The sequence below is a fragment of the Pseudophryne corroboree genome, chromosome 4, assembly GCF_028390025.1.
Source record: "Pseudophryne corroboree isolate aPseCor3 chromosome 4, aPseCor3.hap2, whole genome shotgun sequence".
Classification (NCBI taxonomy): Eukaryota; Metazoa; Chordata; class Amphibia; order Anura; family Myobatrachidae; genus Pseudophryne; species Pseudophryne corroboree.
The window spans coordinates 907,997,203-908,069,291 of NC_086447.1; the positions used below are offsets into that span (position 1 = coordinate 907,997,203).

Here is a 72,089-nt window from a genome sequence, read left to right on the forward strand (position 1 = left end):
ATATAAGAATGGCTAATTGCAGCAAATGCTCAGAACTTTGAACATATTATGCTTAAGCACATCAACACATGTGCAAACGAATAATAAGCACCTATTTCTAGCCTGCTTTTCCACAATACATGCAGGTATTCATTAGAGGCTCTATGCATCAGGCACCTCTAATCTATTGCTTGGTCAAGTGCGAATAGGGTATACCACAAATTAACCCATCTCTGTGCAGCATAATTATATCCTGCACCTATAAAATTATTTGTGGTCCGACCGTTTATGGCGTTCTTAGGGCTTTTTCTGGAGTGATGGGCCAGTCCTAATTGTGGACATTGTGTGGTGTTTAGAAATTATACCCACACAATAGACCTTCACTCATGTGTATACTGTTACCTGTGGCTGATTGTTACAGGGTGAATAAGCCAGGTGGCTACATATTATCCCAATTTTTTATTGCACCTTATGTATATATGGAGTGATGGGCCAGTCCTAATTGTGGACATTATGTGGTGTTTAGAAATTATACCCACACAATAGACCTTCACTCATGTGTATATTGTTACCTGTGGCTGATTGTTACAGGGTGAATAAGCCAGGTGGCTACATATTATCCCAATTTTTTATTGCACCTTATGTATATATAACTTGCTACTTTTTGACAATTATAATATAATTTTTAATAATTTTTTATGATTGAGGAGGGTGAGTATAATATTTGCGGTCATACCTCACTGGAAATGCCCAATCTCTTCCGATCTTGGAAGCTAAGCAGTGAAAGGCCGGGTCAGTAAAAGGATGGGTGACCACCTTTGAACACCCAGGTACTGCAACAATTTTACTCCCCTATATTGCCATCCACACCCAAAACATTGGGCACTTTGGAACTCCTATAACAAAGGGGCTGCACATTTTTTGGTGATCTTAGAGGGAGAGTACAATATTTGCGGTCATACATCACTGGAGATGCCCAATCTCTTCTGACCTTGGAAGCTAAGCAGTGAAAGGCCGGGTTAGTACTAGGATGGGAGACCACCTCTGAACACCCTGGTACTGCAATAAATTGACTCCCCTAGAAAGTGTCACCCATATATATTTACATATATACATACTACGGGGCACCTGACTTTCATATGACCTATGATTTAATTCTCAGCATCTACTGTAATCCACAATGGATACTTGCTGAATAAATGATGGTCATACATTACATAAATCTTAATGTGCAATGATGTATGAACTCTGTAACCACAGTCATTAATTTCCGGCAACCGATACACTGTGATACGGATATCACGTACCAATTATAATGTGTTTTATATTTTCGCATAGCTTCTAATTTTTCACGCAAATACTCCTAAAAATATTTTTTAATGTATAATCTAATAAAAATGGTTTTACCAGTATCAATTAATTAATTATATTTCTACCCTCTGAATTAGAGTGCTCCCAAAAAAGAGTCTACTTTCTAAACACCTTTTTTTTGTACTGCCTTACATTGACTCTGTGGAGCACCACTGAAAGCAACAACCAGGTGGGGCCAAGATTGACTATCCATACCCCTTGTTGCTATATCTAGAAGCAATTCGAGATAATTCAGTTTTTCAGAGGCTACTAATTATACTACTAATCTATTTGAGGACTTGTGCGGTTCCCAAAAACTCCCTTTTTTTCATGGGCTTAAGTAGACAGGGTCAAAAGGTCAAAAGATCTACACGCAAGTGGTCAACGCGTGTTTTCTATGATTTTTAGGGTTAGGGTTATGCACTTGGTTGAAGGTTAGGGTTAGGCTGTGGAAGGGGACGGTTAGGGTTAGGCACTAGGGGGAGTGTTAAGGTAAGGCACCTAGGGAAAGGTTAGGGTTAAAAAAAAATGTGTCGACCATTTGAACGTTGACCTTTTGAAGATGTCAACATTTTGATCAAGTCGACCAAAGTCCATGTCGACCATTTAACTATCGTCCTTTTGAGTGTCAACCTATTGCCTGAGGACTGTCTACTGATAACCTGACTGTCTATGTACTGTCTATCCTTCAATCCACACCCGCGAGAAAGACGCAGAAAATCCTATTAAAATTGATCACAACTAAATTTGCGCAGCTAATTGAACAGCAAAAAACTAGAGATGTGCACTTTAAATTTTTCGGGTTTTGTGTTTTGGTTTTGGGTTCGGTTCCGCGGCCGTGTTTTGGGTTCGACCGCGTTTTGGCAAAACCTCACCGAATTTTTTTTGTCGGATTCGGGTGTGTTTTGGATTCGGGTGTTTTTTTCAAAAAACACTAAAAAACAGCTTAAATCATAGAATTTGGGGGTCATTTTGATCCCAAAGTATTATTAACCTCAAAAACCATAATTTCCACTCATTTTCAGTCTATTCTGAATACCTCACACCTCACAATATTATTTTTAGTCCTAAAATTTGCACCGAGGTCGCTGGATGACTAAGCTAAGCGACCCTAGTGGCCGACACAAACACCGGGCCCATCTAGGAGTGGCACTGCAGTGTCACGCAGGATGGCCCTTCCAAAAAACACTCCCCAAACAGCACATGACGCAAAGAAAAAAAGAGGCGCAATGAGGTAGCTGTGAGAGTAAGATAAGCGACCCTAGTGGCCGACACAAACACCGGGCCCATCTAGGAGTGGCACTGCAGTGTCACGCAGGATGGCCCTTCCAAAAAACACTCCCCAAACAGCACATGACGCAAAGAAAAAAAGAGGCGCAATGAGGTAGCTGTGTGAGTAAGCTAAGCGACCCTAGTGGCCGACACAAACACCTGGCCCATCTAGGAGTGGCACTGCAGTGTCACGCAGGATGGCCCTTCCAAAAAACACTCCCCAAACAGCACATGACGCAAAGAAAAAAAGAGGCGCAATGAGGTAGCTGTGTGAGTAAGATAAGCGACCCTAGTGGCCGACACAAACACCGGGCCCATCTAGGAGTGGCACTGCAGTGTCACGCAGGATGGCCCTTCCAAAAAACACTCCCCAAACAGCACATGACGCAAAGAAAAAAAGAGGCGCAATGAGGTAGCTGTGTGAGTAAGATAAGCGACCCTAGTGGCCGACACAAACACCGGGCCCATCTAGGAGTGGCACTGCAGTGTCACGCAGGATGGCCCTTCCAAAAAACACTCCCCAAACAGCACATGACGCAAAGAAAAAAAGAGGCGCAATGAGGTAGCTGTGTGAGTAAGATAAGCGACCCTAGTGGCCGACACAAACACCTGGCCCATCTAGGAGTGGCACTGCAGTGTCACGCAGGATGGCCCTTCCAAAAAACACTCCCCAAACAGCACATGACGCAAAGAAAAAAAGAGGCGCAATGAGGTAGCTGTGTGAGTAAGATAAGCGACCCTAGTGGCCGACACAAACACCTGGCCCATCTAGGAGTGGCACTGCAGTGTCACGCAGGATGGCCCTTCCAAAAAACACTCCCCAAACAGCACATGACGCAAAGAAAAATTAAAGAAAAAAGAGGTGCAAGATGGAATTGTCCTTGGGCCCTCCCACCCACCCTTATGTTGTATAAACAGGACATGCACACTTTAACCAACCCATCATTTCAGTGACAGGGTCTGCCACACGACTGTGACTGAAATGACGGGTTGGTTTGGACCCCCACCAAAAAAGAAGCAATTAATCTCTCCTTGCACAAACTGGCTCTACAGAGGCAAGATGTCCACCTCATCATCATCCTCCGATATATCACCGTGTACATCCCACTCCTCACAGATTATCAATTCGTCCCCACTGGAATCCACCATCTCAGCTCCCTGTGTACTTTGTGGAGGCAATTGCTGCTGGTCAATGTCTCCACGGAGGAATTGATTATAATTCATTTTAATGAACATCATCTTCTCCACATTTTCTGGAAGTAACCTCGTACGCCGATTGCTGACAAGGTGAGCGGCGGCACTAAACACTCTTTCGGAGTACACACTTGTGGGAGGGCAACTTAGGTAGAATAAAGCCAGTTTGTGCAAGGGCCTCCAAATTGCCTCTTTTTCCTGCCAGTATAAGTACGGACTGTGTGACGTGCCTACTTGGATGCGGTCACTCATATAATCCTCCACCATTCTTTCAATGGGGAGAGAATCATATGCAGTGACAGTAGACGACATATCCGTAATCGTTGACAGGTCCTTCAGTCCGGACCAGATGTCAGCATCAGCAGTCGCTCCAGACTGCCCTGCATCACCGCCAGCGGGTGGGCTCGGAATTCTGAGCCTTTTCCTCGCACCCCCAGTTGCGGGAGAATGTGAAGGAGGAGATGTTGACAGGTCGCGTTCCGCTTGACTTGACAATTTTCTCACCAGCAGGTCTTTGAACCCCAGCAGACTTGTGTCTGCCGGAAAGAGAGATCCAAGGTAGGTTTTAAATCTAGGATCGAGCACGGTGGCCAAAATGTAGTGCTCTGATTTCAACAGATTGACCACCCGTGAATCCTTGTTAAGCGAATTAAGGTCTCCATCCACAAGTCCCACATGCCTAGCGGAATCGCTCCGTGTTAGCTCCTCCTTCAATGTCTCCAGCTTCTTCTGCAAAAGCCTGAGGGGAATGACCTGACTCAGGCTGGCAGTGTCTGAACTGACTTCACGTGTGGCAAGTTCAAAGGGCAGCAGAACCTTGCACAACGTTGAAATCATTCTCCACTGCGCTTGAGACAGGTGCATTCCACCTCCTATATCGTGCTGAATTGTATAGGCTTGAATGGCCTTTTGCTGCTCCTCCAACCTCTGAAGCATATATAGGGTTGAATTCCACCTCGTTACCACTTCTTGCTTCAGATGATGGCAGGGCAGGTTCAGGCGTTTTTGGTGTTGCTCCAGTCTTCTGTACGTGGTGCCTGTACGCCGAAAGTGTCCCGCAATTCTTCTGGCCACCGACAGCATCTCTTGCACGCCCCTGTCGTTTTTTAAAAAATTCTGCACCACCAAATTCAAGGTATGTGCAAAACATGGGACGTGCTGGAATTTGCCCAGATTTAATGCACACACAATATTGCTGGCGTTGTCCGATGCCACAAATCCACAGGAGAGTCCAATTGGGGTAAGCCATTCCGCGATGATCTTCCTCAGTTGCCGTAAGAGGTTTTCAGCTGTGTGCGTATTCTGGAAACCGGTGATACAAAGCGTAGCCTGCCTAGGAAAGAGTTGGCGTTTGCGAGATGCTGCTACTGGTGCCGCCGCTGCTGTTCTTGCGGCGGGAGTCCATACATCTACCCAGTGGGCTGTCACAGTCATATAGTCCTGACCCTGCCCTGCTCCACTTGTCCACATGTCCGTGGTTAAGTGGACATTGGGTACAGCTGCATTTTTTAGGACACTGGTGACTCTTTTTCTGAGGTCTGTGTACATTTTCGGTATCGCCTGCCTAGAGAAATGGAACCTAGATGGTATTTGGTACCGGGGACACAGTACCTCCAACAAGTCTCTAGTTGGCTCTGCAGTAATGATGGATACCGGAACCACGTTTCTCACCACCCAGGATGCCAAGGCCTCAGTTATCCGCTTTGCAGCAGGATGACTGCTGTGATATTTCATCTTCCTCGCAAAGGACTGTTGGACAGTCAATTGCTTGGTGGAAGTAGTAAAAGTGGTCTTACGATTTCCCCTCTGGGATGACCATCGACTCCCAGCAGCAACAACAGCAGCGCCAGCAGCAGTAGGCGTTACACGCAAGGATGCATCGGAGGAATCCCAGGCAGGAGAGGAATCGTCAGAATTGCCAGTGACATGGCCTGCAGGACTATTGGCATTCCTGGGGAAGGAGGAAATTGACACTGAGGGAGTTGGTGGGGTGGTTTGCGTGAGCTTGGTTACAAGAGGAAGGGATTTACTGGTCAGTGGACTGCTTCCGCTGTCGCCCAAAGTTTTTGAACTTGTCACTGACTTATGATGAATGCGCTGCAGGTGACGTATAAGGGAGGATGTTCCGAGGTGGTTAACGTCCTTACCCCTACTTATTACAGCTTGACAAAGGCAACACACGGCTTGACAAATGTTGTCCGCATTTCTGTTGAAATACTTCCACACCGAAGAGCTGATTTTTTTGGTATTTTCACGAGGCATGTCAACGGCCATATTCCTCCCACGGACAACAGGTGTCTCCCCGGGTGCCTGACTTAAACAAACCACCTCACCATCAGAATCCTCCTTGTCAATTTCCTCCCCAGCGCCAGCAACACCCATATCCTCCTCATCCTGGTGTACTTCAACACTGACATCTTCAATCTGACTATCAGGAACTGGACTGCGGGTGCTCCTTCCAGCACTTGCAGGGGGCGTGCAAATGGTGGAAGGCGCATGCTCTTCACGTCCAGTGTTGGGAAGGTCAGGCATCGCAACCGACACAATTGGACTCTCCTTGTGGATTTGGGATTTCGAAGAACGCACAGTTCTTTGCGGTGCTTTTGCCAGCTTGAGTCTTTTCAGTTTTCTAGCGAGAGGCTGAGTGCTTCCATCCTCATGTGAAGCTGAACCACTAGCCATGAACATAGGCCAGGGCCTCAGCCGTTCCTTGCCACTCCGTGTGGTAAATGGCATATTGGCAAGTTTACGCTTCTCCTCCGACAATTTTATTTTAGATTTTGGAGTCCTTTTTTTACTGATATTTGGTGTTTTGGATTTTACATGCTCTGTACTATGAAATTGGGCATCGGCCTTGGCAGACGACGTTGCTGGCATTTCATCGTCTCGGCCATGACTAGTGGCAGCAGCTTCAGCACGAGGTGGAAGTGGATCTTGATCTTTCCCTAATTTTGGAACCTCAACATTTTTGTTCTCCATATTTTAATAGGCACAACTAAAAGGCACCTCAGGTAAACAATGGAGATGGATGGATACTAGTATACTTATGGATGGACGAGCGACTGCCGACACAGAGGTAGCTACAGCCGTGGACTACCGTACTGTGTCTGCTGCTAATATAGACTGGATGATAATGAGATGAAATCAATATATATATATATATATATATATATATATATATAATATCACTAGTACTGCAGCCGGACAGGTATATATATTTATTATGTAATGACTGATGACGGACCTGCTGGACACTGTCAGCTCAGCAGCACCGCAGACTGCTACAGTAAGCTACTATAGTAGTATGTATAAAGAAGAAAGAAAAAAAAAAAAACACGGGTAGGTGGTATACAATTATGGATGGACGAGCGACTGCCGACACAGAGGTAGCTACAGCCGTGGACTACCGTACTGTGTCTGCTGCTAATATAGACTGGATGATAATGAGATGAAATCAATATATATATATATATAATATCACACTAGTACTGCAGCCGGACAGGTAGATATATTTATTATGTAATGACTGATGACGGACCTGCTGGACACTGTCAGCTCAGCAGCACCGCAGACTGCTACAGTAAGCTACTATAGTAGTATGTATAAAGAAGAAAGAAAAAAAAAAAAAAACACGGGTAGGTGGTATACAATTATGGATGGACGAGCGACTGCCGACACAGAGGTAGCTACAGCCGTGGACTACCATACTGTGTCTGCTGCTAATATAGACTGGATGATAATGAGATGAAATCAATATATATATATATAATATCACACTAGTACTGCAGCCGGACAGGTAGATATATTTATTATGTAATGACTGATGACGGACCTGCTGGACACTGTCAGCTCAGCAGCACCGCAGACTGCTACAGTAAGCTACTATAGTAGTATGTATAAAGAAGAAAGAAAAAAAAAAAACCACGGGTAGGTGGTATACAATTATGGATGGACGAGCGACTGCCGACACAGAGGTAGCTACAGCCGTGGACTACCGTACTGTGTCTGCTGCTAATATAGACTGGATGATAATGAGATGAAATCAATATATATATATATATAATATCACACTAGTACTGCAGCCGGACAGGTAGATATATTTATTATGTAATGACTGATGACGGACCTGCTGGACACTGTCAGCTCAGCATCACCGCAGACTGCTACAGTAAGCTACTATAGTAGTATGTATAAAGAAGAAAGAAAAAAAAAAAAACCACGGGTAGGTGGTATACAATTATGGATGGACGAGCGACTGCCGACACAGAGGTAGCTACAGCCGTGGACTACCGTACTGTGTCTGCTGCTAATATAGACTGGATGATAATGAGATGAAATCAATATATATATATATAATATCACACTAGTACTGCAGCCGGACAGGTAGATATATTTATTATGTAATGACTGATGGCGGACCTGCTGGACACTGTCAGCTCAGCAGCACCGCAGACTGCTACAGTAAGCTACTATAGTAGTATGTATAAAGAAGAAAGAAAAAAAAAAAAACACGGGTAGGTGGTATACAATTATGGATGGACGAGCGACTGCCGACACAGAGGTAGCTACAGCCGTGGACTACCGTACTGTGTCTGCTGCTAATATAGACTGGATGATAATGAGATGAAATCAATATATATATATATAATATCACTAGTACTGCAGCCGGACAGGTATATATATTTATTATGTAATGACTGATGACGGACCTGCTGGACACTGTCAGCTCAGCAGCACCGCAGACTGCTACAGTAAGCTACTATAGTAGTATGTATAAAGAAGAAGAAAGAAAAAAAAAAAAACGGGTAGGTGGTATACAATATTATATATATATTATATACAATTATATATATATATATATATATTAAACTGGTGGTGATTATTAAACTAGTGGTCAGGTCACTGGTCACACTATCAGCAACTTGCAAGTAGTACTCCTAAGCGGGTTCACTACGGCTGGCCGGCGGTCGGGCTCCCGGCGCCCAGCATACCGGCGCCGGGAGCCCGACCGCCGGCTGACCGACAGTGTGGCGAGCGCAAATGAGCCCCTTGCGGGCTCGCTGCGCTCGCCACGCTACGGGCACGGTGGCGCGCTACGCGCGCCACACTATTTTATTCTCCCTCTATGGGGGTCGTGGACCCCCACGAGGGAAAATAAGTGTCGGTATGCCGGCGGTCGGGCTCCCGGCGCCGGTATACTGAGCGCCGGGAGCCCGACCGCCGGTATACAGAAGACCACCCCTCCTAAGCAGACAATCACAATATATATTATACTGGTGGTCAGTGTGGTCACAATGGCAGTGTGGCACTCTGGCAGCAAAAGTGTGCACTGTACGTTATATGTACTCCTGAGTCCTGCTCTCAGACTCTAACTGCTCCCCACTGTCAGTGTCTCCCCCACAAGTCAGATATACATTATACAGTCACACTATCTATCTATCACTTCAGCAAGTAGTAGTACTCCTCCTAATGCTCCCCAAAATTACTACTGTGTCTCTCTCTACTCTAGTCTCACTCTCTTCTCTATAAACGGAGAGGACACCAGCCACGTCCTCTCCCTATGAATCTCAATGAACGTGTGAAAATGGCGGCGACGCGCGGCTCCTTATATAGAATCCGAGTCTCGCGATAGAATCCGAGCCTCGCGAGAATCCGACAGCGGGATGATGACGTTCGGGCGCGCTCGGGTTAACCGAGCAAGGCGGGAAGATCCGAGTCGCTCGGCCCCGTGTAAAAAAAAATGAAGTTCGGGCGGGTTCGGATTCCGAGGAACCGAACCCGCTCATCTCTACAAAAAACCCGCAACCGATTGCGTTCACTTGCAAATCGGGGTAACGCAGCTATTTGAATATGCCCCATAGATAATTTTAAAAAGTTCTCTCTGTAAATCTTAATTTATAAACTCCAGGGAAAAAGAATAGGTGGTAAGAATTGTATGTAGAAATTGTTTTTCCATTGCTTTAGTCCAGAGGTTCTCAAACTCGGTCCTCAGTCAGGACCCCACACAGTGCATGTATTGCAGGTCTCCTCACAGAATCACAAGTGAAATAATTAGCTCCACCTGTAGGCCTTTTAAAATGTGTCAGTGAGTAATTAATACACCTGTGCACCTGCTGGGTTACCTGCAAAACATGCACTGTGTGGGCTCCCGAGGACCGAGTTTGAGAACCTCTATCTTATAGGCCCTACACACTGGCCGATTTTTTTGAAAGATATGAACGATCTCGTTCATAAATGAACGAGAACTCGTTCATATCTTTCAGTGTGGAGGCTCCAGCGATGAACGATACGCGGCCCCGCGCTCGTTCATCGCTGGTCCCCCGTCGGCTGTGCATGCAGGCCAATATGGACGATCTCGTCCATATTTGCCTGCACTTCAATGGAGCCGCGTGACGGGGGGAGTGAAGAAACTTCACTCCCCCCGTCACCGGGTCGCCCGTCTGCCGTATCCACGGTCGGGCAGCTCGGCGGCGGATCGGCTAGTGTGTAGGGCCCCTGAGTCAATCTGTTTTTTTTCCATGATGTGTACATTGGCCCTCATTCCGAGTTGTTCGCTCGCAAGCGGATTTTAGCAGATTTGCTCATGCTAAGCCGCCGCCTACTGGGAGTGAATCTTAGCATCTTAAAATTGCGAACGATGTATTCGCAATATTGCGATTACACACCTCGTAGCAGTTTCTGAGTAGCTCCAGACTTACTCGGCATCTGCGATCAGTTCAGTGCTTGTCGTTCCTGGTTTGACGTCACAAACACACCCAGCGTTCGCCCAGACACTCCTCCGTTTCTCCGGCCACTCCTGCGTTTTTTCCGGAAACGGTAGCGTTTTTTCCCACACGCCCATAAAACGGCCTGTTTCCGCCCAGTAACACCCATTTCCTGTCAATCACATTACGATCTCCAGAACGATGAAAAAGCCGTGAGTAAAATTCCTAACTGCATAGCAAATTTACTTGGCGCAGTCGCAGTGCGAACATTGCGCATGCGCATTAAGCGGAAAATCGCTGCGATGCGAAGATTTTTACCGAGCGAACAACTCGGAATGAGGGCCATTATTTATTGTATTGTTACTTTGAAGTTGTCTGGCGTTTGAGGCAATATGTGTTGGTAGTATTAGTATAAATGAATGGAACATGCCGTGGTTGTAGTCTTGTAAAATGATTCTAGAATTATGGCATTTATTAGGTTTGTGATCAATGGGGGTGATTCCGAGTTGTTCGCTCGTTATTTTTTCCCGCTACGGAGCGATTAGTCGCAAACTGCGCATGCGCAATGTACGCAGCGCGCCAGCGCCAAGTAAATCTGCTCAAAAGTTTGGTATTTTACTCACGGCGTAACAAAGTTTTTTCATCGTTCTGCTGATCGGAGTGTGATTGACAGGAAGTGGGTGTTTCTGGGCGGAAACTGGCCGTTTTCTGGGTGTGTGCGGAAAAACGCGGGAGTGTCTGGAGAAACGGGGGAGTGTCTGGCCGAACGCTGGGTGTGTTTGTGACGTCAAACCAGGAACGAAACTGACTGAACTGATCGCTATTCGTGAGTAGGTCTGGAGCTATTCAGAAACTGCTAATATATTTCTATTCGCAATTCTGCTAATCTTTCGTTCGCAATTCTGCTAAGCTAAGATACACTCCCAGTAGGCGGCGGCTTAGCGTGTGCAATGCTGCTAAAAGCAGCTAGCGAGCGAACAACTCGGAATCACCCCCAATGTTCGCATAAACTGTTGCGAGATTGCATGTGGTACTCCTGTGCCATCTACTGGACAGATGTTTTAGTGCACACAGCCTAGCAATGGAAATCCTACAACGGAACGGCATAGCCATAGGCTATTCTATAGGGGAAAATGTAACAGCTTGCAAGTTGCAGACAACAAGGGGTTACAGACTATTTAACCGCTAGATTTTGGGCTGCAACAATTCAGAAGGAAAACCAGGTTGGATTTGCTGAAAGCTCACAGGCTGTTATATTTACTAATACGAGTATCACCAAAGATATGTGTTTGCCCATTCCAGCCACACCTATTGCAATCAGGGGCATAAAATCCAGCATGCAACCCTGCAAATACTAGATCAGACTTTCCCAAACTCTGCCATTGCAATCCAGGTTTTAAGAATATCCATACTTGAATCCAGATGGATAAATCAAATTAACTAAGGTACTTATCGCATACCTCCCAACTGTCCCACATTTTTGCTGGACAGTCCTGTTTTTTTGGTACTGTCCCGCTGTCCCACCCGCGGGCCGCAGTGTCCTGTGGTGGGGGGTGGGGGTGTGGAGAATTTGGGAGGCTCCTGTCACTCTGAGCAGCTATTAACGGGAGACAGAGGTGCTGGGGTCATGGCCAGCAGCTCACAGACCACTGGCCATGCCCCCTAAGTGATGAAGGCGCGGCTTTTGCCGGATTCCCACTTAGACCTTCCTCAATGTTGGGAGGTATGTTATTGTGTGCATGGATATCCTTAAAACATGGACTGCAAAGGCAGAGTATGGGACTCTCTGCGCTGGCTGTAAGATGGGTCATACTCATACCTCCTAACTTCTGTGTATCCGAAGGAGGGACATCTGTGTGCGCCCGTCCGAAAAGGGGACGTGGCCTACTGAAAAGGGTGTGTGACTTCACAGGAGGTCCCGCGATCGTTTTGTCACTGAGTGGGCATGCCCGGCGTTCTGTGAGCTGTCGGCATGCCCCTCTCCTCCTGTCTCCACTGAAGCTCTGCTAAGCAGGACAGCGAGTGCAGGAGCCTCCCAACTGCACCCCCCCCCCCCCCCCACTGCAGGACACTGCGGCCCGCGGGTGGGACAGTTCCAAAAAAATGGGACTGTCCCGCGAAAATCGGGACAGTTGGGAGGTATGCACACTTGTGAGCTCACAGTGACTTTCGATGTGGTGATGTCATCTGATCACACTTGCCTACTCTCTCCTGGAATTTTGCGGGAGACTCCCGATTTTCTTTGGGCAGTCCCCGGCGCCCCCGGAAGAGTAGGCAGATCCCCTGTATCCCGCTCCCTTCCTAGTGGAACAGACATGAGATAGTCACGGAAATTGCAGCACCATATGGAGAGAGAGAGGCTAAATTATGCGTATTGTGTCATCTTAGACCCACCCCTTCCCCATGTACCTGCTAATCGCTGCATTTTGCCATGATGGGGCGGGGACAAGTGACGTGCAGCCCGGCTCCGCCCCTAGCAGCGCCTCCTGTCCAGTCCTCTCCCGCAGAGGAGACACACAAAGTTGGGAAGTCTGCCTATGATCCAATCTTTGTAACTAGTGACGGATTCAGAGGTGGAGGCAGCTGCAGAAGCGACTGCACATATATGCTAATGCCGCTGCCAACAGAATTCATACAGATATGCATACCGGGTGCCGCGCTAATCCCTCGCTTTGCGTATTAAGACGCACAATCGGACCATCGGACACATATCGTTTGCACCATTGAACACCGGACCATACCTACGGAGGTGCAAAATGTCAGTCACAACATGGCTGGTGAAATTGTCGCAACTGTGAAAAAAGGCGCAGTCACTGGCTGTAACACACCCGCAGCGGGCCATCCAGCTCCCAGTACCTCCCAGGGACGCATACCAAAAAAGCGACTCAAACGCTGGCGTGTTACAACCGTACCAGGGGCGTGTCACGACTGTGACCCCGCAGTGGCGGCCATGCTGCACAGCCATATGGATACGCAGAAGGTCGATTAGCAAGCGATCTGTGTCCAATGTCTTCGTACATAAGCGGCGAATCTCCAGTGGGTGTCTCAGTACAAATCCCAGCGACTGCGACATTTGGATATTTTCGCACAGTCGCTGCCTACTGAATCGCAGCTGCGACGGCGTTAGGACAATACATCACTGAATCGGGCCCAGAACACAGAGCAATCATCTGTTCTCAATTGCAACACTTACTACTGAGATCCAAACTGACTCTAAAGGCAACGTCGGCACAAGAACTGAATCAGGAGCTTCATAGAGTGGGTTTCAATGGCCTCATATCCCAATGTGCAGTGACAAACCTCATTTGCAGTGGTGTAAAGTGCGTCTCCATTGGATTCTCTGGAATGACGAATTATGCTTCACCACCTGCGGATCTCAGGGTCATTGTAATGTATAGGCACAGGGGGTAGCTGCCCAAGGCCCCACAATTCTAGGGGCCTTCAAGCAGGGGCAGGCTGGGCCAGGGAGCCTGGGCTTATAAGCTGGGCCAGGGAGCCCGGACTTATGTCTCCTGAGCTTCTTGGGAGGCAGGTAGAGAACGCTGTCCAGCTGCTCTGATTGTGTATTATTCTCTACCTGCCTCCCAGCCGGCAGCCAGACAGTGAAGTGCTGTCAGCATGCTGATTGGTGGATGACTGGAGCTATCCACCAATCAGAGTGCAGCATTCTCTACCTGCCTCCCAGCCTGCAGCCAGACAGTGAAGTGCTCTTAGCACGCTGATTGGTGGATAACTGGGGCTATCAGTGCTGACAGCCAATCACTGTATAGAAGCATGTGGAGAGACGGCACTGGACCCCTCAAGGTGTAAATTATGATTTTATTTTTATTATTATTTATTCCCATGAATGGGTGGGTAGGGGCCCCAGTTAATTGCTTTGCCCAGGGCCCACAATGCTGTTAAGATGACCCTGGCCTATCTGACAGACGAATCTTGGTTTGGCGGAAGCCAAGAAAGCGTTTCCTGTCCACCTTTAAGTTTGGTGGAGGAGGAATATTGTCCTGTGATTGTTTTACCTAGTTTGTCCTGAGCCCCGGTGTATCTACAATGGGTGCAGGGTGTGCAGGGCACACGGGTCCAGGGGACTCCAAACTGCCCACCCTGCACCCACATATTATACTCCAGCATTGACTACACGGGCGTGGTATGGAAGGTCAACAGCAACTAGGTCGACAGTGTCTAGGTCGACCACTATTGGTCAACAGTAACTAGGTCGACAGGATCTCTAGGTCGACGTGGTATAGGTCGACAGGTCAAAAGGTCGACATTAGTTTTTTATTGTTTTTTGGTGTCGTTTTCTCCGTACAGTGACCGGGAACCCCAATTAGTGCACCGTGTTCCCTCACATGGCTCACTTCGCTCGCCATGCTTCGGGCACTCGGCACAGGTTACCGTTCCCAGGTCCTGATTCATGTTTGTAAGTAAAGCAAAAAAAGCAAGCAACTGGGCAAAACCGTTCTGCACTGCAGGTGGGGCCAGTGGCAAACGCAGGATTTCTAGAGGGGGTTTCCAAATGCAATCTTCATATATTCCGCTCTGCGGAACATTATAGATGATCTATAGCAGTGCTTCTCAACCTCGGTCCTCAAGTACCCCCTACAGTTCATGTTTTCCAGGTCTCCTCACAGGACTGCAAGTGAAATAATTAGCTCCACCTGTGGGTCTTTTAAAATGTGTCAGTGAGTAATAAATACAAATGTTCAACTGCTAGGTGTCCTGGAAAACATGAACTGTTGGGGGTACTTGAGGACCGAGGTTGAGAACCACTGATCTATAGTATAGGCTGTAAGAAACATATTTAAATTATATAAATAGTATAAGTGGTCTGGAAAAGGTTAAACATACTATAATAAAGGCACAAACATTATGGAACTAGTACCTCACTTTCTAAGCACACATTCTCCCACCTCATGGTAAGGCTCCTGTCTCTTCTTTCTGGTAGCTACTCTTTGGTCCAGTGCACTGAATGAGGGCTCAGAACCACACACACAGCAAACTTTGTAGAAAAAGCTGCAACTGGGTATGTGCAACAGCTCTGCATGATACAGCGGCAGCTCTAGTAATCATATTATATACCATTGCTATTGTTGTCATAGTTTGCCACTTGCCAAGGGGAGGGGGGTTTCTGGGCAACCAGAAACCCCCCTGCGTGTGCCTATAGGCGGGGGGGGGGGGGCAGATGTAACATGTTCAGAGAGATGCAAACTGAAATCTAAATTGCAGTTTAAAAATAAGGTTGTCTAAAGCTGCATACACACGGTGCAATTTTCCGTGCGATATGGACTATATGGTCCATATTGCATGGAAATATAGTGCATATCGCACCGTGTGTATAACCTTACGATGCCGATGCACGGTCCCGAGGGATCGGCATCGCAAGAAAATAAAGTGTGTGCAGGCAGGGACGATACGGACTACATGCCTCCGGGCACAATATAGTCAGTATCAGCCAAAAGAAAGCTTGCATTGCACCGTGTGTATACAGCTTTACATTTGTGGGCTACATGCAAAAGCAGCCAGTATTTACCCTGCACAGAAAACATATACATGCATATGCTCCTCTTGCATTGCAATATGGTGTGCTCCAGAGGATGTGGATCATCAAATCGACAGTGTCTAGGTCGACAATGTTTAGGTCGACCACTATAGGTCGACAGTCACTAGGTCGACAGGGTTGGAAGGTCGACAGAGTTTCTAGGTCGACATGTGCTAGTTCGACAGGTCAAAAGGTCGACATGAGGTTTGGGTTTTTTTGTGTCGTTTTCTGCGTACAGTGGTGGTCATTCCGAGTTGTTCACTCGCTAGCAGTTTTTAGCAGCCGTGCAAACGCTATGCCGCCGCCCACTGGGAGTGTATTTTATCTTAGCATAAGTGCGAACGAAGGGATCGCAGAGCGGCTACAAAATAATATTGTGCAGTTTCAGAGTAGCTCAATACCTACTCAGCGCTTGCGATCACTTCAGACTATTCAGTTCCTGATTTGATGTCACGAACACGCCCTGCGTTCGCCCAGCCACACCTGCATTTTTCCTGGCACGCCTGCGTTTTTCCGAACACTCCCTGAAAACGGTCAGTTGACACCCAGAAACGCCCCCTTCCTGTCAATCACTTTGCGGCTGCCAGTGCGACTGAAAAGCATCGCTAGCCCTTGTGTGAAAATACATTGTTCGTTGTAATAGTACAACGCGCGTGCGCATTGTGCCGCATACGCATGCGCAGAAGTGCTGTTTTTTTGCCTGATCGCTGCAAAGCGAACGAATGCAGCTAGCGATCAACTCGGATTGACCACCAGTGACCGTTAAGCCGAATTAGTGCACCGTGTCCCCTCGGCTAGGTGCCTCGCTGTGCTCGGCACAAATTACCGTTCCAATCGTAGTCCATGTGGATTGTTAAGTATGAAAAAGTAAAAAAAAAAAAGTAAAAAAAAACACACCTCATGTCGACCTTTTGACCTGTCGACCTAGCACATGTCGACATAGAAACCCTGTCGACCTTCAAATCCTGTCGACCAAGACCCTGTCGACCTATAGTGGTCGACCTAAACATTGTCGACCTAGACAGTGTCGATCTTCAGACCGTATCCCGCATCAGACACAAAGTTACTTACTTTTTTTTGTTGCTGTCTATATTGTAGGTCATTTTACTAAACAGCCAGATGATCGTCTCTGAGATTAGCGTCCCTGTAACCTGCAGGGCTATTGTGTCTGTGAAGTGTTATCATGCCTATCACTCTGTGGGGGGAGTTGTAGGCATGTACTGTACACAGAGAACACAGAGCAAACAGTACTTTAACCTCATGGCTATTGCTGCTGACACAGGGGGAGTGGAGCAGACCTGATCTCTCGGACACTGTTACTCCGCTTAGGAACCACACAGAGCCACACAATGAAGCTTTGGATGCGAGTCTGCGTAATATCGCTAGGGTTCGGAACTATTTTCTTGTGGATGGGGATGATCAGGAGGCCGACACACCAAGAGGCAGATTCTATACAGAGCGGTGAGTACCTCATGCTGTTGGTGCACTGAATATTCACTGCGGAGTTCCGCAGATTGTCTGCAGTCTATTAGTTAAACTTAACTTTGTCCCCCCCTCGCCCCATATAATAGGTTGTGTCCCCTGGGATGATGGCATTGTCAGAGTTTTCAGGCCGCTCACTAGCATAAACTGAGGCCACATCCAAGCTATTATTCTGGGCATTCTCATCCGTGTTGGGCCTTTGGCAGGGCTGCCATTAGAAATTGTGGGGCCCCCTCTCTGTAAAGGCCCAGGACTCCAGTCCCCGCAGCCCCCCCCCCCCCCCCCCTATGGCTACCATGGGCTTTTGGCTCATGCCACCGACCAGTCACATGAAGGCACCTCTATAGAATCCTATTCCGCTTTAAGGCTTTATTACGTGAGGGATGTGCAGACCGGGTCCATAATGGGGAATAGATGCAGGCCCGCACATAGGGCGTCTTTTGTGGGCTCCAGAGGGCGGTTGGAGAGACCCGTTTAAGAGGGGAAGGGGCCACTGTGATGTGACGCAATTCAGCGCATCTTCTGGGAGATTTGCCCACTTTTCCCGGCATCCGAAAGAGATTCCGGAGTCTCCAGGATGTTCCAGAAGTGTAGACAAGTATACTCTTCCCATACACCCCAGGGCAGTGGTGGGGATAATTTTAAATTGATAAATCAGTATCAGCAATCCTGTCATTGCTAAACGGTCTGGGTGGGCTGTTACTTGTGGAACTACAAGTGTCAGCATATGCATGGCTGCCAGAGCATGCTGGCTGTTATAGGATAAGTGCAGTCATAGCCAGGCTTCCAGGCCATGATGGGACCTGTAGTACAGCTGTTAATAATATATAGTGAAATAAACTCATGGAAACTGAAATATAAAAAAAGCTATTTCCCCCCGCACACCCTTGTACATTATTGCTCAAGTAAAGCATGGGGGGGGGGGCCTTTTTACTTTTTCTCCAGCACCGTAACAGGGCAGCAGTGCGCCATGTCCTGGCCCTGCCCCTAACCACGTGACATCATAATGTCACTTCCAGGGGGATTCCAGCTCAGGGAAATAGAGAACAGTGCGAAGTGTACTGAGGACGCTTCAGGCAGCTGAGAGTGTGCGCTCCCACCTGCCTACTCAGGGCCCGCCGTCCTGACACCCCAGTAATCAGGGTCTCACCTAAATGCTGCTAATGTAAATCTGCTTAAAGCTGTTTGCGTCTCATTTTCTTATCATATTAGGAATACCAATTATAAACTGCAACAAAAAAACACAATTGCACCATAATAGTAAGAAGAACAAAAACAGGATTCCGGCCCATTGTCATGAGCAATTCTTTGTTCTAGATCTGCATTAAGTAACTAATTATCCCTTTATTTACATCTGACCTCATTCCGGGGTCAGATCCTCTGTGAGCGGAGGGTGGAGGTAAACAGACCGGTTTGGTAAGAGGCCTGTGACATAACTGTGTCCTGTGTTCCTGTCAGTGAGAGGTGGAATAAACACATTACTGCACGTGAGGTATATTAACATTGTGTCATCATGTGACCTGTGAGGTGTCTGCTGCAGCCACAAATGCAGACTGGAGCCTATTCATCCAGGGAATGTATATCAATCTGCTTTCTACTAAATAATGTTATAACTGGTATTTTACTTTCACATAAATGTATCACAGGGCATTTGGAGGAGGTTTTGTAGAAATCTCATTCATGACCTACAATTTGCATCGGCTCCGCAGGCTGAACGCATTTCTCCATACCTCTGATGCGAAATGCGTCAGCAAGATTTAACACAATTGTTCGCTCTTTTCTAACCAAGGGGCCTAGTTATCAAATAATATAAGCTGTTTTGGGGGGATACCTGCAAATATTAGGGATCCCCAAATGTATGAATGAGGGACTGCAGCAGGTACCTCTGATAGCTGTATATGTAGCGAGCCGCGCCCCCCCCCCCCCATTCCCCACAGCAGCCGTAGCTTCCATAGCTTTTCATGTCAGATTTACCAAGCTCCGAAATGGGAGGTATTCAAGAGCTTGGCTCTGACAGGATAGAGCTACTATTTCCCTAATTTTTTACCAGGAGACAGTTCATCCGGAACAGCCCCCTCTCCCTCCCCAGCGCCATCTAAAGATGGCGTTGGTTTTCCAGCAGACAAACTCGGAAATCTCTACTGTATACTAGGGCGCCCCTATGGGGCTTATAATAATGAAAGGACATGTTACCTGAAAACATACAGAAACTGGTGTTTCCGCATGTGTAATGGGCCCATTAAGGATGATGAAAAGGCCCCTAATTATGCAGCAGATCTGGGCGCTTCTGTCCCGGAAATTTCAGCGCTACTGTAACAAATATCAAACTCAAAGGAGAAATATAATGAGATAAATAAAGAAGCCAGGGATCGTTTGGTTAACACTAAATCATAAATACGCACAGCTTTATCACTATGGTTTAACGGAATTAAAATGTATCTGTTTTTGTGTACGTTTTTTATTTTTTTTATTTCATGGTATTCACATATCCGAAATCTAGCAAAGTTACTGCATTAGTGGAATTGTTCGTGCGGTTCTGGAGCAGCTATGAATTGCCCCAGTACATTAAAGTCTGTCGCTGCAAATGGCGGTGAGTTAAATGCTTCATTGTGCGCATTTATGAATGAACAGGCCCCTTGGTGTTTTAGGGTCCCCCTACACCATGACACCCTAGATCAGGCTTTTTCAACCAGTGTGCCGTGACACACTAGTGTGCCGCGACCAGTTGCAAGGTGTGCCGCGGAGCCAGAGCAGCTTCCTGCACCTTCAGAGTGAACTGTTGGCCTCAGAGGATCAGTCATGCTCCGGCCGTAACCTATGCCTTGGTAACGCGGCGGTGTGATATCATAGGTCACGGCTGCTGCGTCTCACCACCCACCCAGCCAGCCCACCCGCCTGCATACATATCTTCCAGTTCCCGCCTGCATCCACAGCTTTCCTTGCCCACCCATAGCCATACCTGCCCAACCGCCCGCTGCTCAGTATTCGCAGCACACCACTATGAACAACCCCCACCACTGAGGGACAGGGAGGAGGACAGCTGACCGGTAGGGGCTAATATTTGTTATTTCATTTCTCCTGTGTGGAGCAATAGGATTTATGGGGGGAACAATGTGAATAATTCATGTGTGGAGCATTAGAATTTATGGATTTATGGGTGGAACAATGTGAGTTCATGTGGGGAGCAACATGATTCATGTGGGGAGCAATGTGATTGGCCTACACAGAAAAAACAATGTACTGTATGTGTGGATTTTTTTTTTTTTACTGTGAGGGCCAATGTGTGTTTTGTTTTTTCTGTGGGGAACTGATGGTGTGCCTTGGCAATTTTAAAATAGTTTTCTGTGTGCCGCGAGTAAAAAAAGGTTGAAAAAAACTGCCCTAGATAATCAATTACCTTCGCTTAATGGCAGCACTATGGGCTTAATTCAGACCTGATCGCTAGGGTGTGTTTTTTGCATCCCTGCGATCAGGTAGTCGCCGCCTACAGGGGGAGGGGATTCTCAGTGCAGGGGTGCGATCGCATGTGCAGAGAGCTGCACAAACAAAGGTTTGTGCAGTCTCAGCACAGCTCAGGACTTACTCTCCCAGTGCGGTGATCCAGCCAGGAGCTGACGTCAGGAACTCTCCCTCAAAACGCTTGGACACGCCTGCGTTTTTCCGGACCCTCCCTGGAAACTATCAGGTAACACCCACAAACGGCCTCTTCCTGTCAATCGCCGGTGCGATCGTTTTCTTCGTTAGTTCCGTCACTGTCCGGCGATCGTCGTCGCCCCACCTGCGCATTGCGGTGTATCCGCATGCGCAGTTCTGACCTGAAAAAAGCTACCGCGTGATCAGGTCTGAATGACCCCCCATGTGCGCTACAGCCCACTGCAGACATGACTACTGCTGATGTAAGTGCGCAGCGTTAGGATTCTCTGCAGCGGAGGCACACGTAATACAGCTTGGTGGGATGTAATATGCTGGGGCAGCAGGAACGGCGTACAGTAGGAAGTCGGTGCATTACTCACATTCTGATATTACAGCATCAGGGCACGTACTGTACTTCATGCACAGCAGAACATGTTGTTTCTGTCATGTCATTCGCTGGACTTGGCACGTGTGAAATTTTATCTAGGTTAGGAAAACAGGTTTCACCGTCAGCTTGTGGGGAATGTTAGGAAAGAGTGGGACTCATTTATGAAATATACCTGATTTACAACACAAGTTTCGTGGCAGGGGTTTCGTATGCTATGATGACACACTGATGACGGTCAAAATGTCGACATCACAATGTTGACCCTGGAATGTTACAGCGTTGTAACCGCGGGGGTCATTCCGACCCGCTGCCGGGGAAAACGGGTCCGGAATGCGCATGCGCAGCGGGCGCAGGTACGTGGTTGCACAGCAAAGGGGAACGCCGGGCAGCGATGGAATTAAAGAAGAAAACAATCGCTTCCGCAATCGCAACGAGATTGACAGCAGGAAGGCGTTTGTGGGTGGCAACTGACCGTTTTCTGGGAGTGGTGAGGAAAATGCAGGCGTGTCCAGGAGTTTGCAAGGCGGGTGTCTGACGTCAGTTCCGGGACCGGACAGGCTGAAGTCATCGCAGTGGGTAAGTAAGTCCAGAGCTACTCAGAAACTGCACAAAATGTGTTTGTATAGCTCGGCTGCACAAGCGTTTGCAGCCTTGCTATGCAAAAATACACTCCCCCATAGGCGGCGTCTAGTTGATCACACGGGCTGCAAAAAGTTGCAGCGTGCGATCAACTCAGAATGAGGCCCCGTGCCTGCATTAGAACTTTGTGCGGTATCCAGTCTCTAGTTCAACCACTTTTAGGTCGACAGTCATTAGGTCGACCACTATTGGTCGACATGGAAAAAGGTCAACATTAGTTTTCCACATTTTATTTCATTATTTGAACTTTTTCATACTTTACGATCCACGTGGACTATGATTGGGAATAGTAACTTTGCCCGAAGCTGTATAAAGCGCAACGGTACGTGTAACGCTCTGCAATCCTCTTATCATTATCACCATCCCTGGAAGGTGACGGCACGGGCAGCTCACAGAAAATAATGTTTCATTTAATTAAATAATTTTTCCAATAAAAAATTACAAATGGAATTTTCTTCTATTTTTATTTTTTTTGAAGTTAACATTTTATTTGTTTTTATTTGTCTATTTTTATGAAAGTGGAGCGCAAAGAGGCCTATTTATCAACGAGTCATAAAACGCGTTGCGCATGATAAATGGTGCTCCAGACAATCAGCTCCCCATTGTCATTTCTCTCTCTCTCTCAAACACATGACAGTTGGGAGCTGATTGGCTGGAGTACCATTAATCATATGCAATGAGTTTTATCATTCACAACAAATTTTATCACTCGTTGATAAATGAGCCCCAAGGTCTTGGATTTTAGTTCCACTGCACATACGGATGTGAGCCAGCAATCTTGGGTCTCGCATGTGCAAATAAGGTGCTTTTAATGATAAATGCGCCCCTTAGTGATTTTATACACTTTGCACTTTATACCTTCATTCGTCTCTGGGCATCTTAGGTTATTGTTGTGTTATCCTACACTCGGACGCGCAGTGGCTGTGTATGCATCATGCCGCGGAATCCTAACTACCTTGCGCTAATGCAAGTTTCCATAGTCCTAATGCGAGAATCCGCGCGGATACAAGCGGGAAGCTGCCCCGCCCACTGTTTCTCTGGCCTCAGTGACATCATTAGTACCAACACTGGCACATCTTCCCTTCCCTGTGCGCACAACTTAAAACAGCGCGGGAATCTAGCTGAATGCCACACAACACTGGCACGAGACAGAACAGCTGCATGCAATCACATTGTCGCTGGTCAGTTCCCGCCACAAAACGCCCATTTCAGGCACAGACAGATCCGTCTGACAGAATCGGATGGGGATACACAAAATACGTACATTTGCTTCTGCGCAAGCTATATGTTAAAACTCGCTAACTGCATCCGTGCAAAGAGATCTGTCCGACTTATAATCAACCCCCTAGTCTCAATCTACACCTACGGAATCTCATTTTACAGGAAAGGCCGCGAGACACTAGCGGTGACCCCAAGGGTCGGCTTGCCAGCGCTAAATCAATTTAGAAGTGCCCAAGAGGAAGGTGATATGTATTGTGTGAGATCAGTGCCTGACGGGGGCATACTTTTTCGAGGACTTGGGGCACCTCCTAACTCTCAATTTACAAACACAAGATGAGGAAGATCGGTATGGCTACTCTCACTGTATAAGGGCATCCGGTTAGCAGAGGGTTAACTAAGGGGGTTAGAGCAGGGCACGTGCCCTGGGCGCCTTGGCAGGCCCAGTAGAGGGGGGCGGCGGCCAGGGCATCATGCCCACTCGCCCCCGCTACTGTTGCGCTGCTCCCTGGGCCGTCCCCCACCCCTCAATGTGTTTACTGTCTACTCTGGTCTCCGGTGGCGGTGGGGAGGTCTCTTAGGTTTGTTTTTTTAGCTCCTGATTGGCTGCCGGTCCATGAGCTCTGATTGGCTAACGAACCGGCGCCAAGATACCCGCGGTCGGCCGCCGGAGAGACCGGACTCCATGGTGCATTGAGGGGCAGGAGAGGCACTGTGCTTTCCTCCCCTCACATGGAAGACAGCAGCAGATGGCAGCGGGCAGCACCAACGGTTAGCGGAGGGGGGGGGGGGCGGGGGTTAGAGCAATGTTTATCTGGCACTGTGGTGCAATGTATATCTGGCACTGTGGTGCAATGTGTATCTGGCACTGTGGTGCAATGTGTATCTGGCACTGTGGTGCAATGTGTATCTGGCACTGTGGTGCAATGTTTATCTGGCAGTGTGGTGCAATGTTTATCTGGCACTGTGGGGCAATGTCTATCTGGCACTGTGGTGCAATGTATATCTGGCACTGTGGTGCAATGTGTATCTGGCACTGTGGTGCAATGTGTATCTGGCACTGTGGTGCAATGTTTATCTGGCAGTGTGGTGCAATGTGTATCTGGCACTGTGGTGCAATGTGTATCTGGCACTGTGGTGCAATGTGTATCTGGCACTGTGGTGCAATGTTTATCTGGCAGTGTGGTGCAATGTTTATCTGGCACTGTGGGGCAATGTCTATCTGGCAATGTGGGGCAATGTATATCTGGCACTGTGGGGCAATGTTTATCTGGCACTGTGGGGCAATTGTGTATCTGGCAATGTGGGGCAATGTGTATCTGGCAATGTGGGGCAATGTGTATCTGGCAATGTGGGGCAATGTGCATCTGGCAATGTGGGGCAATGTGTATCTGGCACTGTGGGGAAATTGTGTATCTGGCACTGTGTGTACTGTGTAAAAAGGGGACTCTGCCTGCATACTGTGTAAGGGGACTCTACTGCCGTAATGTGCAAAAATTTAATGAAGGTGTGCTGAGAGAGGACACGACACAAGGGGTAGGTGATAGTGTGCTGAGAGGCAACACGGGGGGTAGGTGATAGTCATGTTGGTCATGTTGGCTTGGCATGCCCCATTTTCAGTGGCTATTCCCCTTCTGGTATGTGGTCACGCTCCTTCTGGTGCGTGACCACGCCCAGCACACAGTTTTTTTTTTTTTGGGGGGGGGGAGCCACTCCTCATCTTGCCCTGGGCTCCGAAAACCCTAGTTAAGCCCCTATTTTAGCAGAAGCACGGTGAAGTGGTGGAAAGTTTATTATATTATTGTAAACGTGCTGGGGGGATTCTGAGTGTTTATTTTCTAGATTACCCCCCTCTAGAGCACTTGCTGTTGCTTAGAAATTGATATCTGTTCTCTGTTTCCAGCAGACCATGAGAAGACAGCGAGAAGGCCTTTCGTCACCTTCGACATCTTCATTCACGCCCAGCATCTGAGGAAAAAGAAGCTGAGAGATTTTTGTGGCAAGTTCCCTGAATTCACCTCTGTGAATGCGTCTGAAGGAGGGGAACATCTCCTGTCCAGCCTGACTGTGAGCCCAAAACTGTTGATGGTCCATTGTAAGTCACCCGGGGGTGCCTTCGACCAATGGGAGGAGCTGATACAAGCGATGGAGAAAGGTTCTGATGCGGGCACATGGGGGGCACTTCCCGAAGACCACCAACCTGGAACGCTTCACAATAAACTCCGTGACTACAACCTGTCCACCATGGAACACGTCCTTCGTACCTACACGAAGGTCCTCTTTGTTAGGGATCCGTTTGAAAGGCTCGTTTCGATGTACATGCAAGACCATGCTGGTGAAATCACCTTCGATGAGTTCATCGAGGTCATTCTGGCCATGGAGACGAGCGAGGGCGGTGACGGTGTCTCAGCCAGTTCCATGATAAGTTTGTGCCACCCTTGTTTCATCAGATACGACTATATAGTGATGTATGATTTCTTAGAGGCTGAACTGTATCACCTCATCAATAGAATATTCTCCCGGCAGGTCATTCTGCTGCCATCGCCTAAAGACTCCAAGCCGAAATCGCCGCCCAAGTGGCTGATTGAGAACCTGTTCCGGGGACTCAGCGGGCAGCAAAGAAACCAGCTTTCCGAAATATACTCCCAGGATTTTGCGGCCTTCCCATTACACGGCAGCTTGCTCTGGAATCACACGGAATAAGCCCCATCAAAGGCTGCTCTCAGTGCAATAAGGAGTATTTATTTTATGGAACAAAGAGTTTTTGGGTTTTGGTTTTTTTTAAACAAATATTTTCTTTTTGTCAGACTGAATTCAGCAAGTTGCTGTGGAATCTATCGTATAGCATTTTTCTAGGGTGAAATTCTAAACGTAACGGGGTTGATTCTGAGTAGGAGGGATCTCTGTACATGGACGCATATGGCAAGTTTTTGCATACGGCGCAAATTTACGCATTTTGTGTCTCTCCGTTCTATTCTAACTCGGGCGGATATTTGCTGGATGTCTTACCGTGAAGAGGGCATTTTATGGCGGGAACTGGGTGGCGACAATGCAATTGCACGGAGCTAGTTTGTCGTGTGGAAGTGTCTGAGAGGTTCATATCCCATTGGCTTTCTTGCCAAATTATTAGGATATAGGGGGTCATTCCGACCCGATCGTACGCTACAGGTTTTTGCAGCCGTGCGATCGGGTCCGGAATGCGCATGTGCTGTGGCCGCAATGCGCAGGTGCTTTGCTGACCGGCGACGGAGAACGCTAGGCTGCGAATGTTCTAACGAAGATTTCAATAAAAGCTGCGATCGCAAGGTGACTGATAGCAGGAAGGCGTTCCGGGGTGTCAACTGACCGTTTTCTGGGAGTGGAGAGGAAAACGCAGGCGTGTCCAGGCGTTTGCAGGGCGGGTGTCTGACGTCAATTTCCAGGACAGGACAGGCTGAAGTGATCGCAGCAGCTGAGTAAGTTCAGAGCTACTCAGAAACTGCACAAACTGTTTTTCTACAGCTCCCTGCACAAGCGTTCGCACACTTGCACAGCGAAAATACACTCCCCCACAGGCGGTGACTATCTGATCGCACAGGCTGCAAAAAGTTGCAGCGTGCGATCAACTCGGAATGACCCCCCATAGGCTCCAATAATCCATCAAGTCATATCTGGAACCTTTATCTTTGGACTGTTCAGGACCGTCTTTTGTTTTGAGTTACAGCAACGGCCGGCCATTTAATTCTATATCAATACAATTTTGCCCTGTTATACTGTGTGTTTACATTATCCTTTTCTCCCCATAGATCCTGTTTTACATGATCCTGTGAGTAGAATATATATTCCATCCTAGAATCCATCTTCTCTATAGACATTTATGGATCTTAGGGGGAGATGTATGAAAACTTTGGAGAGAGATAAAGTCTAGAGATAAATTACCAACCAATCAGCTGACACTTTCAAACACAGCCTGCAAACTGACTATGACAAGCTGATTGATTAGTACTTTACCTCTCTCCACTTTATTTCTCTTTAATGTTTGATACACCTCCCCCTGGATTTGGTGTTTTCCTTAGAGCACCCCTTCAGCAGCCATTTTGTCAGGTGCCGGGTCGCTGTTTGACCTCAGACACATTAGTGCCTTTTGAAGTTAGATATTGCTGGTCAGTAAACCTTGACAATTTGTTTTGCCATTTTATCATTTTCCTGTTGTCCATAGATTGTTTTTAAATAAATAATACATTTTTACATTTGATCTTTTATTCTTGATTGGTTCATTGAAAAACAGTAAGTCCCAGTTCTTGTTCAGTATTAAAATATAAAACGCATTTAAGGCACAGGGGGAGATTTATCAAATCTTGGAGAGTCTATTCATGAAGCAGTGAAAAGAGTGGAGAAGTGAGCCTGTGGCGAAGTTGCCCATGGCAACCAATCAGCTGCTCCGTACAACTGTAACGTATGCAAATTATAAATGTTACTTCAATGCTGATTGGCTGCTATGGGCAACTTCTCCACTGGCTCACTTCTCCACACGTTTCCCTGCTTCATGAATAGACCCCTAAGTACCAACCAATCAGCTCATAACTGTCATTTCCTAAACACAACCTGCAACATCACAGCTAGGAGCTGATTGGTTGTACTTTATCTCTCTTCACTTTATCTCTCTCCAAGCTGTGATAACTCTCCCCCGCAGGCCAGTCCAACCCCTGTAAGATATGACTTGGGCGGACTGTTGCCCATTGCGAGCACCCGCTTTTGGGTGGGGCTTACATTGTGCAATAGCTCTGAGTGGGTGGAGCTCTAGTATTATAGTATCCTATAATGGGACCCTGTTTTGTGACTCCATGTTGTACAACCATGCAATGTGCTGACAGACCAATGAAATGCACCAGAACAAAGCCAGGGTATTGGGGTGTGCTGTGCTCTGTAAATGACCTCCTACGTGTTTGTTTTCTTTTTTGTATATTAAGAATTATTTCCGTCAGAGCCGGCCCTAGCTATAGGCAATACAGTGTATAGGCAATTGCCTAGGGCAGGCTTTTTCAACCAGTGTGCCGTGGCACACTAGTGTGCCGCGACAAGTTGCAAGGTGTGCCGCGGAGCCAGAGCCGCTTCCTGCACCTTCAGAATGAACTGTTGGCCCGGGCTCTTCTTAGAGGATCAGTCGTGCTCCGGCCATGACCTATGCCTTGAAAACGATGTGATATCATAGGTCACGGCCGCCGCGTCTCACCACCCAGCCAGCCCACCCGCCTGCATAAACGTTTTCCAGTTCCCACCTGCATACACAGCTTTCCTTCCCACCCACATCCACACCTGCCCGACCGTCCGCTGCTCAGTATTCGCAGCACACCACTATGAACAACCCCCACCACTGAGGGACAGGGAGGAGGACAGCTGATAATATTTTTGTTATTTTATTTGTCCTGTGGGGAACAATAGGATTTCAATAGAATTCATGTGGGGAGCAAACATGATTTATGTGTGGATTTTTTTTAAATATTTTTTTACTGTGAGGGCCAATGTGTGTTTTGTTTTTTTCTGTGGGGAACTGATGGTGTGCCTTGGCAATTTAAAAATATTGTTCGGTGTGTCGCGAGTAAAAAAAGGTTGAAAATCACTGGCCTAGGACATCGGCAAATCGTAGGGGCATCTGGGCAGGCTGAACATACTACAGTGTGAAGACACTGACAGCCAGTGTTGCCAACTATGAAATTAAAAACAAGCAACTGATGACTAAAAAATAAGCCCAAAACAAGCCCAAACCATTCCTAAAAAGCCTCATCCCAAAAGCTCAACTTTTTAGTTTTCCTAATAAAAATACTTTACTTATTAGTGCTGTGTCTGGCTCAGTGTAACCTCAGGGGCTGCACGATGGCCTGAAGACAAGTTCTGGAACTTGAAGTCCAGTGGATAGCTTTCAGTTTCTTGAACTTTTTCTTCTGGTTTCTGGTTCTCCAGTCGGGATGGTAATGATATCCCGGCGGACGGGATGCCAGCTGTCAATATATACCAACAGTGGCATCCTGACCGCCAGCATACCGCCAGCGGGGCGAGCGCAAAGAGTCCGCTTGTGGGCTCGCTGCGCTCACCACACTGCGGGCACGGTAGCTCGCCGTGCCCACCACTTGTTTTATTCCCACTCTGTGGGTGTTGTGGACACCCACGAGCAGGGCCGGACTGGGCAACAGGGGTACAGAGGAAACCTCCGGTGGGCCACAATGCCTGGCCCCCCACCTCCTACTCTAGGGTCATGGGGGTCATTCTGAGTTGATCGTAGCTGTGCTAAATTTAGCACAGCTACGATCTTCTTCCCTGACATGCGGGGGGACGCCCAGCACAGGGCTAGTCTGCCCCGCATGTCAGTGCGCCCCCCCCCGCAGAAGTGCAAAGGCATCGTAGAGCGGCGATGCCTTTGCACTTCAAGAGTAGCTCCCGACCAGCGCAGCTTTAGCGTGCTGACCGGAAGCTACTCATCGCTCCCCGGCCCGCAGCGGCTGCGTGTGACGTCACGCAGCCGCTGCGGCCCATCCCCCTTTCGGTCCGGCCAACGCACCCACCAAACGGCGGCCAAACACCGCCGTTCCGCCCCCTCCTGCCCAGCGATCACCTCTGCCAATCTGGTGGAGGCGATCGCATCACTGCTACGGCCTTCGGCCGTCTGGCTTGACCGGCGCACTACGGCGCATTACGGCACACTACGGTTAAAACGCAGCGAGCGAACGGGTCAGAATGACCCCCCATGTTCCAGAATGTGCACTTGAATTATACATTACATGTGTTACCTTATACTGCACAGGACTGTGGTGTATTCTCTACAGTGCATTGCTGTTATTAATCTGGTACATTATCATGCTTGCACAAGCAGTATTTACGATATAAATTTGTCAATGGTTAGCCAAACCTTTATGGCGGCTGGTCACACCCCCTATGGAGACTGGCCACACCCCTAAATATGGGCCCTAACACTGCATTCCCCCAGTGGGCCCTTCATGCCCCAGTCCGACACTGCTCATGAGCGGGAAAACCTGTGGCGAGCGCTGTCAGCATTCCCATCTGTCAGGAATTCGACGTCAGTATCTTGAACACGAGGATCCCGACAGACGGGTTTAAGTACATCCCCTCCAGTCTGTGGTAGACATTATGGGCTTATTTAGACCCTGAAACAGACGGGTGAAAATAATCGCAAACATCTGATTTGCAGCCATCTGCGCACGCTATCATGATGCGATCGCATCCCGGAAAGGATGAACTTGCATCATAATTGACAGGTGACAGTTGTCCAGGGGATGCGTTGCGGCATTGGTGGGGGGGGGGGGGGAGTGTCACGGGAAACACAGGTGTGTCATAGCCGTTTTCATGGCCGGCCAGTGATGTCGCCTGCGGTTTCTGTGATTGGAAACATGGCGGCGGTGCCCCTGCTTATGCAGCTATGCTGCATGGGCAGGGGTCAATCTCTATTTGAATTGCGATCGCATCGCGGGGCGGCATCACATATGCTGGGTAGCCTTGCCCTGTGCTGGGCGGCCCCCAGCGTGCGATTTTGGTGGTCGCAGATGTTGCTAAAATAGCAAAATCTGTGACTAACTCTGAATAATCTCCTCAGTTTGCAGAAAAGAACTTACTTACAATCAGTTTTTCAATGTTTTAGAAAAATGCAGCCGTTTGACACAAATTAAGACCCCCAAATTCATCTCTCTGCAGCGGGGTACACTGTGATTCCACAGGGAATTACATCGGGGTGTAGAGTTGGCTCTTGAGCTGAGGCACCAACAGGCTAAAAGCTTTGACTGTTCCCAGGATGCATAGCGCCGCCTCCTCTATATCCCCTCCTCCAGGCACTAGAGCTCAGTTTTTAAGTTGGTGCCTGCAGTGCAGGCAGCTAACAGGGAGGGCTGCGCTAGGCAGCCCTGAAAAGAGCTTTTTTGAAGAAAAGAAGACTTCAAGGGCCGCAGCACAGGCACTTAGAAGTGCTATATGTCATACTAACATATCGTACTGCGGCTCCCTCACCTCCCCCAGCGGCGCTGTATACCCCCGCGCCCTGGTTGCTGGGTACTTACAGCGGAGGGCTCCGGTCTCTTCAGGCACACTCACCGCCGCTGCTCTCCTGGATCGCGTGGCCGCATCTTCGGGAGGAGGTAAGAGGGTTCCCCAGGCGGGACCCACCGAAATCACGATCCGGCTCAGTCTCCGGAGACAGACCACGCCACTGGCGTGGACACTGTGGCCGTACAGGGACCCCACTAGACCACCAGGGCAAGGGGCACAGGTCGGATTTCTTAAAAATCCGCTTGCAATAGGCCCCGCAGTACACGGTGGTGAAGTCCAGCAGACGGGGATAAGGCTTTGACCTGTAGCCCCTCCCCCCAGCCCCAGGCGCAATTTACTGCAAATGTTCCCACTCTGGAGCTGCATCTCTCTTCTCCCTCACTCCCTGTCAGCGTTTGGGGCGCCATTACAACACAGCTGCGCTGATTCTGGTACTGCTGGGCACTGTCTCCTCTGTAAAGCCGCCTGTCTCATCAGCGCTGTGCATTTACAGGACACTTAAGTATTCTATATGTCTTTTTGACAGTGTTAGTGAAGAACAAGTGCATAACTACAGGGATATTTAGTACAAGTATCCTGTGATATATATCCAGTATTTACTGTGCATTGTTGTATCTGTATACATATATAACTTTACTTAGTATTGCTAGTCCAGTGCAGTTTTATTGTTGTTTGTAATAATTTCTGCATTGTACATGTGACTGTGTGTGCCAATAGCTGCTGTGTGGTCTCTGTTCCGTGTATCTCACACATATTGCTATCCCTATATTCTGTACCCTGAGGGGGGCTGAGTGCATCAGGGTTCTATAATATAGTGTTTCACAGGATATACTATTTTGGTGTGTTTCAGTCACCATATACCTCTTAAATCCTCTGTTTGTGCTCTGCATTTGCAGTCACACTATACAGGGTTTTTTTTTTTGTCAGGTACTGTGTCTGGATATATTGTACTATTACGCCCTAAGGCTACGCTTTCACATAATGGGGGTAATTCCAAGTTGACCGCAGCAGGAAATTTTTTAGCAGTTGGGCAAAACCATTTGCACTGCAGAGGGACAGATATAACATGTACAGAAAGAGTTAGATTTGGGTTTGTTATTTTGTTTCTGTGCAGGGTAAATACTGGCTGCTTTATTTTTACACTGCAAATTAGATTGCAGATTGAACACACCACACCCAAATCTAGAGATGAGCGGGTTCGGTTCCTCTGAATCCGAACCCGCCCGAACTTCATGTTTTTTCTCACGGGTCCGAGCGACTCGGATCTTCCCGCCTTGCTCGGATAACCCGAGCGCGCCCGAACGTCATCATGACGCTGTCGGATTCTCGCGAGGCTCGGATTCTATCGCGAGACTCGGATTCTATATAAGGAGCCGCGCGTCGCCGCCATTTTCACACGTGCATTGAGATTGATAGGGAGAGGACGTGGCTGGCGTCCTCTCCATTTAGATTAGAAGAGAGAGAGTGAGATTGATTTGAGACAGAGACACTTGATTTACTGGAGCTTAGGAGTACTGTAGAGAGTGCAGAGTTTACTAGTGACTGACCACAGTGACCACCAGACAGTGCAGTTTTATTTAATATAATCCGTTCTCTGCCTGAAAAAAACGATACACAGTGACTCAGTCACATACCATATCTGTGTGCACTGCTCAGCCCAGTGTGCTGCATCATCTATGTATATATCTGACTGTGCTCACACAGCTTATAATTGTGGGGGAGACTGGGGAGCAGTGCCAGTTATAGGTTATAGCAGGAGCCAGGAGTACATATTATTAAAATTAAACAGTGCACACTTTTGCTGCAGGAGTGCCACTGCCAGTGTGACTGACCAGTGACCTGACCACACTGACCACCAGTATAGTTAGTAGTATACTATATTGTGATTGCCTGAAAAAGTTAAACACTCGTCGTGTGACTTGTGTGGTGTTTTTTTTTTTATTCTATAAAAAACTCATTCTGCTGACAGACAGTGTCCAGCAGGTCCGTCATTATATAATATATACCTGTCCGGCTGCAGTAGTGATATATATATATTTTTTATATCATTATTTATCATCCAGTCGCAGCAGACACAGTACGGTAGTTCACGGCTGTAGCTACCTCTGTGTCGGCACTCGGCAGTCCATCCATAATTGTATACCACCTACCCGTGTTTTTTTTTTCTTTCTTCTTTATACATACTACATCTCATTATCATCCAGTCTATATTAGCAGCAGACACAGTACAGTACGGTAGTCCACGGCTGTAGCTACCTCTGTGTCGGCACTCGGCAGTCCGTCCATAATTGTATACCACCTACCCGTGGTTTTTTTTTCTTTCTTCTTTATACATACATACTACATCTCATTATCAACCAGTCTATATTAGCAGCAGACACAGTACAGTACGGTAGTCCACGGCTGTAGCTACCTCTGTGTCGGCACTCGGCAGTCCGTCCATAATTGTATACCACCTACCCGTGGTTTTTTTTTCTTTCTTCTTTATACATACATACTACATCTCATTATCAACCAGTCTATATTAGCAGCAGACACAGTACAGTACGGTAGTCCACGGCTGTAGCTACCTCTGTGTCGGCACTCGGCAGTCCATCCATAATTGTATACCACCTACCCGTGGTTTTTTTCCTTTCTTCTTTATACATACTACATCTCATTATCATCCAGTCTATATTAGCAGCAGACACAGTACAGTACGGTAGTCCACGGCTGTAGCTACCTCTGTGTCGGCACTCGGCAGACCATCCATAATTGTATACCACCTACCCGTGGTTTTTTTTTCTTTCTTCTTTATACATACTACATCTCATTATCATCCAGTCTATATTAGCAGCAGACACAGTACAGTACGGTAGTCCACGGCTGTAGCTACCTCTGTGTCGGCACTCGGCAGTCCGTCCATAATTGTATACCACCTACCCGTGTTTTTTTTTTCTTTCTTCTTTATACATACATACTACATCTCTTTATCAACCAGTCTATATTAGCAGCAGACACAGTACAGTAGTCCACGGCTGTAGCTACCTCTGTGTCGGCACTCGGCAGTCCATCCATAATTGTATACCACCTACCCGTGGTTTTTTTTTCTTTCTTCTTTATACATACATACTACATCTCTTTATCAACCAGTCTATATTAGCAGCAGACACAGTACAGTACGGTAGTCCACGGCTGTAGCTACCTCTGTGTCGGCACTCGGCAGTCCGTCCATAATTGTATACCACCTACCCGTGGTTTTTTTTTTCATTCTTCTTTATACATACATACTACATCTCTTTATCAACCAGTCTATATTAGCAGCAGACACAGTACAGTACGGTAGTCCACGGCTGTAGCTACCTCTGTGTCGGCACTCGGCATTCCGTCCATAATTGTATACCACCTACCCGTGGTTTTTTTTTCTTTCTTCTTTATACATACATACTACATCTCTTTATCAACCAGTCTATATTAGCAGCAGACACAGTACAGTACGGTAGTCCACGGCTGTAGCTACCTCTGTGTCGGCACTCGGCAGTCCGTCCATAATTGTATACCACCTACCCGTGGTTTTTTTTTCTTTCTTCTTTATACATACATACTACATCTCTTTATCAACCAGTCTATATTAGCAGCAGACACAGTACGGTAGTCCACGGCTGTAGCTACCTCTGTGTCGGCACTCGGCAGTCCGTCCATAATTGTATACTAGTATCCATCCATCTCCATTGTTTACCTGAGGTGCCTTTTAGTTGTGCCTATTAAAATATGGAGAACAAAAATGTTGAGGTTCCAAAATTAGGGAAAGATCAAGATCCACTTCCACCTCGTGCTGAAGCTGCTGCCACTAGTCATGGCCGAGACGATGAAATGCCAGCAACGTCGTCTGCCAAGGCCGATGCCCAATGTCATAGTACAGAGCATGTCAAATCCAAAACACCAAATATCAGTAAAAAAAGGACTCCAAAACCTAAAATAAAATTGTCGGAGGAGAAGCGTAAACTTGCCAATATGCCATTTACCACACGGAGTGGCAAGGAACGGCTGAGGCCCTGGCCTATGTTCATGGCTAGTGGTTCAGCTTCACATGAGGATGGAGGCACTCAGCCTCTCGCTAGAAAAATGAAAAGACTCAAGCTGGCAAAAGCAGTAGCACCGCAAAGAACTGTGCGTTCTTCGAAATCCCAAATCCACAAGGAGAGTCCAATTGTGTCGGTTGCGATGCCTGACCTTCCCAACACTGGACGTGAAGAGCATGCGCCTTCCACCATTTGCACGCCCCCTGCAAGTGCTGGAAGGAGCACCCGCAGTCCAGTTCCTGATAGTCAGATTGAAGATGTCAGTGTTGAAGTACACCAGGATGAGGAGGATATGGGTGTTGCTGGCGCTGGGGAGGAAATTGACCAGGAGGATTCTGATGGTGAGGTGGTTTGTTTAAGTCAGGCACCCGGGGAGACACCTGTTGTCCGTGGGAGGAATATGGCCGTTGACATGCCTGGTGAAAATACCAAAAAAATCAGCTCTTCGGTGTGGAACTATTTCAACAGAAATGCGGACAACAGGTGTCAAGCCATGTGTTCCCTTTGTCAAGCTGTAATAAGTAGGGGTAAGGACGTTAACCACCTCGGAACATCCTCCCTTATACGTCACCTGCAGCGCATTCATAATAAGTCAGTGACAAGTTCAAAAACTTTGGGTGACAGCGGAAGCAGTCCACTGACCAGTAAATCCCTTCCTCTTGTAACCAAGCTCACGCAAACCACCCCACCAACTCCCTCAGTGTCAATTTCCTCCTTCCCCAGGAATGCCAATAGTCCTGCAGGCCATGTCACTGGCAATTCTGACGATTCCTCTCCTGCCTGGGATTCCTCCGATGCATCCTTGCGTGTAACGCCTACTGCTGCTGGCGCTGCTGTTGTTGCTGCTGGGAGTCGATGGTCATCCCAGAGGGGAAGTCGTAAGACCACTTTTACTACTTCCACCAAGCAATTGACTGTCCAACAGTCCTTTGCGAGGAAGATGAAATATCACAGCAGTCATCCTACTGCAAAGCGGATAACTGAGGCCTTGGCATCCTGGGTGGTGAGAAACGTGGTTCCGGTATCCATCATTACTGCAGAGCCAACTAGAGACTTGTTGGAGGTACTGTGTCCCCGGTACCAAATACCATCTAGGTTCCATTTCTCTAGGCAGGCGATACCGAAAATGTACACAGACCTCAGAAAAAGACTCACCAGTGTCCTAAAAAATGCAGCTGTACCCAATGTCCACTTAACCACGGACATGTGGACAAGTGGAGCAGGGCAGGGTCAGGACTATATGACTGTGACAGCCCACTGGGTAGATGTATGGACTCCCGCCGCAAGAACAGCAGCGGCGGCACCAGTAGCAGCATCTCGCAAACGCCAACTCTTTCCTAGGCAGGCTACGCTTTGTATCACCGGTTTCCAGAATACGCACACAGCTGAAAACCTCTTACGGCAACTGAGGAAGATCATCGCGGAATGGCTTACCCCAATTGGACTCTCCTGTGGATTTGTGGCATCGGACAACGCCAGCAATATTGTGTGTGCATTAAATATGGGCAAATTCCAGCACGTCCCATGTTTTGCACATACCTTGAATTTGGTGGTGCAGAATTATTTAAAAAACGACAGGGGCGTGCAAGAGATGCTGTCGGTGGCCAGAAGAATTGCGGGACACTTTCGGCGTACAGGCACCACGTACAGAAGACTGGAGCACCACCAAAAACTACTGAACCTGCCCTGCCATCATCTGAAGCAAGAAGTGGTAACGAGGTGGAATTCAACCCTCTATATGCTTCAGAGGTTGGAGGAGCAGCAAAAGGCCATTCAAGCCTATACAATTGAGCACGATATAGGAGGTGGAATGCACCTGTCTCAAGCACAGTGGAGAATGATTTCAACGTTGTGCAAGGTTCTGATGCCCTTTGAACTTGCCACACGTGAAGTCAGTTCAGACACTGCCAGCCTGAGTCAGGTCATTCCCCTCATCAGGCTTTTGCAGAAGAAGCTGGAGACATTGAAGGAGGAGCTAACACGGAGCGATTCCGCTAGGCATGTGGGACTTGTGGATGGAGCCCTTAATTCGCTTAACAAGGATTCACGGGTGGTCAATCTGTTGAAATCAGAGCACTACATTTTGGCCACCATGCTCGATCCTAGATTTAAAGCCTACCTTGGATCTCTCTTTCCGGCAGACACAAGTCTGCTGGGGTTGAAAGACCTGCTGGTGAGAAAATTGTCAAGTCAAGCGGAACGCGACCTGTCAACATCTCCTCCTTCACATTCTCCTGCAACTGGGGGTGCGAGGAAAAGGCTCAGAATTCCGAGCCCACCTGCTGGCGGTGATGCAGGGCAGTCTGGAGCGACTGCTGATGCTGACATCTGGTCCGGACTGAAGGACCTGACAACGATTACGGACATGTCGTCTACTGTCACTGCATATGATTCTCTCCCCATTGAAAGAATGGTGGAGGATTATATGAGTGACCGCATCCAAGTAGGCACGTCACACAGTCCGTACTTATACTGGCAGGAAAAAGAGGCAATTTGGAGGCCCTTGCACAAACTGGCTTTATTTTACCTAAGTTGCCCTCCCACAAGTGTGTACTCCGAAAGAGTGTTTAGTGCCGCCGCTCACCTTGTCAGCAATCGGCGTACGAGGTTACATCCAGAAAATGTGGAGAAGATGATGTTCATTAAAATGAATTATAATCAATTCCTCCGCGGAGACATTGACCAGCAGCAATTGCCTCCACAAAGTACACAGGGAGCTGAGATGGTGGATTCCAGTGGGGACGAATTGATAATCTGTGAGGAGGGGGATGTACACGGTGATATATCGGAGGATGATGATGAGGTGGACATCTTGCCTCTGTAGAGCCAGTTTGTGCAAGGAGAGATTAATTGCTTCTTTTTTGGGGGGGGTCCAAACCAACCCGTCATATCAGTCACAGTCGTGTGGCAGACCCTGTCACTGAAATGATGGGTTGGTTAAAGTGTGCATGTCCTGTTTTGTTTATACAACATAAGGGTGGGTGGGAGGGCCCAAGGACAATTCCATCTTGCACCTCTTTTTTCTTTTCTTTTTCTTTGCGTCATGTGCTGTTTGGGGAGGGTTTTTTGGAAGGGCCATCCTACGTGACACTGCAGTGCCACTCCTAGATGGGCCCGGTGTTTGTGTCGGCCACTAGGGTCGCTTATCTTACTCACACAGTCAGCTACCTCATTGCGCCTCTTTTTTTCTTTGCGTCATGTGCTGTTTGGGGAGGGTTTTTTGGAAGGGACATCCTGCATGACACTGCAGTGCCACTCCTAGATGGGCCCGGTGTTTGTGTCGGCCACTAGGGTCGCTAATCTTACTCACACAGCTACCTCATTGCGCCTCTTTTTTTCTTTGCGTCATGTGCTGTTTGGGGACGGTTTTTTGGAAGGGACATCCTGCGTGACACTGCAGTGCCACTCCTAGATGGGCCCGGTGTTTGTGTCGGCCACTAGGGTCGCTTATCTTACTCACACAGTCAGCTACCTCATTGCGCCTCTTTTTTTCTTTGCGTCATGTGCTGTTTGGGGAGGGTTTTTTGGAAGGGCCATCCTGCGTGACACTGCAGTGCCACTCCTAGATGGGCCCGGTGTTTGTGTCGGCCACTAGGGTCGCTTATCTTACTCACACAGTCAGCTACCTCATTGCGCCTCTTTTTTTCTTTGCGTCATGTGCTGTTTGGGGAGGGTTTTTTGGAAGGGCCATCCTGCGTGACACTGCAGTGCCACTCCTAGATGGGCCCGGTGTTTGTGTCGGCCACTAGGGTCGCTTATCTTACTCACACAGTCAGCTACCTCATTGCGCCTCTTTTTTTCTTTGCGTCATGTGCTGTTTGTGGAGGGTTTTTTGGAAGGGCCATCCTGCGTGACACTGCAGTGCCACTCCCAGATGGGCCCGGTGTTTGTGTCGGCCACTAGGGTCGCTTATCTTACTCACACAGTCAGCTACCTCATTGCGCCTCTTTTTTTCTTTGCGTCATGTGCTGTTTGGGGAGGGTTTTTTGGAATGGACATCCTGCGTGACACTGCAGTGCCACTCCTAGATGGGCCCGGTGTTTGTGTCGGCCACTAGGGTCGCTAATCTTACTCACACAGCTACCTCGTTGCGCCTCTTTTTTTTCTTTGCGTCATGTGCTGTTTGGGGAGGGTTTTTTGGAAGGGACATCCTGCGTGACACTGCAGTGCCACTCCTAGATGGGCCCGGTGTTTGTGTCGGCCACTAGGGTCGCTTATCTTACTCACACAGTCAGCTACCTCATTGCGCCTCTTTTTTTCTTTGCGTCATGTGCTGTTTGGGGAGGGTTTTTTGGAAGGGACATCCTGCGTGACACTGCAGTGCCACTCCTAGATGGGCCCGGTGTTTGTGTCGGCCACTAGGGTCGCTAATCTTACTCACACAGCTACCTCATTGCGCCTCTTTTTTTCTTTGCGTCATGTGCTGTTTGGGGAGGGTTTTTTGGAAGGGACATCCTGCGTGACACTGCAGTGCCACTCCTAGATGGGCCCGGTGTTTGTGTCGGCCACTAGGGTCGCTTATCTTACTCACACAGCGACCTCGGTGCAAATTTTAGGACTAAAAATAATATTGTGAGGTGTGAGGTATTCAGAATAGACTGAAAATGAGTGGAAATTATGGTTTTTGAGGTTAGTAATACTTTGGGATCAAAATGACCCCCAAATTCTATGATTTAAGCTGTTTTTTAGGGTTTTTTGAAAAAAACACCCGAATCCAAAACACACCCGAATCCGACAAAAAAAATTCGGTGAGGTTTTGCCAAAACGCGGTCGAACCCAAAACACGGCCGCGGAACCGAACCCAAAACCAAAACACAAAACCGGAAAAATTTCAGGCGCTCATCACTACCCAAATCTAACTCTCTCTGCACATGTTACATCTGCCTCCCCTGCAGTGTACATGGGCCCTCATTCCGAGTTGTTCGCTCGTTATTTTTCTTCGCATCGCAGCGATTTTCCACAAACTGCGCATGCGCAATGTTTGCACCACGGCTGCGCCAAGTAAATTTGCAAAGAAGTTTGGTATTTTACTCACGACTTAGTGAAAATTTTTCTTCGTTCTGGTGATCGTAGTGTGATTGACAGGAAGTGGGTGTTTCTGGGCGGAAACTGACCGTTTTATGAGTGTGTGTGAAAAAACGCTGCCGTTTCTGGGAAAAACGCGGGAGTGGCTGGAGAAACGGGGGAGTGTCTGGACGAACGCTGGGTGTGTTTGTGACGTCAAACCAGGAACGACAAGCACTGAACTGATCGCACTGGAAGAGTAAGTCTCGAGCTTCTCAGAAACTGCAAAGAAAAAACTTTTCGCTATATTGCGAATACTTCGTTCGCAATTCTGCTAACCTAAGATTCACTCCCAGAGGGCGGCGGCTTAGCATGTGCACTGCTGCGAAAAGCGGCTAGCGAGCGAACGACTCGGAATGAGGGCCATGGTTTTGCCCAATTGCTAACAAAGTTCCTGCTGCGATCAACTTGGAATTACCCCCAATATCTGCTAAACAGGGCGGTAAGTCTATGGCTGATCCTGCGTCATGCAGTGCCGATGCCACGGATTTATCTGAGGAAAACATTGCTGCTTAGGGTCCAGGTACCGGGGGGTTCTATACCCCTCAGTCAGTCTGCAGCATCGGTGATGCACCAAGACCCACCTTGGGCTGCTTTTTCTAATTTACTGACTACGTTAATAACAAGACTTGCGCCCCCTATGGGACCTCCTGTGCCATTACAGCCACATATTGTCCCTGCGGTTAATCCACCATGGGCAGATAATCTGTCCACTCAGTTACAGCAATTAAATCAGTTTTTGGTTAAACAAAAACCCAACCCTCGCCCTCCTAGAACCAAGGGGTCATCCTTGCGGGCCATTACTTCCTCACAATCCACGCATGTTTTGGATACTTCATCTGATGAAGATGGCATATACTGACCCCTCAGACACTGATGCGGATGCTTCTAACGGGGAATTTATTACACAGGTGGATGTTCCTGACCTCTTGGAGGCAATCAGGCTGATTCTTCAAATTGATGATGACGGTGAACCTCCAGCTACTTCTAAGAAACCCGATAAATTCAAGCGTCAGAAGGTTACTAAATTAGTTTTGCCCCATTCTGACCATTTAGTTGACATTCATCAGGAATCCTGGGAGCATCCAGGAAAGAACTTCTCCCTGTCTAAGAAGATGCTAGCTCGTTTTCCCCTCACTGCAGAGTTAAGTAAAAATTGGGAAACACCACCGCCGGTGGACTCACATGTTGCACGTCTGGTGGTGTCCTCTGCTCTGCCTGTCACTACCATCACCTCTCTGAAGGAGCCAATAGATAAGCATGTGGAGAGTTGCTTAAAGTCTATTTACACTCTTGCGGGTGCTGTACATAGGCCCACTATAGCGGCTTCTTGGGCCGCAAAAGCGATTGACGCCTGGGTTCAGGAAGCTGAAGCATATATGTCTTTCATTTATTATTACAGCCTCTCAGTATATCCAGGAGGCAGCGTCTGATGCAGGTATCCTGGCGGCCAAAGCGTCTGCTACGTACATTCTGGCTCACCGGATTCTCTGTTTGCGGCCCTGGTCTGTAGATCTGGACTCTAAAAAGACCTTGGAGGTGATCCCCTTTAAGGGAGACATCCTTTTTGGGGAAGATCTCAACAAGATTGTTGCTGACTTAGTGTCTGCTAAGACTGCATGTCTGCCTAGTTCTACTCTTTCGATTCTGAAGGCCAAAAGTACCTCTTTTCGTCGTTCCTGGGCTGCCCGTCAGCCTGCTTCCAAACCAGACAAGCCTGCTGCATGACAGGGCGGGCCTCCCCCTGGGGGACCTCAGGGTGGGAGGCCGACTTCTATGGTTTACCCAGGTATGGTTACAGACCACTTCAGACGCCTGGGTAAGGGAAGTTGTCACTCACGGATACGCCATCTCTTTCAGGAAACGTCCCCCTCGCCAGTTTTGCTCGACAAACATCCCTTAGGATCCGGTAAAAAGCAAAAACTCTCCATCTGGTGGTGCAATCCCTCCTGGACACAGGAGTGATAGTGCCGGTACCTCTGGCTCAGAGAGGGAGGGGGTACTATTCCACGTCCTTCTATGTTCCGAAACCAAATGGTTCCTCTCAGCCCATTCTCAACCTCAAGTCTTTGAACAAATTTGTGAAGGTATCCAAATTCCGTATGGAAACTCTTCGCTCTATTGTTCTGGCCTTGTAGCCCATGGACTATATGGTATCCCTGGACATTCAGGATGCTTACGTACATATACCTATTACCATGTCGCATCAGCAATACCTGTGGTTTGTTATTGGTAACCTACAGTATCAATTCCAGGCCTTACCTTTTGGTCTGACTACGGCTCCGAGAATCTTCACCAAGGTCATGGCGGTCATGACGGCTCTGCTCCGCCCTCAGGGTATCAGGATCCTACCGTATCTGGACGACTTGTTGATCCTAGCAAACTCCCCAGAGCTTTTACTCCGTCATCTGGAACTGACGGCCCAATTCCTACAGGTCCCAGCTCAGATCATGTTGCACCTGGGGGCATTACTGGACACGCACAACCAACGGTTATTCTTGTCTCCGGAGAACGTCCTGAAACTTCAGGACAGGATTAGATGATTCCTATCTCGCCCACCTGTGTCGATACACTCAGCGATGCAAGTACTAGACCTCATAGTGTCAGCTTTCGACATGGTAGAGTACGCTCAATTTCATTCCCGCCTTCTGCAGAGGTTAATCCTTTCCAAGTGGGATGGCCTGCCTCACCGGATCAGGACTCACACGATCTCCTTGACTCCGGAGGTTCACCTGTCACTGGGCTGGTGGCTGCAGGACCAACGATTGAGCGGGGGTCATCCCTTCTGGATCTCCAACTGGGTCCTCTTAATGACGGATGCCAGTCTGAGGGGTTGGGGAGCGGTGTTGGAGCAACACTCTCTTCAGGGTCGGTGGACCAGGTAGGAATCTCACCTTCCGATAAACATTCTGGAGTTGAGGGCAGTGTTCAATGCTTTGCAACTGGCTCTACCTCTAGTATGGATCAGGCCTGTTCAAGTACTGTCGGACAACACCACGGTGGCGTACATATATCATCAAGGCGGCACTCGAAGCCGCATGGCAATGATGGAAGTGTTAAAGATTCTTCTTTGGGCGGAACGCCATCTGCCAGCCATATCGGCAGTGTTCATTCCGGGCGTCCTCAACTGGGAAGCGGACTTCCTCAGTCGTCAGGACGTACACGCTGGAGAGTGGAGCCTTCATCCAGAAGTCTTTCAACTTCTAGTGGACAATTGGGGCCTACCAGATGTGGACCTGATGGCGTCTTGACAAAATCACAAGGTTCCGGTCTTTGGAGCAAGGACAAGGGTTCCTCAATCGGCGTTCGTGTTTGCGCTGACAATTCCGTGGAACTTTCGGCTGCTGTATGTGTTCCCTCCGGTGTCACTCCTGCCCAGGGTAATACGGAAGTTCAAGCAAGAAGGAGGAATACTACTTTTAATCGCTCCGGCGTGGCCCAGACGGCATTGGTTCTCAGATCTGCAGGGTCTCTCGATAGAGCGTCCTCTTCTACTTCCGCAATGCCCAGACCTCCTAGTTCAGGGCCCTTGTGTCTACCAGGATCTGGCCAGACTGGCTTTGACGGTGTGGCTCTTGAAGCTTCAGTTCTGAGGGCCAAAAGATTTTCTGAGGCGGTTATTCAAACTATGTTGAAGGCCCGTAAACCGGCTTCGGCTCGGATTTATTATAGGGTCTGGAATTCTTACTTTACCTGGTGTGCGGCTAAGAATTACGATGTATACAAGTTCAGTACTGCAGAAGTTTTGGCTTTTCTGCAAGAGGGCCTGGAATTAGGCTTCCGTCTGCCTCCCTCAAGGTTCATATTTCAGCCTTGTCGGTATGGTTTCAGAGGAAGATTGCGACTCTGCCTGACGTTCATACCTTCACTCAGGGTGTTTTACGGATTCAACCTCCCTATGTTCCTCTTGTGGCTCCTTGGGATTTGTCGGTTGTTCTGGATGCCCTACAAGAGTCTCCGTTTGAACCTCTTGAGTCTGTGGAACTTAAGTGGCTTACACTTAAAGTCCTATTTTTACTGGCTATTGCCTCTGCTAGAAGGGTTTCAGGCTTGGGTGCCTTGTCCTGTCGGTCACCCTTTCTGATTTTTCACCATAACCGGGTGGTTCTTAGAACTCGCCCTGGTTATCTGTATAAGGTGGTATCATCTATCCACCTTAACCTAGAGATTGTGGTTCCGGCCTTTACCTCTCCTGGTTTGTCCTCCAAAGAACAGTCTTTGCATGTGGTACGGGCTCTCCGTATTTATGTGAAAAGAACCTCCACTCTTAGGAGATCTGATACTTAATTTGTTCTTTTTGTCTTTCACAAACGTGGCTGGCCTGCTAATAAGCAGATCTTGGCTAGATGGATTAGAATGGTGATTGCACATGCTATGTACAGGCTGGACTTCCAGCCCCTGCTACTATCAAGGTCCATTCTACTTGGTCTGTTGGACCTTCTTGGGCGGCCCGTCGTGGCGCGTCCCTAGAACAATTGTGCAAGGCGGCTACGTGGTCCCCACTGAACATGTTCATCAGGTTCTATGCCTTTGATACTTCTGCCTCCAAGGATGCCTCCTTTGGATGCCGGGTTCTTGTGCCCGCTACAGTGCGTCCCCTCCCATAAGGAACTGCTTTAGGACATACCCAATGTTTTCCCTGTGGAATCACAGTGTACCCCGCTGCAGAAAAGGAGATTTATGGTAAGAACTTACCGTTGTTAAATCTCTTTCTGCGAGGTACACTGGGTTCCACAGGGTGCCCACCCTGACGCACTTAGCTTCTTTGGGTTGGTATGGCATTAGCCGCTGGTACCTTCTCCTGTCGTGAGAATGTGGTGTCTGTGGCTACTAACTGTTGTCGTCTCTCTTACCTGCTACTGCATTGGACAGGTTTACAAAACTGAGCTCCAGTACCTGGAGGCGGGGATATAGAGGAGGCGGCGCTATGCATCCTGGGAACAGTCAAAGCTTTAGCCTGTTGGTGCCTCGGATCAAGATCCAACTCTACTCCCCGATGTTATTCCCTGTGGAGCCCAGTGTACCTCGCAGAAAGAGATTTAACAACAGTAAGTTCTTACCATAAATCTCCTTATTCACCCACAGCTTCTCATCTACTGTATGTCTTTGTGAGGATCTGTGTTGAATGAATGGATGTATGATTACCTCTGATGGTCGTTGCCAGTTCTACCTATAAGAAAAATAAATTAAAACAGCCCAAAAACAAGCAACAAGCAACCATCAAAAAAATAAAGCAACTTGAAAAAAAATCCAAGCCCTATTCCGCTTGTTATTAGTGGAATTGGCAACTATACTGACAGCTGCAGCGTGCAAGCTATTGAAAGTAGTGATGAGCGGGTTCGGTTCCTCGGAATCCGAACCCGCCCGAACTTCACCATTTTTTTACACGGGTCAGAGCGACTCGGATCCTCCCGCCTTGCTCGGTTAACCCGAGCGCGCCAGAACGTCATCATCCCGCTGTCGGATTCTCGCGAGACTCGGATTCTATATAAGGGAGCCACGCGTCGCCGCCATTTTCACACGTGCATTGAGATTGATAGGGAGAGGACGTGGCTGGCGTCCTCTCCGTTATAGTAGAACACAGAGTGACTTAGTTAGTTATAATTGGGGGGACGGGGAGCAGCTGTTAGGGAGTACAGTGCAGGGTTTTGATTAGTTTAATCCTTTGTTTCTCTGCCTGAAAAAAAGTCTCCACCATATCTGTGCTCACTCAGTGTGCTGCACTGCTGCATGATATATCTGTGCTGAGTGCACTGCTCACACTGCCTAATTGTGGGGACTGGGGAGCAGTTATAGCAGGAGTACAGTGCACAGTTTTGCTGACAGTGACCACCAGTCCAGTATACGTTTGTCTGCTTGAAAAACACTGGTGTTTTTTTTTTCTTTCTTCATGCTAGTTTGTTTAGCAGTCTGCTGACAGTGTCCACCAGGTCCGTTATACAGTATATTATATATATGAGCACTAAGCAGCAGTACGGTAGGCCACGGCTGTACCTACCTCTGTGTCGTCAGTGCACTCGTCGTCCATAAGTATAAGTAACTAGGTGCTTCATCGCGCCCTACGGGCGCTCTTCACACCGTCGGAAGGGGCTACGCCCCCTTAACCCCTGCACGCCTTTCTGGGGTTCAATATATGGAGTATTACCTGCATTCCTAGTTTTGTTAGTGTTTGAATATTGCACAATGATAGGGCGTCCGATGGTGTAGGGGGCGTAGTCCCTTGCAACAGGAAGGGGTTTGGGGAGTGGGGACCGCGGATGGGGGAGGGGGTATGAAGGCGCTGTGAGTGGGGTCGGAGCAGGGGTGTCGCAGGTGGGGGATGGCAGCTGCAGGGCTGTTGCGGATGGAGGAGGGGTTCCGAAGGCGCTGCAGATGGGGAAGGGGTGGGTGCGGGTGTGCAGTGGATGGGGGAGGTGTCCAGGGGGCGCGGTGGGTGGGGGAGGGGTGGATGCGGGGGTAACGTGGGTGGGGGAGTGGCGGGTGCGGTGCTGCTGCGAATGGTGTAGGCGATGCGGATTGGGAAGGGCCTGCTGCGTGGGTGGGGTAGGGGATCCAAAGGTGCAGCGGGCGGGGGAGAGCCAGATGCGGGGTGTGGCGGATGGGGGAGGGGCTGCTGCAGATGGGGGAGGGCTTTGGAAGACACTGCGGGTGGGGTAGGGGGTCCGAAGGTGCAGTGGGTGGGGGTGCCACGGGTGGTGGAGGGGCAGGTGCGGGGGTTTGCGGGGGATGGGGAGGGGTCCAGGGGCGCTGCAGGTGATGGAGGGGCAGATATCAGTGCACATAGTCTCTGTGGTAGTTAGTGAGGGTTGGTGATGGTGTGAGAGGGGTGAAGGCCAGTACACAGACAGGCAGTTAGAGAGCAGGATGAGGGTGACAGGGCATAGTGACGGGGAGTACTTAGCACGCAGATATAGGGGTGGGCTACAGGTGTGATGTCACAGTGTGTGTACCTTTGCTCTCATGTGTGAGGTATGTGAGGTATATGTGAGGTATATGTGAGGTATGTGCGAGGTATGTGTGAGGTATGTTTGAGGTAAGGATGTGCGGGTCGTGGTGGCCACTAACCTCCAGGCTGCTGCTGTGAGATGGTGACTGCAGAGGGAGGGAGCTCAGACCCAGCAGCAATGGGTCGTGGTCAGCATTCCTTCCTGGCCCCGTTCCGCCGCACACTGTCCGCCCCGTCTGACGGGCGTCATTCCTCCATCCTGCATGGCAGCGTCAGCTGCTGTGATCGCGGAGCATAGGTAAGCGTCCGGAGCCCTGTGGGCGGGCAGGCATGGTGTTTCCCTGGAGAGGTGCGGCGCGCGTCCTTAGGCTGCAGACGGAGGGAGCTCCGGCCCAGCAGCAATGTTGATTAGTGCGTGTCCCGTCCTGGCGCTGGTCCGCTGCACATGCTCCGCACCGCTTGCCGCTGAGCATGGCAGCCCTTGTCTGTATGCTGCAGATGCTGATCTAGCAGTGCCTGAGCTAGCGCCCTCTCCCTGGGGTGTGGGTGTCAGGCGGCAGGTATGGTGTGTAGGTGGGAGAGGAGCTGCGGGCGGCGACTCGCTGCCTGCAAGTACCCTCCATATCAGCGCTGTTCCGCTCCCTGCAGATAGTGTCAGTGGCCGTGGTGTACTTTTGCTACTGGTGGCCAGGGCCGGTGCTAGGGTGTTCGGCGCCCCTCTGCAAACTATGAATTTTGCGCCCTCCCATATTCCTTTGTTGTGCATCGGGAAAAGTGGTGTGGTCTCACAACTAAGGGGCATGGCCACACAATAGTACCCCCATTTAAAATTACGCCACAATGTAGCACAATCTTATTCATCTTATACGTAATGCCCCACCCGTAGTAGTAGCGTCCTTATACGTAATGCCCCACCCGTAGTAGTAGCGTCCATATACGTAATGCCCCCCCAATAGTAGTAGTGTCCTTATACATAATGCCCCCCCAGTAGTAGTAGCAGTTATATGTAATGCTCCCCAACAGTAATAGTAGCGTCCTTATACATAATGCCCCCCCAGTAGTAGTAGCATCCTTATACATAATGCCCCCCCAGTAGTAGTAGCATCCTAATACATAATGCCCCCCCAATAGTAGTAGTGTCCTTATACATAATGCCCCCCCAGTAGTAGTAGCAGTTATATGTAATGCCCCACAACAGTAATAGTAGCATCCTTATACGTAAGGCCCCACCCGTAGTAGTAGCGTCCTTATACGTAATGCCCCCCAGTAGTAGTAGCAGTTATATGTAATGCCCCCCAACAGTAATAGTAGCGTCCTTATACGTAATGCCACCCCTGTAGTAGTAGCATCCTTATACATAATGTGCCCCCAGTAGTAGTACCGTCCTTATACATAATGCCCCCCCAGTAGTAGTAGCATCCTTACATGTAATGCCCTCCCAGTAGTAGTAGCACCGTCCTTATACATAATGCCCCCCAGAAGTAATAGAGTCCTTATACGTAATGCCCCCCCAGTAGTAGCGTCCTTATATTTAATGCCCCCCAGTATTAGTAGCCTCCTTATACGTAATGTCCCCCTATAGTAGTAGCGTCCTTATACGTAATGCCCCCCCATAGTAGTAGCATCCTTATACATAATGCCCCCCCTATAGTAGTAGCGTTCTTATACGTAATGCCCCCTTAGTAGTAGCGTCCTTATACGTAATGCCCCCCTATAGTAGTAGCGTCCTTATACGTAATGTCCCCCTATAGTAGTAGCGTCCTTATACGTAATGCCCCCCCATAGTAGTAGCGTCCTTATACGTAATGCCCCCCCTATAGTAGTAGCGTCCTTATACGTAATGCCCATCCATAGTAGTAGCGTCCTTATACGTAATGCCCCCCCTATAGTAGTAGCGTCCTTATACGTAATGCCCCCCCTATATTAGTAGCGTCCTTGCATGTAATGGCCCCCCCAGCAGTGGCGTCCATAAAGTGCGCACACACAGACATACCTCACACACACACAATTCACACATATATACAAACACACACACCCCACCATATACACACACACACACACACACACACACACACACACACACACACACACACACACACACACACACACACACACAGACACCCCACTATATACACACACACACACACACACACACACACACACACACACACACACACACACACACACACACACACACACACACACACACACACACATTGCTCTCTCACCCTCCACTTACCAAGTCTGGCTGGCCGTCACTGCAATGCTGATTCCACCATTGTTCAGCTGTCTGGTCCCGTGTAGCTCCGCCCCTCTATTCCGTGTAGCTCTGCCCCCTCGTGACGCCGTAGCTCCGCCCCCTTTACGGGGCCCGCACTGCACAGCACACAGCCCGCTGTCACAGGTGATTGGGGGGTGGGGGGGTGGGTGGAGGACAGGCACAGCAGCCGGCAGCTAGTGGCCATCCTCACCTCCTATACTGTAAGGTAGGGTCTTGCACCTGACTGCTGCTGGCACTGGGTATGGGGTAGCTCCCTGCAGCAGATGCAGTTGACTCCGCCCAGCTCTGTGACTCCGCCCAGCGTTACGAGCACAGAGTCACAGATTAAGGCAAATATATAGGAGATACTATACTATCCATCCATCTACATTGTATAGCTGTGGTGTTTTTTTTTCTTTCTTCATACTAGTTTGTTTAGCAGTCTGCTGACAGTGTCCACCAGGTCCGTTATACAGTATATTATATATATAAGCACTAAGCAGCAGTACGGTAGGCCACGGCTGTACCTACCTCTGTGTCGTCAGTGCACTCGTCGTCCATAAGTATAAGTAATACTAATACTATCCATCCATCTACATTGTATACCTGTGGTGTTTTTTTTTTCTTTCTTCATACTAGGTTTGTTTAGCAGTCTGCTGACAGTGTCCACCAGGTCCGTTATACAGTATATTATATATATAAGCACTAAGCAGCAGTACGGTAGGCCACGGCTGTACCTACCTCTGTGTCGTCAGTGCACTCGTCGTCCATAAGTATAAGTAATACTATACTATCTATCCATCTACATTGTATACCTGTGGTGTTTTTTTTTTCTTTCTTCATACTAGTTTGTTTAGCAGTCTGCTGACAGTGTCCACCAGGTCCGTTATACAGTATATTATATATATAAGCACTAAGCAGCAGTACGGTAGGCCACGGCTGTACCTACCTCTGTGTCGTCAGTGCACTCGTCGTCCATAAGTATAAGTAATACTAATGTGAGAGGTGCGGCTGCGGTGCATGTGGTGCCTGCTGCCGTGCAGGTGTAGACTCGGTACTCACCAGGTGCCGCTCTCTCTCACTTTCAGGTACCGGAACCTTCAACGGACCTGGAAATCTTCAGTCGGATCCGGACACGGCGATTCCCTCTCGGAGCTGACCGACGACCGAGCTGAGGAGAGAATAATATACCTTAAAGGGGGTATCGACCCTTCTTCCTCTGGAACAGGGGATACCCCAGGGGTGACCGCGACCTTCACCGGTTGGGTGAATGGTCATCACCGGCACGAAGCCTCAGCCACCCAGATTTCACACACTCGCGCACGTAGTGTGATGAAAAGGATTCTCACGTCCGTGAGCAATCCCGATTCCGGCGCTCGGGGACAGACAAGGGACAAACGCACACAGATGTTACTCACCGTCAGTTTCGCACTGCGAACGTCTTCTTCTCTTACAGGTCCCTGTAAGGAGGTAAACAAACAAGCAAACAGCCGTGCAGGGCCTAACTCTAACCTAGTGTCACACCCTATACTAACTACAACGGCAGAGCCCTCGAACTAGCTCTGTGGGTGTGGTGCAACAAAACTAAACACACTTAACGAGCTCACACTTTGCCCCGCACGGTAACATACATCACGATACACAATGCAAGCGACGGTACGGTCCCTTTAGTTACCTGACTCAGAACACCCAGTAGTGGGGGCCGCACAGCTCACCCACCTACCGTACTCTCTCCTTAGGGGCTCAGGCCGAGCGGGCCTGCCTACCTAACACCTCAGGGTGGCCTGGGCCTAGTGCCCGGTGCCACCTTTATTCACCTCGGGGGCACTTGTTCACTGGGCCTAGCGCCCCCTAACTGCACACAGGCCGGAGGCCTGACTTCGCCCACGGGCCTAGCGCCCGCCTAACTTGCTGCCCGTTGGGTGACCTGGGCCTTGTGCCCAGGGTCACCTTATATGTACCTACTGCCAAAATACACTAGGGCCTAGCGCCCTCTAATGCCACACAGGCCTATCGCCTGATATGCCCCCGGGCCTAGTGCCCGCCTAACTGGTGCCCGTTGGGTGACCTGGGCCTAATGCCCAGGGTCACCTTAATGTATCCCTAATTGGCCACGGGCCTGGAGGGCCCGACTAAATGCCCCCACGGGTCAGGAGGGCCCGACTATGTGCCCACGGGCCGGGAGGGCCCGACTACATGCCCACAGGCCGGGAGGGCCTGACTGTGCCCACGGGCCTATTGCCCGAACACCCGGTGGTCTAGGGAGGAGCGGGTACAGGGGCACCTGAAAAGGGCCTACCTGACCCGCTGGGAGAGGCACCAGGGGGAAGCTTCGTCAGCTCTTTGCTTCCCACCCCTGGTGACCTCTCCGGCGCTCCCCTTCAATCTTCGGCCGCCGTCGCCTCGCCGCGTCCAGCCGCCGCTGGACATCTTCCTGCCGCCGAACGTCTTCAGGCCTCTTCCGCGGCCACCCGAACTCCGACCGCGATGACCTCTTCTGGCTCCTCCGCGTGGCGTCTCTCTTCTTCGCGCTCTTCCGCGCGCTCCGTCCCTTCGGCTCCCGCCCGGCGTCTGACGTCAGACGCCGGGGGCGGGGCCTATGACGCGGCGAGCGCCGATTGGCTCGCCGCGTCCCTCTCTGACTGGCTGCCGCTCCGGGAGCCGTGATTGGCTCCCGGAGGGCGCCAAGATTCAAACGCCTCTGGTCCGGTGCAGGGAAAAGGGTAATCCCTGCACCGGACACCCGCCGCCACGCACCCAGCGCTGGGGACAGACAAGCTGCCCCAGCGCTGTCCCCAGCTAGGGACAGCACCACAGATGTGCCCACAGGGCACATCTCTACATTTCCCCCCCCCCTTTTTCCTTTGTAGTCCCTACAAAGTTCTCCACGACGTCCATTGTCCGCGGGTCAGGGAATTCCGAGGTCCCTCCGGCGAGGTTGTGTTCAAGGGTCCAGCCCGGACAGGCTGTGACCCCACATCCTTCCACCTCCAGCTCCGGGTTCCTCTTCTTCGTTCCTCCTGACCTCCATCGGTGGATCCTCTGGGGAAGTGGCATCTCCCCACGGTCGCTCAACGTGGGCCACCAAGGGGAATCTTCCTCCACGGGGACAGCAGTCCCCCACTCTTGGCCTTCCAGATCGTCTGGGACATCGTCCCTGTCTTCAGGGCGTGGTACCGACCACCACCCAACAGCGGAATCCTCCGGGGCATCCGTTTCCTCCCGGGCAACAGCCGCCACATGTCGCATTTCCTCGTGGGGTATCTCCAAAGGTCCTGTGTCTTCCTCTGGAACGGGTCCTCCCACGGCATCGCGATCCTCTCCCCGTACGTCCGTCCATTTCGGCACTCCCGACAGGTATTCTTGCTCCAGGACTATCTCCTCCTCTTCACGGAGGGCATTCAACTGGGAGCATGACTCCACCCGATCCTGCCAGTCACTCTCGTCGGCGCTTCCGAGGCCAGAGTCGTCCTCCATCTGTCCTGGGAGAGATTCGTCGGCGGACAGCTCTCCGTAGTCCGAGTCCTCCTCCGATATCTGTACTGGGGTATCGTTTTCCTCCTCAGCGTACTTAGTCTCTTCCGCTGGTACCTCTGCTTCCTCAGCGTACTCCTTCGCTTCCGCTGGCATCTTTACTTCCTCAGCGTACTCCTTCGCTTCCGCTGGCATCGTTACTTCCTCAGCGTACTCCTTCGCTTCCGCTGGCACCTCTGCTTCCTCAGCGTACTCCTTCGCTTCCGCTGGCATCGTGACTTCCTCAGCGTACTCCTTCGCTTCCGCTGGCATCTTTTGGTACCCAGGACACTCCTGTTCCGCACGTCCTGGACGTGGCCGGTTCCATCGCGGGGAGATCCCGGACGTCTCAGTCACTGGGTCTTCACGCTTTTCTTCGCAGCGTGGTCTCTTCTCCTCCCAGTCGTCCACCTCCGCCTGCTGCGGGAAAGGATCCTTCGTTACTGGGGTCACTTTCTTGGGACAGAGTAGGTCCGCGGCATCTTCCCAGGCGCACTCACTGGCCGCATGTCCTGGTCGCCGACACTTCCAACAAGGGAGGGCCACTGCCACCTTCTCCAAGACGGGTCCCTTGTCCACCTCATTCGCTGGGGAATCTTCACCCGTTTGTTCCGGCTCAGAGGAAATGGGCACCTGTGAACTAACTTCCAGCAGGGTCTTCCGCTCCATTTCCCTGGTTTCCTCCTCCCATCTCTGGGCGCGACCATCCGCAATCATCCGGTCTTCATTCCACGGACAGTCGGGAAGCGCATGTCCTCTCGCCTCGCAGAGCGCACACACAGGCTCTGCAGCCACCCGGTCCCAAAGCTGCTGACGAGACTCCGTCATCTGCTTCACCGTGGCCTCGTAGTCCGTCCTGTCTTCCGTCCATGGACATTCCAGGAGCCGATGTCGGGGATCTCCACAGTTTTCACACCAGGAATCAACCTCGTCTTGGCTCAACTCTTCGTCCCAGGGACAACTGTTGTGCTCATGCCTGTAGTTTCCGCAGAGCAAACACCAGGACTCCTTCTTCGCTTGGTCCTTCTGACGTCTTCGGTCCGCTTCCTGGACCACCTTCTTTGGGGACGTCTCTCGCCAAGTACACTCGCTGGCAAAGTGCCCTGTTTGCCGACATTTCTTGCAGGGCATCACAGCGGCCTTCTTGCGCCCCTTCTCCCGGCGCTCTTCTTTTCCATGCTGGATCGACCGCTGCACCATCTTCAGGATGTCTGCCCCAGACACCGTCACCCAGTCGCTCTGGTCCGCACACATCCGTGGGTGAGTCTTCTCCGGAGCCGTCCGCAGGGAGGTCTTCTTGGTGGCGTTCCACATCGTGTCCGTGATCCGGTCTCTTTGATCCTGCCGACTACGCCAAGTGTGAGAGGTGCGGCTGCGGTGCGTGTGGTGCCTGCTGCCGTGCAGGTGTAGACTCGGTACTCACCAGGCGCCGCTCTCTCTCACCTTCAGGTACCGGAACCTTCAACGGACCTGGAAATCTTCAGTCGGATCCGGACACGGCGATTCCCTCTCGGAGCTGACCGACGACCGAGCTGAGGAGAGAATAATATACCTTAAAGGGGGTATCGACCCTTCTTCCTCTGGAACAGGGGATACCCCAGGGGTGACCGCGACCTTCACCGGTTGGGTGAATGGTCATCACCGGCACGAAGCCTCAGCCACCCAGATTTCACACACTCGCGCACGTAGTGTGATGAAAAGGATTCTCACGTCCGTGAGCAATCCCGATTCCGGCGCTCGGGGACAGACAAGGGACAAACGCACACAGATGTTACTCACCGTCAGTTTCGCACTGCGAACGTCTTCTTCTCTTACAGGTCCCTGTAAGGAGGTAAACAAACAAGCAAACAGCCGTGCAGGGCCTAACTCTAACCTAGTGTCACACCCTATACTAACTACAACGGCAGAGCCCTCGAACTAGCTCTGTGGGTGTGGTGCAACAAAACTAAACACACTTAACGAGCTCACACTTTGCCCCGCACGGTAACATACATCACGATACACAATGCAAGCGACGGTACGGTCCCTTTAGTTACCCGACTCAGAACACCCAGTAGTGGGGGCCGCACAGCTCACCCACCTACCGTACTCTCTCCTTAGGGGCTCAGGCCGAGCGGGCCTGCCTACCTAACACCTCAGGGTGGCCTGGGCCTAGTGCCCGGTGCCACCTTTATTCACCTCGGGGGCACTTGTTCACTGGGCCTAGCGCCCCCTAACTGCACACAGGCCGTAGGCCTGACTTCGCCCACGGGCCTAGCGCCCGCCTAACTTGCTGCCCGTTGGGTGACCTGGGCCTTGTGCCCAGGGTCACCTTATATGTACCTACTGCCAAAATACACTAGGGCCTAGCGCCCTCTAATGCCACACAGGCCTATCGCCTGATATGCCCCCGGGCCTAGTGCCCGCCTAACTGGTGCCCGTTGGGTGACCTGGGCCTAATGCCCAGGGTCACCTTAATGTATCCCTAATTGGCCACGGGCCTGGAGGGCCCGACTAAATGCCCCCACGGGCCAGGAGGGCCCGACTATGTGCCCACGGGCCGGGAGGGCCCGACTACATGCCCACAGGCCGGGAGGGCCTGACTGTGCCCACGGGCCTATTGCCCGAACACCCGGTGGTCTAGGGAGGAGCGGGTACAGGGGCACCTGAAAAGGGCCTACCTGACCCGCTGGGAGAGGCACCAGGGGGAAGCTTCGTCAGCTCTTTGCTTCCCACCCCTGGTGACCTCTCCGGCGCTCCCCTTCAATCTTCGGCCGCCGTCGCCTCGCCGCGTCCAGCCGCCGCTGGACATCTTCCTGCCGCCGGACGTCTTCAGGCCTCTTCCGCGGCCACCCGAACTCCGACCGCGATGACCTCTTCTGGCTCCTCCGCGTGGCGTCTCTCTTCTTCGCGCTCTTCCGCGCGCTCCGTCCCTTCGGCTCCCGCCCGGCGTCTGACGTCAGACGCCGGGGGCGGGGCCTATGACGCGGCGAGCGCCGATTGGCTCGCCGCGTCCCTCTCTGACTGGCTGCCGCTCCGGGAGCCGTGATTGGCTCCCGGAGGGCGCCAAGATTCAAACGCCTCTGGTCCGGTGCAGGGAAAAGGGTAATCCCTGCACCGGACACCCGCCGCCACGCACCGAGCGCTGGGGACAGACAAGCTGCCCCAGCGCTGTCCCCAGCTAGGGACAGCACCACAGATGTGCCCACAGGGCACATCTCTACATTTTTCCCCCCTTTTTCCTTTGTAGTCCCTACAAAGTTCTCCACGACGTCCATTGTCCGCGGGTCAGGGAATTCCGAGGTCCCTCCGGCGAGGTTGTGTTCAAGGGTCCAGCCCGGACAGGCTGTGACCCCACATCCTTCCATCTCCAGCTCCGGGTTCCTCTTCTTCGTTCCTCCTGACCTCCATCGGTGGATCCTCTGGGGAAGTGGCATCTCCCCACGGTCGCTCAACGTGGGCCACCAAGGGGAATCTTCCTCCACGGGGACAGCAGTCCCCCACTCTTGGCCTTCCAGATCGTCTGGGACATCGTCCCTGTCTTCAGGGCGTGGTACCGACCACCACCCAACAGCGGAATCCTCCGGGGCATCCGTTTCCTCCCGGGCAACAGCCACCACATGTCGCATTTCCTCGTGGGGTATCTCCAAAGGTCCTGTGTCTTCCTCTGGAACGGGTCCTCCCACGGCATCGCGATCCTCTCCCCGTACGTCCGTCCATTTCGGCACTCCCGGCAGGTATTCTTGCTCCAGGACTATCTCCTCCTCTTCACGGAGGGCATTCAACTGGGAGCATGACTCCACCCGATCCTGCCAGTCACTCTCGTCGGCGCTTCCGAGGCCAGAGTCGTCCTCCATCTGTCCTGGGAGAGATTCGTCGGCGGACAGCTCTCCGTAGTCCGAGTCCTCCTCCGATATCTGTACTGGGGTATCGTTTTCCTCCTCAGCGTACTTAGTCTCTTCCGCTGGTACCTCTGCTTCCTCAGCGTACTCCTTCACTTCCGCTGGCATCTTTACTTCCTCAGCGTACTCCTTCGCTTCCGCTGGCATCGTTACTTCCTCAGCGTACTCCTTCGCTTCCGCTGGCACCTCTGCTTCCTCAGCGTACTCCTTCGCTTCCGCTGGCATCGTGACTTCCTCAGCGTACTCCTTCGCTTCCGCTGGCATCTTTTGGTACCCAGGACACTCCTGTTCCGCACGTCCTGGACGTGGCCGGTTCCATCGCGGGGAGATCCCGGACGTCTCAGTCACTGGGTCTTCACGCTTTTCTTCGCAGCGTGGTCTCTTCTCCTCCCAGTCGTCCACCTCCGCCTGCTGCGGGAAAGGATCCTTCGTTACTGGGGTCACTTTCTTGGGACAGAGTAGGTCCGCGGCATCTTCCCAGGCGCACTCACTGGCCGCATGTCCTGGTCGCCGACACTTCCAACAAGGGAGGGCCACTGCCACCTTCTCCAAGACGGGTCCCTTGTCCACCTCATTCGCTGGGGAATCTTCACCCGTTTGTTCCGGCTCAGAGGAAATGGGCACCTGTGAACTAACTTCCAGCAGGGTCTTCCGCTCCATTTCCCTGGTTTCCTCCTCCCATCTCTGGGCGCGACCATCCGCAATCATCCGGTCTTCATTCCACGGACAGTCGGGAAGCGCATGTCCTCTCGCCTCGCAGAGCGCACACACAGGCTCTGCAGCCACCCGGTCCCAAAGCTGCTGACGAGACTCCGTCATCTGCTTCACCGTGGCCTCGTAGTCCGTCCTGTCTTCCGTCCATGGACATTCCAGGAGCCGATGTCGGGGATCTCCACAGTTTTCACACCAGGAATCAACCTCGTCTTGGCTCAACTCTTCGTCCCAGGGACAACTGTTGTGCTCATGCCTGTAGTTTCCGCAGAGCAAACACCAGGACTCCTTCTTCGCTTGGCCCTTCTGACGTCTTCGGTCCGCTTCCTGGACCACCTTCTTTGGGGACGTCTCTCGCCAAGTACACTCGCTGGCAAAGTGCCCTGTTTGCCGACATTTCTTGCAGGGCGTCACAGCGGCCTTCTTGCGCCCCTTCTCCCGGCGCTCTTCTTTTCCATGCTGGATCGACCGCTGCACCATCTTCAGGATGTCTGCCCCAGACACCGTCACCCAGTCGCTCTGGTCCGCACACATCCGTGGGTGAGTCTTCTCCGGAGCCGTCCGCAGGGAGGTCTTCTTGGTGGCGTTCCACATCGTGTCCGTGATCCGGTCTCTTTGATCCTGCCGACTACGCCAAGTGTGAGAGGTGCGGCTGCGGTGCGTGTGGTGCCTGCTGCCGTGCAGGTGTAGACTCGGTACTCACCAGGCGCCGCTCTCTCTCACCTTCAGGTACCGGAACCTTCAACGGACCTGGAAATCTTCAGTCGGATCCGGACACGGCGATTCCCTCTCGGAGCTGACCGACGACCGAGCTGAGGAGAGAATAATATACCTTAAAGGGGGTATCGACCCTTCTTCCTCTGGAACAGGGGATACCCCAGGGGTGACCGCGACCTTCACCGGTTGGGTGAATGGTCATCACCGGCACGAAGCCTCAGCCACCCAGATTTCACACACTCGCGCTCTCGCACCTAGTGTGATGAAAAGGATTCTCACGTCCGTGAGCAATCCCGATTCCGGCGCTCGGGGACAGACAAGGGACAAACGCACACAGATGTTACTCACCGTCAGTTTCGCACTGCGAACGTCTTCTTCTCTTACAGGTCCCTGTAAGGAGGTAAACAAACAAGCAAACAGCCGTGCCGGGCCTAACTCTAACCTAGTGTCACACCCTATACTAACTACAACGGCAGAGCCCTCGAACTAGCTCTGTGGGTGTGGTGCAACAAAACTAAACACACTTAACGAGCTCACACTTTGCCCCGCACGGTAACATACATCACGATACACAATGCAAGCGACGGTACGGTCCCTTTAGTTACCCGACTCAGAACACCCAGTAGTGGGGGCCGCACAGCTCACCCACCTACCGTACTCTCTCCTTAGGGGCTCAGGCCGAGCGGGCCTGCCTACCTAACACCTCAGGGTGGCCTGGGCCTAGTGCCCGGTGCCACCTTTATTCACCTCGGGGGCACTTGTTCACTGGGCCTAGCGCCCCCTAACTGCACACAGGCCGTAGGCCTGACTTCGCCCACGGGCCTAGCGCCCGCCTAACTTGCTGCCCGTTGGGTGACCTGGGCCTTGTGCCCAGGGTCACCTTATATGTACCTACTGCCAAAATACACTAGGGCCTAGCGCCCTCTAATGCCACACAGGCCTATCGCCTGATATGCCCCCGGGCCTAGTGCCCGCCTAACTGGTGCCCGTTGGGTGACCTGGGCCTAATGCCCAGGGTTACCTTAATGTATCCCTAATTGGCCACGGGCCTGGAGGGCCCGACTAAATGCCCCCACGGGCCAGGAGGGCCCGACTATGTGCCCACGGGCCGGGAGGGCCCGACTACATGCCCACAGGCCGGGAGGGCCTGACTGTGCCCACGGGCCTATTGCCCGAACACCCGGTGGTCTAGGGAGGAGCGGGTACAGGGGCACCTGAAAAGGGCCTCCCTGACCCGCTGGGAGAGGCACCAGGGGGAAGCTTCGTCAGCTCTTTGCTTCCCACCCCTGGTGACCTCTCCGGCGCTCTCCTTCAATCTTCGGCCGTTGGCCCGTCCTGGCCAGCGGCGCCGCCGTCGCCTCGCCGCGTCCAGCCACCACTGGACATCTTCCTGCCGCCGGACGTCTTCAGGCCTCTTCCGCGGCCACCCGAACTCCGACCGCGATGACCTCTTCTGGCTCCTCCGCGTGGAGTCTCTCTTCTTCGCACTCTTCCGCGCGCTCCGTCCCTTCGGCTCCCGCCCGGCGTCTGACGTCAGACGCCGGGGGCGGGGCCTATGACGCGGCGAGCGCCGATTGGCTCGCCGCGTCCCTCTCTGACTGGCTGCCGCTCCGGGAGCCGCGATTGGCTCCCGGAGGGCGCCAAGATTCAAACGCCTCTGGTCCGGTGCAGGGAAAAGGGTAATCCCTGCACCGGACACCCGCCGCCACGCAACCAGCGCTGGGGACAGACAAGCTGCCCCAGCGCTGTCCCCAGCTAGGGACAGCACCACAGATGTGCCCACAGGGCACATCTCTACACTAATACTATCCATCCATCTACATTGTATACCTGTGGTGTTTTTTTTTCTGTCTTCATACTAGTTTGTTTAGCAGTCTGCTGACAGTGTCCACCAGGTCCGTTATACAGTATATTATATATATAAGCACAAAGCAGCAGTACGGTAGGCCACGGCTGTACCTACCTCTGTGTCGTCAGTGCACTCGTCGTCCATAAGTATAAGTAATACTATACTATCCATCCATCTACATTGTATACCTGTGGTGTTTTTTTTTTCTTTCTTCATACTAGTTTGTTTAGCAGTCTGCTGACAGTGTCCACCAGGTCCGTTATACAGTATATTATATATATATAAGCACTAAGCAGCAGTACGGTAGGCCACGGCTGTACCTACCTCTGTGTCCTCAGTGCACTCGTCGTCCATAAGTATAAGTAATACTATACTATCCATCCATCTACATTGTATACCTGTGGTGTTTTTTTTTTCTTTCTTCATACTAGTTTGTTTAGCAGTCTGCAGTGCTGACAGTGTCCACCAGGTCCGTTATACAGTATATTATATATATAAGCACTAAGCAGCAGTACGGTAGGCCACGGCTGTACCTACCTCTGTTTTGTCACTCGTCGTCCATAAGTATAAGTAATGATAGTATACTATCCATCAATCTACATTGTATACCTGTGGTGGCTTTTAGTTGTGCGCAAAATATGGAGAACAAAAATGTGGAGGTTAAAAAAATAGGGAAAGATCAAGATCCACTTCCACCTCATGCTGAAGCTGCTGCCACTAGTCATGGCCGAGACGATGCAATGCCATCAACGTCGTCTGCCAAGGCCGATGCCCAATGTCATAGTACAGAGCATGTAAAATCCAAAACACAAAAGATCAGTAAAAAAATGACCCAAAAAGCAAAATTAAAAGCGTCTGAGGAGAAGCGTAAACTTGCCAATATGCCATTTACGACACGGAGTGGCAAGGAACGGCTGAGGCCCTGGCCTATGTTCATGGCTAGTGGTTCAGCTTCACATGATTATGGAAGCACTCATCCTCTCGCTAGAAAAAAGAAAAGACTTGCGGCAAAAGCACAGCAAAGAACTGTGCGTTCTTCGAAATCCCAAAGGAGAGTCCAATTGTGTCGGTTGTGATGCCTGACCTTCCCAACACTGGACGGGAAGAGCTTGCGCCTTCCACCATTTGCACGCCCCCTGCAAGTGTTGAAAGGAGCACCCGCAGTCCAGTTCCAGATAGTGAAATTGAAGATGTCAGTGTTGAAGTACACCAGGATGAGGATATGGGTGTTGCTGGCGCTGGGGAGGAAATTGACAAGGAGGATTCTGATGGTGAGGTGGTTTGTTTAAGTCAGGCACCCGGGGAGACACCTGTTGTCCGTGGGAGGAATATGGCCATTGACATGCCTGGTGAAAATACCCAAAAAAGCAGCTCTTCAGTGTGGAAGTATTTCAACAGAAATGCGGACAACAGGTGTCAAGCTGTGTGTTGCCTTTGTCAAGCTGTAATAAGTAGGGGTAAGGACGTTAACCACCTCGGAACATCCTCCCTAATACGTCACCTGCAGCGCATTCATAATAAGTCAGTGACAAGTTCAAAAACTTTGGGCGACAGCGGAAGCAGTCCACTGACCAGTAAATACCTTCCTCTTGTAACCAAGCTCGCGCAAACCACACCACCAACTCCCTCAGTGTCAATTTCCTCCTTACCCAGGAAAGCCAATAGTCCTGCAGGCCATGTCACTGGCATGTCTGACGAGTCCTCTCCTGTGCTGCTGGCGCTGCTGTTGTTGCTGCTGGGAGTCGATCGTCATCCCAGAGGGGAAGTCGGAAGACCACTTGTACTACTTCCAGTAAGCAATTGACTGTCCAACAGTCCTTTGCGAGGAAGATGAAATATCACAGCAGTCATCCTGTTGCAAAGCGGATAACTGAGGCCTTGACAACTATGTTGGTGTTAGACGTGCGTCCGGTATCCGCCGTTAGTTCACAGGGAACTAGACAATTTTTTGAGGTAGTGTGCCCCCGTTACCAAATACCATCTAGGTTCCACTTCTCTAGGCAGGCGATACCGAGAATGTACACGGAAGTCAGAAAAAGACTCACCAGTGTCCTAAAAAATGCAGTTGTACCCAATGTCCACTTAACCACGGACATGTGGACAAGTGGAGCAGGGCAGACTCAGGACTACATGACTGTGACAGCCCACTGGGTAGATGTATTGCCTCCCGCTGCAAGAACAGCAGCGGCGGCACCAGTAGCAGCATCTCGCAAACGCCAACTCGTTCCTAGGCAGGCTACGCTTTGTATCACCGCTTTCCAGAATACGCACACAGCTGAAAACCTCTTACGGCAACTGAGGAAGATCATCGCAGAATGGCTTACCCCAATTGGACTCTCCTGTGGATTTGTGGCATCGGACAACGCCAGCAATATTGTGCGTGCATTACATCTGGGCAAATTCCAGCACGTCCCATGTTTTGCACATACCTTGAATTTGGTGGTGCAGAATTATTTAAAAAACGACAGGGGCGTGCAAAAGATGCTGTCGGTGGCCAGACGAATTGCGGGCCACTTTCGGCGTACAGGCACCGCGTACAGAAGACTGGAGCACCACCAAAAATACCTGAACCTGCCCTGCCATCATCTGAAGCAAGAGGTGGTAACGAGGTGGAATTCAACCCTCTATATGCTTCAGAGGATGGAGGAGCAGCAAAAGGCCATTCAAGCCTATACATCTGGCCACGATATAGGCAAAGGAGGTGGAATGCACCTGTCTCAAGCGCAGTGGAGAATGATTTCAACGTTGTGCAAGGTTCTGCTGCCCTTTGAACTTGCCACACGTGAAGTCAGTTCAGACACTGCCAGCCTGAGTCAGGTCATTCCCCTCATCAGGCTTTTGCAGAAGAAGCTGGAGGCATTGAAGGAGGAGCTAAAACAGAGCGATTCCGTTAGGCATGTGGGACTTGTGGATGGAGCCCTTCATTCGCTTAACCAGGATTCACGTGTGGTCAATCTGTTGAAATCAGAGCACTACATTTTGGCCACCGTGCTCGATCCTAGATTTAAAACCTACGTTGGATCTCTCTTTCCGGCAGACACAAGTCTGCAGGGGTTCAAAGAACTGCTGGTGAGAAAATTGTCAAGTCAAGCGGAACGTGACCTGTCAACATCTCCTCCTTCACATTCTCCCGCAACTGGGGGTGCTAGGAAAAGGCTACGAATTCCGAGCCCACCCGCTGGCGGTGATGCAGGGCAGTCTGGAGCGACTGCTGATGCTGACATCTGGTCCGGACTGAAGGACCTGCCAACGATTACTGACATGTCGTCTACTGTCACTGCATATGATTCTCTCACCATTGAAAGAATGGTGGAGGATTATATGAGTGACCGCATCCAAGTAGGCACGTCAGACAGTCCGTACGTATACTGGCAGGGAAAAGAGGCAATTTGGAGGCCCTTGCACAAACTGGCTTTATTCTACCTAAGTTGCCCTCCCTCCAGTGTGTACTCCGAAAGAGTGTTTAGTGCCGCCGCTCACCTTGTCAGCAATCGGCGTACGAGGTTACTTCCAGAAAATGTGGAGAAGATGATGTTCATTAAAATGAATTATAATCAATTCCTCCATGGAGACATTCACCAGCAGCAATTGCCTCCAGAAAGTACACAGGGACCTGAGATGGTGGATTCCAGTGGGGACGAATTAATAATCTGTGAGGAGGGGGATGTACACAGTGAAAGGGGTGATGAATCGGACGATGATGATGAGGTGGACATCTTGCCTCTGTAGAGCCAGTTTGTGCAAGGAGAGATTGATTGCTTCTTTTTTGGTTGGGGCCCAAACCAACCCGTCATTTCAGTCACAGTCGTGTGGCAGACCCTGTCGCTGAAATGATGGGTTTGTTAAAGTGTGCATGTCCTGTTTATACAACATAAGGGTGGGTGGGAGGGCCCAAAGACAATTCCATCTTGCACCTCTTTTTTCTTTCATTTTTCTTTGCGTCATGTGCTGTTTGGGGACAATTTTTTGGAAGGGCCATCCTGCGTGACACTGCAGTGCCACTCCTAGATGGGCCAGGTGTTTGTGTCGGCCACTAGGGTCGCTTAGCTTACTCACACAGCTACCTCATTGCGCCTCTTTTTTTTCTTCTTTGCGTCATGTGCTGTTTGGGGAGTATTTTTTGGAAGGGCCATCCTGCGTGACACTGCAGTGCCACTCCTAGATGGGCCCGGTGTTTGTGTCGGCCACTAGGGTGGCTTAGCTTACTCACACGGCTACCTCATTGCGCCTCTTTTTTTTCTTCTTTGCGTCATGTGCTGTTTGGGGAGTATTTTTTGGAAGGGCCATCCTGCGTGACACTGGAGTGCCACTCCTAGATGGGCCAGGTGTTTGTGTCGGCCACTAGGGTCGCTTAGCTTACTCAAACAGCTACCTCATTGCGCCTCTTTTTTTTCTTCTTTGCGTCATGTGCTGTTTGGGGAGTATTTTTTGGAAAGGCCATCCTGCCTGACACTGCAGTGCCACTTCTAGATGGGCCAGGTGTTTGTGTCGGCCACTTGGGTCGCTTAGCTTAGCCATCCAGCGACCTCGGTGCAAATTTTAGGACTAAAAATAATATTGTGAGGTGTGAGGTGTTCAGAATAGACTGAAAATGAGTGGAAATTATGGTTATTGAGGTTAATAATACTATGGGATCAAAATGACCCCCAAATTCAATGTTTTAAGCTGTTTTTTAGGGTTTTTTGAAAAAAACACCCGAATCCAAAACACACCCGAATCCGACAAAAAAAATTCGGTGAGGTTTTGCCAAAACGCGTTCGAACCCAAAACACGGCCGCGGAACCGAACCCAAAACCAAAACACAAAACCCGAAAAATTGCCGGTGCACATCACTAATTGAAAGTGAAACTAAAGAGTGCAATGTGATGTGTAAAGGTAAAGGGGGCACCAGTGTATATTGGGGGTCATTCCGAGTTGATCGCTCGCTAGCTGTTTTTAGCTGCCGTGCACACGCTAAGCCGGCGCCCTCTGGTGTATTTTAGCTTAGCAGAAGTACGAACGAAAGGATCGCAGAGCGGCGACAAAAAAAAAAAGGTGCAGTTTCAGAGTAGCTCCAGACCTACTCCTAGCATGCGATCATTTCAGACCATTCAGTTCCGGATTTGACGTCACAAACACGCCCTGCGTTCGGCCAGCCACGCCTGCGTTTTTCTTGGCACGCCTGAGTTTTTTCGAGCACTCCCTGAAAACGGTCAGTTGACACCCAGAAACGCCCACTTCTTGTCAATCACTCTGCGGTCAGCAGTGCGACTGAAATGCATCACTACACCTTGTGTGAAAGTACATCGGCCGTAGTGAAAGTACGTTGTGCGTGCGCACTGCGCCGCATACGCATGCGCAGAAGTGCCGTTTGTTTCCAATCGCAGCGCAGCGAACATTTTTAGCTAGCGAACAACTTGGAATGACCCCCATTGTGTGTTGCTATGTGTATATATGTTTATAAGTGTGTGGCTGTGTGTATAAGTGTATTGTTGTGTGTATATGTATATGTTTATAAGTGTGTGGCTATGTGTGTAAGTGTGTGACTGTGTGTATATATGTGTATAAGTGTGTGACTGTGTCTATATTTGTGTATAAGTGTGTGACTGTGTGTGTATAATAAGTATGTTGCTGTGTGTATATATGTGTATAAGTGTGTGGCTGTGTGTACTGTGTATACATGTGTATAAATGTGTGGCCGTGTGTATACATGTGTGTAAGGGTGTGGCTGTGTGTATACATGTGTATAAGGGTGTGGCTGTGTGTACACGTGTATAAGGGTGTGACTGTGTGTATAGTATACATGTGTATAAGGGTGTGGCTGTGTGTATACATGTGTATAAGGGTGTGGCTGTGTGTATACATGTGTATAAGGGGGTGGCTGTGTGTATACATGTGTATAAGGGTGTGACTATGTGTATACATGTGTATAAGGGTGTGGCTGTGTGTATACATGTGTATAGGGGTGTGACTGTGTGTATACATGTGTATAAGGGTGTGACTGTGTGTATATATGTGTATAAGGGTGTGGCTGTGTGTATATATGTGTATAAAGGTGTGGCTGTGTGTATAAGTGTGGCTGTGTGTATATATGTGTATAAGTGTCTGGCTGTGTGTATACATGTGTCTAAGGGTATGGCTGTGTGTATATATGTGTATAAGTGTGTGGCTGTGTGTATATATGTGTATAAGGGTGTGGCTGTGTGTATACATGTGTATAAGGGTGTGGCTGTGTGTATACATGTGCATAAGGGTGTGGCTGTGTGTATACATTAGTGATGAGCACCGGAAATTTTTCGGGTTTTGTGTTTTGGTTTTGGGTTCGGTTCCGCGGCCGTGTTTTGGGTTCGAACGCGTTTTGGCAAAACCTCACCGAATTTTTTTTGTCGGATTCGGGTGTGTTTTGGATTCGGGTGTTTTTTTCAAAAATCCCTAAAAAACAGCTTAAATCATAGAATTTGGGGGTCATTTTGATCCCAAAGTATTATTAACCTCAATAACCATAATTTCCACTCATTTTCAGTCTATTCTGAACACCTCACACCTCACAATATTATTTTTAGTCCTAAAATTTGCACCGAGGTCGCTGGATGACTAAGCTCAGCGACCCAAGTGGCCGACACAAACACCTGGCCCATCTAGGAGTGGCACTGCAGTGTCACGCAGGATGGCCCTTCCAAAAAACACCCCCCAAACAGCACATGACGCAAAGAAGAAAAAAAAGAGGCGCAATGAGGTAGCTGTGTGAGTAAGCTAAGCGACCCTAGTGGCCGACACAAACACCTGGCCCATCTAGGAGTGGCACTGCAGTGTCACGCAGGATGGCCCTTCAAAAAAAAAAAACACCCCCCAAACAGCACATGACGCAAAGAAAAAAAGAGGCGCAATGAGGTAGCTGTGTGACTAAGATAAGCAACCCAAGTGGCCGACACAAACACCTGGCCCATCTAGGAGTGGCACTGCAGTGTCACGCAGGATGGCCCTTCCAAAAACTACTCCCCAAACAGCACATGACGCAAAGAAAAATGAAAGAAAAAAGAGGTGCAAGATGGAATTGTCCTTGGGCCCTCCCACCCACCCTTATGTTGTATAAACAGGACATGCACACTTTAACCAACCCATCATTTCAGTGACAGGGTCTGCCACACGACTGTGACTGAAATGACGGGATGGTTTGGACCCCCACCAAAAAAGAAGCAATTAATCTCTCCTTGCACAAACTGGCTCTACAGAGGCAAGATGTCCACCTCATCATCATCCTCCGATATATCACCGTGTACATCCCCCTCCTCACAGATTATCAATTCGTCCCCACTGGAATCCACCATCTCAGCTCCCTGTGTACTTTGTGGAGGCAATTGCTGCTGGTGAATGTCTCCACGGAGGAATTGATTATAATTAATTTTAATGAACATCATCTTCTCCACATTTTCTGGATGTAACCTCGTACGCCGATTGCTGACAAGGTGAGCGGCGGCACTAAACACTCTTTCGGAGTACACACTTGTGGGAGGGCAACTTAGGTAGAATAAAGCCAGTTTGTGCAAGGGCCTCCAAATTGCCTCTTTTTCCTGCCAGTATAAGTACGGACTGTGTGACGTGCCTACTTGGATGCGGTCACTCATATAATCCTCCACCATTCTTTCAATGGGGAGAGAATCATATGCAGTGACAGTAGACGACATGTCCGTAATCGTTGTCAGGTCCTTCAGTCCGGACCAGATGTCAGCATCAGCAGTCGCTCCAGACTGCCCTGCATCACCGCCAGCGGGTGGGCTCGGAATTCTGAGCCTTTTCCTCGCACCCCCAGTTGCGGGAGAATGTGAAGGAGGAGATGTTGACAGGTCGCGTTCCGCTTGACTTGACAATTTTCTCACCAGCAGTTCTTTGAACCCCAGCAGACTTGTGTCTGCCGGAAAGAGAGATCCAAGGTAGGTTTTAAATCTAGGATCGAGCACGGTGGCCAAAATGTAGTGCTCTGATTTCAACAGATTGACCACCCGTGAATCCTTGTTAAGCGAATTAAGGGCTCCATCCACAAGCCCCACATGCCTAGCGGAATCGCTCTGTGTTAGCTCCTCCTTCAATGTCTCCAGCTTCTTCTGCAAAAGCCTGATGAGGGGAATGACCTGACTCAGGCTGGCAGTGTCTGAACTGACTTCACGTGTGGCAAGTTCAAAAGGTTGCAGAACCTTGCACAACGTTGAAATCATTCTCCACTGCGCTTGAGACAGGTGCATTCCACCTCCTATATCGTGCTCAGTTGTATATGCTTGAATGGCCTTTTGCTGCTCCTCCAACCTCTGAAGCATATAGAGGGTTGAATTCCACCTCGTTACCACTTCTTGCTTCAGATGATGGCAGGGCAGGTTCAGGCGTTTTTGGTGGTGCTCCAGTCTTCTGTACGTGGTGCCTGTACGCCGAAAGTGTGCCGCAATTCTTCTGGCCACCGACAGCATCTCTTGCACGCCCCTGTCGTTTTTTAAATAATTCTGCACCACCAAATTCAAGGTATGTGCAAAACATGGGACGTGCTGGAATTTGCCCAGATTTAATGCACACACAATATTGCTGGCGTTGTCCGATGCCACAAATCCACAGGAGAGTCCAATTGGGGTAAGCCATTCTGCGATGATCTTCCTCAGTTGCCGTAAGAGGTTTTCAGCTGTGTGCGTATTCTGGAAAGCGGTGATACAAAGCGTAGCCTGCCTAGGAAAGAGTTGGCGTTTGCGAGATGCTGCTACTGGTGCCGCCGCTGCTGTTCTTGCGGCGGGAGTCAATACATCTACCCAGTGGGCTGTCACAGTCATATAGTCCTGAGTCTGCCCTGCTCCACTTGTCCACATGTCCGTGGTTAAGTGGACATTGGGTACAACTGCATTTTTTAGGACACTGGTGAGTCTTTTTCTGAGGTCTGTGTACATTTTCGGTATCGCCTGCCTAGAGAAATGGAACCTAGATGGTATTTGGTACCGGGGACACAGTACCTCCAACAAGTCTTTAGTTGGCTCTGCAGTAATGATGGATACCGGAACCACGTTTCTCACCGCCCAGAATGCCAAGGCCTCAGTTATCCGCTTTGCAGCAGGATGACTGCTGTGATATTTCATCTTCCTCGCAAAGGACTGTTGGACAGTCAATTGCTTGGTGGAAGTAGTAAAAGTGGTCTTACGACTTCCCCTCTGGGATGACCATCGACTACCAGCAGCAACAACAGCAGCGCCAGCAGCAGTAGGCGTTACACGCAAGGATGCATCGGAGGAATCCCAGGCAGGAGAGGACTCGTCAGAATTGCCAGTGACATGGCCTGCAGGACTATTGGCATTCCTGGGGAAGGAGGAAATTGACACTGAGGGAGTTGGTGGGGTGGTTTGCGTGAGCTTGGTTACAAGAGGAAGGGATTTACTGGTCAGTGGACTGCTTCCGCTGTCGCCCAAAGTTTTTGAACTTGTCACTGACTTATGATGAATGCGCTGCAGGTGACGTATAAGGGAGGATGTTCCGAGGTGGTTAACGTCCTTACCCCTACTTATTACAGCTTGACAAAGGCAACACACGGCTTGACAAATGTTGTCCGCATTTCTGTTGAAATACTTCCACACTGAAGAGCTGATTTTTTTGGTATTTTCACCAGGCATGTCAATGGCCATATTCCTCCCACGGACAACAGGTGTCTCCCCGGGTGCCTGACTTAAACAAACCACCTCACCATCAGAATCCTCCTGGTCAATTTCCTCCCCAGCGCCAGCAACACCCATATCCTCCTCATCCTGGTGTACTTCAACACTGACATCTTCAATCTGACTATCAGGAACTGGACTGCGGGTGCTCCTTCCAGCACTTGCAGGGGGCGTGCAAATGGTGGAAGGCGCATGCTCTTCACGTCCAGTGTTGGGAAGTTCAGGCATCGCAACCGACACAATTGGACTCTCCTTGTGGATTTGTGATTTCGAAGAACGCACAGTTCTTTGCTGTGCTTTTGCCAGCTTAAGTCTTTTCATTTTTCTAGCGAGAGGCTGAGTGCTTCCATCCTCATGTGAAGCTGAACCACTAGCCATGAACATAGGCCAGGGCCTCAGCCGTTCCTTGCCACTCCGTGTGGTAAATGGCATATTGGCAAGTTTACGCTTCTCCGACGACGATTTTATTTTAGATTTTTAAGTCCTTTTTTTACTGATATTTGGTGTTTTGGATTTTACATGCTCTGTACTATGACATTGGGCATCGGCCTTGGCAGACGACGTTGATGGCATTTCATCGTCTCGGCCATGACTAGTGGCAGCAGCTTCAGCACGAGGTGGAAGTGGATCTTGATCTTTCCCTATTTTTGGAACCTCAACATTTTTGTTCTCCATATTTTAATAGGCACAACTAAAAGGCACCTCAGGTAAACAATGGAGATGGATGGATACTAGTATACTTATGGATGACGAGCGACTGCCGACACAGAGGTAGCTACAGCCGTGGACTACCGTACTGCGTCTGCTAGTATAGACTGGATGATAATGATATAAAAAATATATATATATCACTACTGCAGGACAGGTATATATTGTATAATGACGGACCTGCTGGACACTGTCAGCACTGCAGACTCCTAAACTACTAGTATGAAGAAGATAGAAAAAAAAAACCCACCACAGGTAGGTATACAATTATGGACGAGCGACTGCTGACACAGAGGTAGCTACAGCCGTGGACTACCGTACTGCGTCTGCTAGTATAGACTGGATGATAAGGATATAAAAAATATATATATATCACTACTGCAGGACAGGTATATATTGTATAATGACGGACCTGCTGGACACTGTCAGCACTGCAGACTCCTAAACTACTAGTATGAAGAAGATAGAAAAAAAAAAACCCACCACAGGTAGGTATACAATTATGGACGAGCGACTGCCGACACAGAGGTAGCTACAGCCGTGGACTACCGTACTGCGTCTGCTAGTATAGACTGGATGATAATGATATAAAAAATATATATATATATCACTACTGCAGGACAGGTATATATTGTATAATGACGGACCTGCTGGACACTGTCAGCACTGCAGACTCCTAAACTACTAGTATGAAGAAGATAGGAAAAAAAAACCCACCACAGGTAGGTATACAATTATGGACGAGCGACTGCCGACACAGAGGTAGCTACAGCCGTGGACTACCGTACTGCATCTGCTAGTATAGACTGGATGATAATGATATAAAAAATATATATATATCACTACTGCAGGACAGGTATATATTGTATAATGACGGACCTGCTGGACACTGTCAGCACTGCAGACTCCTAAACTACTAGTATGAAGAAGATAGAAAAAAAAAAACCCACCACAGGTACGTATACAATTATGGACGAGCGACTGCCGACACAGAGGTAGCTACAGCCGTGGACTACCGTACTGCGTCTGCTAGTATAGACTGGATGATAATGATATAAAAAATATATATATATATCACTACTGCAGGACAGGTATATATTGTATAATGACGGACCTGCTGGACACTGTCAGCACTGCAGACTCCTAAACTACTAGTATGAAGAAGATAGGAAAAAAAAACCCACCACAGGTAGGTATACAATTATGGACGAGCGACTGCCGACACAGAGGTAGCTACAGCCGTGGACTACCGTACTGCATCTGCTAGTATAGACTGGATGATAATGATATAAAA

The 72,089-nt window shown here is 49.9% G+C and overlaps 1 protein-coding gene and 2 pseudogenes across 2 annotated transcripts; all 3 read left to right on the forward strand.

Moving 5' to 3' along the window:
• Window positions 1-701: 701 nt before the first annotated feature.
• On the forward strand, window positions 702-821 carry LOC134913824 (5S ribosomal RNA; annotated as a pseudogene).
• Window positions 822-927: 106 nt separating this feature from the next.
• LOC134913859 (5S ribosomal RNA) lies at window positions 928-1,047 on the forward strand (annotated as a pseudogene).
• A 16,253-nt stretch (window positions 1,048-17,300) lies between these two features.
• On the forward strand, window positions 17,301-27,627 carry LOC134911882 (carbohydrate sulfotransferase 11-like). 2 transcript variants are annotated; one of them, XM_063919848.1, is made up of 2 exons: window positions 17,301-17,496; window positions 25,299-27,627. In XM_063919848.1, exons 1-2 carry the CDS (start codon window positions 17,385-17,387, stop codon window positions 26,096-26,098), a joined length of 912 nt encoding a protein of 303 aa, XP_063775918.1. In that variant the 5' UTR covers window positions 17,301-17,384; the 3' UTR covers window positions 26,099-27,627. The 2 variants fall into 2 exon arrangements, with proteins under 2 accessions (XP_063775918.1, XP_063775919.1); XM_063919849.1 differs by having other exon boundaries at window positions 25,302-27,627.
• The last annotated feature ends 44,462 nt before the right edge of the window (window positions 27,628-72,089 follow it).

Coding starts and splice junctions, on each gene's coding strand:
- LOC134911882 (XM_063919848.1), top strand. CDS start 17,385: ATGAAGCTTTGGATGCGAGTCTGCGTAATATCGCTAGGGTTCGGAACT. Junction 17,497..25,298: donor GGCAGATTCTATACAGAGCG/GTGAGTACCTCA, acceptor CTCTGTTTCCAG/CAGACCATGAGAAGACAGCG.